Consider the following 72,089-nt stretch of genomic DNA (forward strand, 5'->3'; position numbering starts at 1 on the left):
CAGAAGTCTTCTAAAAACCACAGTCCTTGTTGATGGGACTATCATATAGCCATAAATAAGGAAATGTTCATGATTTTATAATGTGAATCTTAATTCTGCACAATTACACACACACACACACACACACTTTGGATCTATTCTTACAGCAATATCTTGAACACAAGCAATAAACAAGCTAAGAGATTATAGAGATTTCTCTATTGTTTTGTTCAAGGTTGAAAATCTCTGTTGGAATTTGCAGTCAGAAGGCAAAAACAATGTAATGAGTCCGGAGTCAAATTCAGGAGGTTTTACAGACAGAGCAGGTCAAATAAAGGGCTGGAAAAGTAAATCAAGGGAGTCAGCTAAGGTCATAAACCAGGATTTTGAAATCCTCTTAGCAAACCAAATAACAATTCTGGTTTGAACAGTAAAAACAGTTAGAAACGGCCCCAAATTTCAAAAATTAAAGTGAGGCATTTTCTTATTTACATTTGTGCTTAGATCAAACAACAGTGTTTCTGAGTCTCTTTCTTTCTAAGGAGAACTATCAGTATGATCCATAATACCTATTATAACTTGGAGTTGTTTCCCAAGGTATCAGATCTTGCTTATGTAAGATCCCCATTCAGTTAGTGACATGGAATATTTACAATACTACCAAGCATTTCTCTGATCTCTATGGAAGCATTTCATTGCAGTAACAGGCTCATATATTATCTAATATAAATAGCAAATTAAGTTAGCTAATTTGGTTGTAGGAAGAGAACCATGTTAGTCTATGATAGCAAAACAAACAAAATAAAAACCAAGAACTAGGTAGATATTTTTTTTTTCACTAACCGAAGTTATTAAAATATATAGCTAACTTTTTCAGATGATAGAGTAACTATAAATAGAGAGGCTATATAGCTGATGAAGCACCTTATGAAGTCGAGACCCAGTCTCGACTCCTGGCAATTGCCTGGACTAGTCCCACAGTTTTCTTGGCAAGATTTTCAGGAGTTGTTTGTTATTGTCTCCTTCCTAGGGCTGAGAGGGAGTGAATAGCCCCAAGTCACTCAGCTGGCTTCATGCCTAAAGTGGGCCTAGAAATCATAGTGGTTTGTCTTCTAGCTTTATGCCTTAGCCACTACTTTGGCCTGGCTTCATACCATGAAAACTTATGCCTTTTAATATCATTTGTTTGTCAGAAAAGGTGCTATCAGATGAAAAATACAACTTCAAAAAAGCCAACTATGGTTTCATAGATGCTGACCTATCATCCTTTGATTGGCACATTCTATTCTCTAGCTGTTTTACTACAGAAGACCATTATAATGCATTCTTGTTTGAACTTGAAAGAGTCATTAAACTATATGTGCCATTAGTAACCCCAAAACAAACAAAAAACAAATTACTCATAACAATATGGAAACTTATTGCATAAGTTGCATATGGCATAAAAAAAGCTAGCTATGTAGCAAACTTTAAAAACCAATACAACATCTTATGCTGACAGATAAAGGGAGAATGCACAAATTACCACTGCAAGCAAGAGGAAAACCTCCTATATACAAAATCCATCCATGCCTTCTACAATTTTATAAACACCAAGCTTAAAGACTCAAGAACCATCCCATCCCTAAAAGGACTAAATGGGAAAGACTGCAATGATGAAGCTGTTAAGGCCAATCTCTTCAACACATTCTTTAGTTCAATCTTTGTAAACAGCAATGGTTCATGCCCCATATTTCCTAGTCATACCACAACTAACTGTAATGACTTACTACATATTGACTTTACAGAAGATAACGTAGAAAGGGCACTACATAACCTAAAACCATCCCTATCTATTGGCCCCGATAGATTATGTGCATACTTCTTAAAAAAGCTCTCCTCTGCCATAGCGGAACCCCTAAGCATTATATATGAGATATCATTCAGAACCAGCTCCTTACCAAACCTATGGTCCTTAGCTACGGTCATCCCTATCTTCAAAAAAGGTGACCCCAACCTGGTTGAAAACTACAGACCAATCTCACTGTGTTGTGTCATGTGCAAAGTTATGAAATCAATCATTAACCAATTCATCACCCTCCACTTAGAGTCAAACAACCTACTATCCAAAAAACAATTTGGTTTCAGGAAATAATTGTCCTTCAATCTTCAACTCCTACATTGCAAAAACATATGGACTACTCTATTTTACCAGGGTAAAGCTATAGATGCAATTTACATAGACTTCTGCAAAGCCTTTGATTCAGTGGTACATGACAAACTACGGTTAAAACCAAACTCTTATGGCATTTCTGGATCCCTTCATAAGTGGATTACTGTGTTCCTGTCAACAGGCAACATATAGTAAAAATAGGGAGCGCTATATCAAACCCTGCTCCAGTTAACAGCAGTGTCCCCCAAGGCAGCGTTCTAGGATCCACACTCTCTATACTCTATATAAATGACCTTTGCAATCACCTTATAAGCAACTGCGTCCTCTTTTCAGATGACGTAAAACTATTCAACACCACCGACAATGCTACTGTCCTTCAAAGCGACTTTGATTATGTGTCTGAATAGTTAAACAATTGGCAATTCCAAATCTCGTCTACAAATGCTCTGTCCTACACATTGGCAAAAATAATCAGTATGCCAAACACAAACTAGGTGGATATGACCTCATTGACGATCCTTACTCTGTCAAGGACCTTGGAGTTCTCATATCAAATGACCTAAGTGCCAAGCTCATTGTAACAGCATTGCCAAAAAGGCATTAAGAGTTGTAAATCTAATCTTATGAAGCTTCTCCTCTGGAAATATCAAATTGCTAACTAGAGCATACAAAACTTTTGCTAGACCAATACAACTCTTCAGTCTGGAATCCACACTGTATATTGGACATTAATACAATTGAGCGAGTCCAGAAGTATTTCCCTGGAAGAGTACTACACTCCTCTGCTCAGAATAGAATACCCTATATCACCAGGCTTGAGATTTTGGGCTTGGACAATCTTGACTATGCCACCTACAGTTAGACTTAACCATAGCACACAAAATTATCTGCGACAATGTCCTACCAGTCAATGACTACTTCAGCTTCAACCACAACAATACAAGAGCACACAACAGATGCAAACTCAATGTAAACTGCTTCAAACTTGATTGCAGAAAGTACTACTTCAGCAATAGAGTGGTCAATGCCTGGGATGCCCTACTTGACTCCTTTAACCTCAAACTATCCACTATTGACCTCACCCCATTCCTAAGAGGACTTTAAGGAGTGTGCATAAGTGCACCATTGTACCTACCATCCCTGTCCTATTGTCCTCATTTATTCGTACCTATTTCCTGTATTCTTACTCATGATTATACTTATACCTATTATCTTGTAAGCAATTGACAAATAAATAAGTAATAAATAAATAAATAAATGTTCTATTATTACAAAGTGTAATATGAAAAAAAATCTCCCAAAATGAAAATATTCTTAACTCTAAAACAAGAATCTTGGCACTTTAATTAGAGGTACTAAGATCAGTGAAAATAAAACAATATATTGTGTGGATTGTGTGGATCATGTATTTATACATCTCTCCAGTTCAACTTGTTTTAGTTTTTGTGAAAATAATATCTTTATAAATATTAATGCTTAAGTATTGAACATTTTAAAAAAAATCTAATTTGTAGCACACATTATTTAAAAAAATAGTTAAAAGTGCATTTTAATAAAATTAGAAATAAGACGATACATTTATTTGTATATTGGAATAGAGACACAAGTGCACCTGGTACAATAAAACTTTTAAGTCTCACTGCCTCTCTTCAGTGATGGGGCCCATGTATGGGTAAAGGAATGAGAGAAAAGGAAGGCAAATGCCATTTTTTCTTCTTTCGTGAGGCCATATACAAGGCAGCAGTTTGCTGTACTATCTTGGTGACCTCAAGCAGAACTGTCAAAAGTGTCACAGGAAAGGACAGACAAAAAGGATACAACATCAAAACAGTGAATCAAAACAACTATGAAATGGTGGCACTTTGCTTTTCTGCCTTTGGAAAGAGTACCTAAGATTCTTGTGACAGATAAGGCTAGAGAGCTATTAGGTTAGGGCTGAGCTCTGTTAGTCCCTACCCAAGATAAAACTATGCTGCTGTGGCCTTACAGAGAAAGTAAGGTGATTTTTATACATGTTAAGAACTTTCAGCTGAGAGAGAATATAACCAAAACAAAGAAACTTAGAAAGCATCACCCTCTATATCTCACATTTTGAATCTATCTAAAGTTTCCTTCAATATATTGGCTGTTTCCTAGTATGATTTGATTGCTTATTATACCCTATGACTATTATTAAGTGTTGTACCTTGATTCTTGACTCTTGACAAATGTATCTTTTCTTTTATTTATGCTGAGAGCATTTTCACCAAGACAAATTCCTTGTGTGTCCAATCACAGTTGGCCAATAAAAGAATTCTAATTCTAATTCCTTCAAGATACACATTTTTTTCACATGAGGTGGTCTTGCAATGCTGCCAAAAAGTATTGGCGACTGATTCAGACATGGGTGGAACAAATGGTGGGAGAGTGTATTCCATTTAAGCTGGAATTTTTTCTCCTAGGAGTAATATAAGAAGGATATAAGAAGGATTTAATCTATCTAATAGTACATGTGTTGACAGTGGTTATAATATATGCACAATGCTGGAAGAACGAAAGTGTACCACCAGAAACAGAGGTAATAGGGAAAATTTTGGCATGTGCAGAATCAGATAGGTTAATTCTAGAATAAAAATACAAGGAGGAATCTGAGTACTATGAAATAAATTCTATCAGTTGCATAGAAGAAAGCAAGGTCAGAACATAAGTAGCTATGATGATTAGTAAACAATGTATCAAACAAGGAGATTGTAAATGGTAAAGTAAAATGTATATATGTATAGCAATTGTTATGCCAGAACGGCTGCACTGTATTATATTCTTATAATTAAAATAAAAAAGAAATAGAAATAAAAAAGAAATGATCTTGTAATTGGAAGGCCTGTGAATGAAGCCCACAGTTCGAAGACTCAGCACTTTGAGTTTATTGAAATCAGTTTTTGGTATTGAAACAGAGACTTGGCTGATCACTGCTGACTCACACTTCTTAATTGTTATTATTAACATTTCTACATGCCAGAATGGTAAATTAAGAATAAACTTAAGGTTGTCATTCTTTCCAGTTATGAGAAAAGCAAGCCAGGGATCACAGTGAGCAATTGACACATTTAATATTCTATAGTTACACCATTCAGACCATTAAGGTTCATTGAAATCTAGCGGCCTACTGGAAACTCTTTCAAAGGGTTATCTTTTTCACAGATGTGAGTTTATTTTTTGCTATTTCAGACTGTTGTTTGTTTCTTTAAATTTGCACATTTTGGATTTAGCTTGAAAACCTGCATCATGAAGGAAAGAAAAAGGAATGGCTGCCAAAACCCCATATCATCACAGCACACTGTAGACTTTTTTTCTCTTTTATTTTTTTCTACACACATATGGACTGTATAATGGTTCCCTTTTCAGTGATATCAACTTGACATATTTAAGCACTCCAGGATTAGCTTTTCAATGTGCCCGTGAAGCATTAAAGCTTTACTATGAGAAACAGCTTGCTCTAACCTGTGGTAGAGAAATAGAATAATTTCAAGCATGTCCTCTTCACTAATAGATTTTTTTTCTATTTGAAATTCCTTTACACATTCCTGCCCTTTTTCCTCCATAGCTAAGTCTTGTCTTATTACTAGTAAACATATTACTGGGTTACAAAATCATTTTTGAAGAGCTCTTTCAAAACAAATATTATACAGAGATTTGAGCCAATTAATTCTGCTCTAATACTAAAAAAAATAAATGAGCTAACTTAGAACTCAAGTTACTATCAAATTGAAAGATTAGAGGAATTGATGTAGTATCTCAAGAAAAAATAATAATTAATGCTTATAAATAAATGTCTGTCAATCTAGTTAATTACACAGTGGCAGAATTTAGTCTATATATCAATATCTATCTATCTATCTATCTATCTATCTATCTATCTTCTTCTTCTTCTTCTTCTTTTTCTTCAGCGTTTGTCTCGCGCTCGGGCGAGGTCCGCTAATGTCCTTGAGTACTGCTTCCACACCTCTCTGTCTGCCACGTGTGTCGGGTCTGCCTTCGCGATCTCTAGATCGGCCTTGATCGTGTCCATCCAGCGTTGTTTAGGTCTACCACGCGGTCTCGCTCCTCCGACAGTCACCTTCATTACAGATTTGATGATGGATTCTTCCTTGGCGCGCTCGCGTGGCCGAACCATCGTAGCCGGACTGCCTCATGACCGTGGGGATGGGCACGACGTTGAACCGTCTACGCACTTCTTCGTTCCTGCGCGATCGAGTAGGGTGAGGCCTACCGACCATCGGAGCATTCGCATCTCCATTATCTGGAGTCTGCTTTCGCTTCTTTGGTCCGTCGGCCAGCACTCTGCGCCGTATATGGCCACAGGCGCACCACAGAGTTATAGATTTTCGCCTTCAGGCGCATCCGGCATCTTCTTGTCACAGAGGACGCCCGTGACGGACTTCCATTTGCCCCATCGCTGCATTGATCCTGGCTGCCACCTCAGTTTGTAGTAGGCCTTCTTCCCCAAGAGTAGTTCCCAGGTACTTGAAGGTTGAGGCGCGCGGTAGCTCCTGCCCGTTCACGTGGATGGAGCCTGTCATTTCATTATCAGTGGTCAGGTATTCGGACTTCTTTAGGTTCAGCCGGAGCCCGAACTGCTCGAGGCGGTCGTGCCACTGTTGGACTCGGTGCTCGAGTTCAGCCTTTATCTATCTATAAAAAATCCAAAATAGTATGTATAAACTATTGTACAGGATCTTTCAGTTCAATACTAGAAAAATAATGCACAGGTCCATCTTTTTTTCCATGTAGGGCTCTAATCTTCATTAGATGATATTATCTCCAAACTAATGCAAATTAGCTTTAGAAAAGCATTATTAAGAATTATTACTGATACATGCTATAAAAATTGAGAAAGCCAAATAATACCCCAAAGCAGTCAATATTTGCTTTATGGACAATAGAAAGTGATAGAAAGGCCTTCGTTGTTTCTACCACGTCAAATTGAGAAAATGGGAAAAATGGGAATTCCAAAAGATCTCATTTTCTTTATGTGAATCCTACCCCCAAGAACCCTTACTCTGGACAAAACATGTCAGAACAAACTTTTTCCACAACAGGAAAGAAAAGATAAGGTTCTCTTCTTATGTCAGCCTCGGATCCATCTTGATTCAGATTTGGGGATGTCACAACTGTGGGAATTAGAGTAGTGAGAAGGGAGGATAGCCACGGCAGCATTCTTTTCCCAGAGCTCAAGGTCAAGTCTTGGGTGGACTTTGTCTCTGAGTGCTGAATTTGGAATAGAAAGTTTGGTTGGAACACTGACATCTTATTGATTGAACCTATGTGCTGAATATATATTGAGGGCTGAAAATCAGCATCTTAAAATTGGAGTAAAAAGTTTCAATAACCTGTGCTACTCTAATAGCTAAAAATTCAAACAATCTACAATATCTGGTAATTAAAGGAGTATACTAAAAATGGGACTAAAATTAAATATAAAATTAAAAGCAGTTGTCACAACCAACCTTTGAAATGTCTAGGTGGATAGTGAAGTAATGAATAGCTTTTCCTTTACAGGATCAATTATGAACAATAAAGAAAATGGTAGTGAAAAATATGCTGCAGATTAACATTTGGTATTGTACCAATAAAGGTCTTGGAATGCTTTATGGACAATAGAAAGTGATAGAAGATCCAAATTGTGAAGGCAATGATTTTTCTCTGTGACATTCTGTAGAATCAAAAATTGGACCTTGACAAAGCAGGAGATAAAGAATATTGACAGTTTTATATTCAAGACGACCCATAAAAAAACTGTTCAGTATCTAAGAAAACAAGCAATGTTTCATAAAATAAGTCAATACACTTTCCCACTTAAGGCACGAATGACCAGGCTTAATTTATCATACTTTGTATACATTGAATAAAGGAAACAAAATAGTGAGATGAATACAATTGATTAAAATAGCAAGGAATGTACTACTGGAAAACCTGAAGGGCAAAAAGAATTTTTAGAAAATGATGAGAAATTATCTAAGATATATAAGGGTATTTCTGGTCAATGCTGGAAATGGGAAATGGTGGACTTATGGAAAAGAATATACAGTGCATTCAAAAAGTATTCAGACCTCCTTCACTTTTGTCAATTTTGTTATGCTGCAACCTGATTCTACAGTTGCTGAAAATCATTTTTTATAATTAATCTACACTCATTACCCTATAATGTCAAAGTGAAAGAAGAATTTTGTAAATTTATTAAAAAGAAAAAAGACCTTGGCATAAGTATTCAAACCCTTCACTCCATACTTTGTTGAAGCACCTTTGGCAGCAATTGCAGCCTCAATCTTTTTGGTACAAAGCAATAAGCTTTGCACATTAGATTGGGGGATTTTTCTGTCATTTTTTCCTTGAAAATCATCTCACGCTCAATCAGGTTGGATGGTGACTGTCAATGCACAGCCACTTTAAAGTCCTCTGGAGATGTTCAAAAAGGTTCAAGTCAGAGCTCTGGCTGGGCCACTTTAGGAGTTGTCCCTAAGCCTTGGCTGTTGTCCCTAAGTTTTGGCTGTGTGTTTAGGATTATTGAAAAGTGAACTTTCAGCCCTGAGGTCCTGAGCACTGTGGAATAGGTTTTTAATGAGGATATCCCTGCATTTTACTCCATTCAGCTTTCCCTCAACCCTGACCACTCTCTCAGTCCCTGATGGTGAAAAATAGCCCATGATGCTGCCTCCACCATGCTTCACTCTTCGGATGATATTGGGCAGGTGATGAGTCTGAGAGTCATTTGGGTGCTTTTTTTTTGGAAAACTCCAAATGGACTTTCATGTGTTTTATACTGAGGAAAGGTTTCTATCTAGCCACTCTGCCACTGAAGATCATTGGAGGGATACAATAATGGTTGTCCTTTTGGAACTCTGTCCCATCTTCATACAGGAACTCTGGAGCTCAGTCAAAGTGACCATTGGTTCTTGGTCACATCTCTTCCTAAGGTTCTTCTCTCCTGATTGCTCCATTTGACCACATGACCAGTTCTTGGAAGAGTCTTGGTAGTTTCAAACTTCTTCCATTGAGAATTAGGGATGCCACTGTGCTCTTAGGGACCTTCAATGCTTCAGAAATTTTATTGAAGCCCTCACCCAATCTATACCTTGCAATAATGATATCTCTGAACTTTGCAGGCAGTGTCTCTGATTTCATAGTTTTTGCTCCACTACACTGTGCATTATTAGCTGTGAGGCCTTCTATAGAGAAGCATGTGCCTTTCCAAATCATGTCCAATCAATTTAATTTACCACGGGTTGACTCCAATCAAGGTGCAGAAACATATCAGCAATGATCAAGAGAAACTGGAGCTAAATTTCAAGTGTTGTTGCAAAGGGTCTCAACAATTATGCTGATGCAGTATTTCAGGTTTTTTCTTTTTAATAAATTCACAGACATTTCTAAAATTCTGTTTTCACTTTGTCATTATGTGGTACTGAGTGTATATTAATGAGAAAAAAATGAATTTCAACAACTGTAGAATCAGGTTGCAGCATAACAAAATTGACAAAAATGAAGGGAGTCTGAATACTTTTAGAATGCACTGTATACACATACAGGTATGGAAAAGGAGGAGGAGGAGGAGGAGGAGAAGGAGAAGGAGAAGGAGAAGGGGAAGAGGAATATTCTAAAGATTAATATCAGATGAAACCAGAGCTTTTTAGACCAGGATTTATGGACAATCTATTAAATAAGACTTACAGAAGATTAATTTTATATATTGTAAACACAGCAAGATTATGAACATCAAATGATGAAGATGGAGAAACACTGAAATATCTATAATAGATTGTAAAGATGGCAGGAGTAGCAGAAATTGCAAAATTGAAGATAGAAATATCTCATCAGGAATAATAAGTAAAAGACTAGAAATCCTTTATGGGCGTTTCGCTGAAAATGGAATAAAGTGAAATGATGGTCATAGATTTGCTGATTGAAACAAATGGTTGAATATGGGACAAAAAGGATCTCTGTAATTTTAAAGGGAGGATGGAGTGATAAAAATTTGTAGCTGCTGCGAAGAAGATTGGAAGTTACTTATTGATTTCCCTTTCCCCCCTAACTGATTTTTGCTTTTACCTTCTTAATTTTTATTTATATATTTTACTATATAAATATATTTAAATATTTATTTTTTATCCGTGTCAAAATTTTCATGTATAGGAAAGTCTGAAGGAATAGATCTGGAGAAATTCTACACCAGGCTTGTCCAACCCACGGCCCTGGGCCGCATGTGGCCCAGGTCGCCTCGTAATGTGGCCCAGTGCCCACCCCAACCTTTGTGCCAGAGCCAGCGAGGAGGAGGAGGAGAGGCAGGCATGAGGCAGGGCGAGGCGAGCGCCAGGCCAAGCAGCAATAGAAAAGGCGGGCGCCGTCAGATTGCCACATCCTGCTGTTGCCGCCACCGCCACCGCCGCCGCTTCTGCCCCCGCTGCCACTTCTGCCCTTGCTGTCGCTGCTGTTTCTGCCCCCGTGGCTGCCGCCACTTCTGCCCCCACCGCCACTTCTTCCCCGCTGCTGCTGCTGCTTCTGCCCCCACCGCTGCTTCTTCTCCCACCACCGCTGCTACTTCTGCCACCGCTGCCGCTGCCCCACCACCGCTTCTGCCCCCCACCACCGCTGCTTCTTCTCCCGCCACCGCTGCTGCTTCTGCCGCCGCTGCCCCCACCGCCACTTCTGCCCCTGCCGCCACTGCCGCCGCTTCTTCCCCCACCACCGCTGCTGCTTCTGCCCCGCTGCTGCCCCGCCGCCACTGCTGCTTCTGCCTTCCAGTCCTGCCTCATCCAGCCGGGCCATTTGCAGGAGGAGAGGTAGGTGCAAGGCGGGCGAGCTTTCTCCCCCACCCCTGCAAAATTTGGCCGGAAAATAAAACCGTGATAAAAAAAACCGTGATAAAAAAAACTGTGATAAAAAATAAATAATTTTTAATAAATAATTAATAATAAATAATAAAAACATCTCACTAACTTCATTTCCAAATAAATTTAATATGTTAACTATGTTTTCTATGTTTTTTTTGGATGATCAGGTATCATTACTGTTATTTTATTTTATGTGCGGCCCAAACCAAATTTTCATTTTCTAATGTGGCCCAGGGAAGGTGAAAGGTTGGACACCCCTGTTGTACACGGTCCCTGAAAGGTATTATCGACTTGCAAATTGATCAAAAACAATAACAAAAATATAAATTGGACTTCTAAGTATGATCTTAAATATTGTTTAGAACTTTTAAAAAATCATTTTCTTTTAAATATTAAATCAATCCCAAGGAGTCCCTGCTTGAATCACAGTTAACATAAAAAATAGCATTTTGAAGTTATCATGAATAGTTTGTGTTGACAGCAATATAGTACAAAGATGTTTGCTTAGCACCACATAGTATATGATCAGATAAGAGCATACACTGGACTATATTCAAGAGAAGTCATTTTATTTCAAGAAATCTGCCACACCAATAAGCACAATGCATTATACACATGCTAATATATTCACCATGTTTGACATTTACATTAATTGGAGATAATGAGGAAAATATTTTTTGTTTTTATTTGTTGTAAGCTAAATGGGCTGGAAAGTCAGATGAATTAAACAATAAATACACATTGTACACCTGTTCTTAGTGCTGTTGACAGCTTGAGCATTTTATTAGGCTCATGCATGGCAATCCAATAAGAACAAACAACTATTTTTGTACTCAAAGGATAAAAGTAAACAGCCAGAGCTGTGTATGAGGCAGTTGCTTTAACCAGAGTGATGACAAATGCTTAAATAGCCCCCCAACGCTTCCACTTAGTCATGGCCTCTAGTTTTATTAATTATTTACAGTTTGCTAGGTGCAAAGCTGGTGGAAAATGCCTTTCTTAGCTGTTTGATCGACAGTATAATTATACTGTGTTTTTGTTTTAAGCCCTGTTACACAGAATCATAATGCCATAAAAAAATAAATAGGAATTTTATGAGCTTTTAACTTTGACAAGGTCATGCTGAAGCACACCAGCGAGATGGCATGAAAAACCAAGGCCATTATCATCCACATTCTGTAAGTGCAGCTCAGCCTCCAATTGGTTTTTGATAAGGATCCAAGCTTGCAAGGTAATTCTCACTTTGAGTGTTTGAACTGGAATACATGCACACATTATCTAGACAAACAAAATCATGCATCTGTTCCAAATCTGTATTTTCAGGAAGTTCTGAATATCTACATCTACAGGTTGAAATGGTAAAACAAGGTAAAGAAATCATGTTAGCAAGGTTATTTGGAACATATTTAACAGCTTCATGGATATCCAAACATCCAGAATTATTATTTCTTCATAAATAAAACCCATCAGTAGAAATTGTCTTTTTAGTACATGGGGAAAAAAAAATAATCAATCCCAAAGTCTCAGGCAAACCCTCAGCATATCTTTTGAAGTCCTCTCCCACCAGATTTGTTTCTTTTTTAAGGACTGGAAGAAGAACTACTGAAAAGAAGTTGAATATGAATACAATTATTTCCTTATTCTGTAAGTTGGTTAATTTAGAGAAAAAAGTCAAATGACAACCCACAAGAATACTGTTTTGTCTTAATCTGATCATGCCAGAAGTAATATTCCCCTCCAAAGTATAGCCTATTTTTTCCCTCGGGTTGGAAATGCAGAGAGTTATATACAAGATGTGTCATGGCTTCTCAGGTCCGCACCACTGTTTACTGATAGTGGTGTTGCTGTTGTTTATTTATTGTTAACTCCATATAATTCTCAAGTCCCTCTACTTAATCCTACTGTCATCCCCTCTTGTGCTTTAACCAAGAACAGGATATTTGAATGTGAATTTCTCCCCAGTTTTCCCAAGGAAGAAATCATGATTGCCTCTTTAGTGGGGAACATTCTGATATACAATGATAAATGAATCCATCCATTGATATTCTATATCCCCATCCTTACGAGAAAATATTTAAGAGACCCTCAATTCCTACATGCTTCTTGCATACATCTTTAGGCTACAGAGAAACAGTATTTCTTTCTCTCCCTCCCTCCTTCCCTCCCTCCCTCTCATACCACACAGAGCTCTCTTTCTCTCTTTATATATCTGTATATATACATAAATATGCATATACCTATCCTATCTCCTAAAATTTCTATGGTTCCAACACAGATAGCTTCTCTCATGGTTCAAACTGTTATTTAGCTGAAAGAACACATTTCTTTTCAAATGCTACTATCAATTTTAGAGAGATAACTGTTATTGAAGCAATGGAGGAAAAAAAAAGATCAAGATACATCTTTCCCCTCCACAGTCATCTTTATCCTTTTTTTCTTTTGCCAACCTTGCAGCTATTCTATTCACACGCTTTTAACTGGATTCTTCCTGGTCTTTTTGGACTGCTGGATTTATTTAAATTGCCATTTTTATCCAGTTTTATTACTATGTTTTATTGTTTATTTTAGAAAACATGCTATTAAGGGAGAGTGCTACATTAAAGGAAGCCTAAAATATTTTAAATCAAATATATTAAATAAATTATGCTATTATATTTCCATTTACCTTGGCCTTTAGATGGCAGCTGTTGCTGTAGCACTCTGGCCATAATGCAATGCAAATACAAAATAAGGCTGCAAATAAAATGGATCAAGAAAAGAGATTGTCAGGCATAGCATTCCAGTCTGAAGTCACAACTTATTTGCTGCTAAATGCATATAGAAATATAAGTAAGCTGGGCGGGTTGTTTCAATAAACCTGTTGGGATAAAAGGGATCTCTGTAGAACCAGCAAATTAATATGAAGTAAGAAAAAAAATCATCCACTTAATTTTATATGAATTTACACACAGATACTCATATACAAATGAAACATATAAAATGTGATTTAAAAAAAGAAAACATATAGATTCATTTATCCGGAAAAATATTAATTTTTTAAAGTAATATTATTATTTTTAATTAGGCTACAAGAAGGAAGGAAGAAAAATACTTTTGTTCATTGCAAGAAATAAATTTTAATTTTAGCATTTGTTCCAAGAAACAAATTTGCTTAAAACTATGCAAGTATGTCTTAATATTCAGCCACTCAATTAAAATTTGTCATCACCTATTTAGTTGCTCCTACCTCATTCACCAATTAACACTCTAATTGATTAATCTACCAGTTGAACCAATTAAAGCTTTCAGTCTTAGTTAAAAAGGGATAAAGTTTTAGCAAATTAACTTTTACAGCATCTGCTGACTTTGTCCATTCATGAGGTTATTTCCAATGCAATTTTGCATACAAAAGAAATGCAGTGAGGGATTTTTTTCCCTTTCTTTCTGAAGACCAGCAACAGTTGAAAATATGAGTGATACAACCTTGCCTGTGCACATCATTTTATAAATGATACTATGTTTACTTCAAAGATTTTAAAGAGCAAGAGAAAAAGAAGAGGGGGGAAGGATATTGTTTCTATGTGCCTAGTGTTATATTTCAGCCAAATTTGCAGCTGTTAGAAAAAACAAAAGTAAGGTGTGTATTTGTAGTGGAACTGAAGGTCAGGGGGGCATTCTACTTGCTGGTTTCTGGCACTGCTGATAGAAATCAGGTTTAGGCATTCAGTAGCAGTCACATTCATGCAACAGAGGAGCTTGAAATGGGAAGGGAGATTGTTAAGTCACAAAAAACAGCATCTGGTTGCTTGCAAACCTCCTTTGAAATGACGTACCTTCCCCCCTTTGAAATAGTTTCTTCTTGGAGGGTTCCCTACAGTTCTGCTTTCTTTTGTAGTGGTAATGTGCTGAACTGGGGCCCAACAGACTTTGGGAAAAGGAAACCTCCATGATTCTTTTAACAAGGAATGTTATAAAGGGCAGTGGCTTTAGCTCTTCTGAAACTGAGTTGATGAACTGGCATCTATGCATGAAGGAGAAATAGGCCCAGTAGAATTTTATGCCTGAACATAAAGAATGTAGATCTTCTGCTTCAATATATTAGCATTATTCAGTCACTCCAATTCATTGCCAGTTTAGACACTGAAAGTTATATGTCTATTTATGGGGAACTCATTTGGATTAAGTTTTTTTTTTCTATCAATGGATGGTAGAAATACTCATGGACACATGATGGGGAAGATCATTCCATGAAAGCATCTAGAACAGGGTTGTCAAGGTCCAGGGGCCGGATCTAGCCCATGGGGTGCTTAGATCTGGTTCGTGGGGAAACAGCAAAGGATCAGCCCATGGTGCATCTGACAGAGAAAATGGAACTCAGGAGGGTCCCCCACAGCCAAACACAACCCTGATGCGGCCCTCAATGAAACTGAGTTTGACACCCTTGATCTGGAACCTCAGTTTTATTTGAATAATGATTGCAAAAACAAAAAGTACTATATAGAATTTATAGAATCTGGCATGTTCTGATTGCTACATTGTGTTAAAATATGAAAAGCTTGTTTAAATTAGAATAAAAATTTCTGAATGAAGAGATAATGCCTAGAGTTACAAATTTAATAGGTATTGATTGCATAGAAAAAACAGAACATTCGAAAAAGTTTGAAGTCATACCACACACACAAGACAGCTTTATATCCGAAGTCATTACTGATTAATTTGGCAGAATCCTTCCTTGAAATTGTGGCACACTACATGCAATTGAGTGAACAGTGCAGGATGGTAGAGAAGTTTATAATGTAAAGGCCAGGAAGACTGATCTGAAAAGACTACATATTGTTTGTGCCAATATTCTGCAAAAATTTCTTCTGTGTCTTTTACTAAACTTCATAGTTACTTGTAACTGGTAAAATAATCATCATCACCAGTAGTCCCCAACTGTATGAACTACAAAACCCACACTTCATCAACACAATGATGATGTCCAGTTCCATTAAATAATGATAAAGCTTCCTATAAATGAAGGACAACTACCATCCAGAAAACAGACCATGGCTGCTTTGTCAGCTGTCGCACCCCCGACTCCAAAACCAAACAAGCTGATACATGCCAAGAACACAGACCCCAAACTCGAAGCCAGACTAAAACCCAGAATGCTACATCACAGCCACCCACTCAGGATATCTCATCAGAAAAACCAGGAAATTACACCACAAGAACTCAAGAAGTTGCAATACAGCAAATGACCCAGGATATCACAGCACAAGACCAAGGATACCACAGCAATAAATCTCACAAGGTCATCACACAACCCATTACCCAAGCCGTTACTACACAGGAGGATAAGGGAAAAAAGATCACTACAAAACAAACAACCCAGGAGATTACAACACAAGATCCAGGATATCTCCACAACAAAACTCACAAGGCCATCACACAGCCCATTATACCAACATCAACTCCATCAACCAATCAAGAGGCAGCAACGCAGCCAACCAGCCCAGCACACCAGCACCCACCATCACTATTTATAGTGAGATGGCAGTTCCGATCACACACTGCTTGCACTGGCACGAAGCCAAAAGCACCAGCCTGAGGATGGTGAGTGGGACCTCACCGAAACATTGCCAAGATATTCTTAATCCTACATGGGAAAAGATCCGAACACACCTAGACAGACAGACAGACAGACAGACAGACAGACATATATATATATATATTCTTAAGTTTTCGCGGGTACTTACATGTATGGCACTCAGCTTTGTTCGGGTATTTTCCCACGTCATTGTAGTTGTGCTTTTAAAGTTGTAGTGATGTTTCAGCAGAATCTCATCTGCCATCATCAGGCTTCTGTATATTGTTCATCTATGAGTCAGGCTTTTATAGCAGATGAGATTCTGCTGAAACGTCGCTACAACTTTAAAAACACAACTGCAATGACGTGGGAAAATACCCAAACAAAGCTGAATGCCATACATGTAAGTACCAAAACTTAGAAAACAAATATATATATATATATATATAATGTGGATCTTTGTTGTTCGGTTTCTCCGAACAACAAAGACACACAGAACCTATATATATATATATATATATATATATATATATATATATATATATATATATATCTTTGGTTGTTCAGGTTTTCTCCGCGTAAGATTGGCAGTATCTAGGCAACGTTTCGATGAAGTCTCATTCATCATCTTCAGGCTTCTGTCTCCGGCTCTGTGCTTCTCAGAGTAATGTGAGATTGCAGCTGCTTCCTCCTTTTAACTGCCAGTGGGGTGGGACTTGATTGGGTGGGGGCTTGGCTGTGTTCTGATTGGGTGGGGGTGTGTTCTCATTGGTAGGGGTTTGGCTGTGTTCTGATTGGTTGGGGGTTAGCCGTGTTCTGATTGGTTGGAGGCGTGTTCTGTTCAGGTGGGGGCTTGGTTGTGCTCAGGTTAGTCTTAGTTGCTGGGGGATTTGAGCTGGTGAGTTGTGATCTTGCTGTTTGGCTTTGAGTTCGTGGTCCTTCTGCATCTTCATAGTGGGTGTCGGTTTGCTTCATGTATGGCTCGGAGGGGTTTGAAGTGGGTAGTGATGCAGCTGCCGTGCAGCTTCTGGTCCATGGTCGTGTCTCATCTTCTGAGTGGGTGTGAGTCTGTTTTCTACATGGAAGTGTGGTGGTGGCATCTTGTGTGGCTCTCATGGGTGTGGGTCTCACACAAGATGCCACCACAACACCCAATCAAGTCCCACCCCCACTGGCAGTTAAAAGGAGGAAGCAGCTGCAATCTCACATTACTCTGAGAAGCACAGAGCCGGAGACAGAAGCCTGAATATGATGAATGAGACTTCATCGAGACGTTGCCTAGATACTGCCAATCTTACGCGGGAGAAAACCCGAACAACCAAAGATCCACATACAAATACCCATGAGAACCTCAGAAAACATATATATATATATACACATATACATACATACACACATATACACACACACACACACACACACATACACATACACACACATATATATATATATAGTATATACATGTATATCCCAGTTAAGAACAAGATATTCTCACTAGTGAGAATTCTGAAAGATATTTTTTGTCATTTTTTTTTTAAAAAAATGAATGAGAATAGTGATTAAAAATAAAAAAGTAGAAAACATTTTTGGCATAGCATCATTTGTATATATGTGGGTGACAAAGGAAAAATTAAAAGTCTCTATGAAAATGTGGTACAAGGTAAAATTGTACACAGGAAACATGCTATGTAGCACTATGTATATATGTATTATGCATTGACCTCAGGGAACTCATGAATTAAAATGAAGTGTACCAAAGTATTAAAGGGAAGGGCAGGTGAGAAATGTGATAGGATTCCTGTTAATATATGTATGACATTGGCATTTTCTTTCAGTGTCACTAATTCAGTCTATTCCATTTTTTTACAGTGATTTCTTTTTAGGTTAAACAGTGATCTTCTTCTCATAGTTTTGGGTTTTTGCTAACAAGATTACCAATGTAGCATGCTTTTGTTTGGATCAAACCATTTAAAACCATGACTATATTGTAAAATGTAGTTCTAATAACATTACATGACCATTTACAAGCTTTAAGTTAACTCTCACTGTCATACCTACTAGAATGATTTTCCACACAATAAATAGACTACTTAGGCTGAGGTAGAAAGAAGAGATAATCAATAAAACAAAGTCACAGCCTAGTGAAATGAAAACAGTTTGGATAGATTTTAAAGCAGCAATTTTATTTATTTTCAGCAGTAATACACCAATCAGTAAGGACTAACCTGTAATTTAAATATTTTCTTAACTTAAAACACATGGTTTGAATATAGAATTAATCATACTTGAAATGGGCCCTTTAAATGACTAATAGCACAAAATGCATCTTGAAACTCACACTCAAACTAAACTAAAAGTGCTGAGACCAAAACAATATATCCATATTGTCATAAAATTTCTCCAGGGATATTGGAACAATTCCTTCTCAGCAAAACACATAATTACCTATGAAACCGTTCTGACAGTACAGAGTTTTGCAAGCAATTTTATTTAAAACCATACTTTTTATAAGCAACTTTCCACATGTATCTATTTTTGTGTGCATTGGACATGTGAATTGCATTGTAAAATTAGGTGAGAAGTTCACAAAAAAGTATGAAAAATGATTTTCTCCCCATTTCTTTAAAATGATAGATATGTTCAAAACAAGGAATAGCCTATAGTATTTCTCTCAAAGTGAAATCAAAAGCAGCAATTGGGATCTAAAAGGTCAAAGAACAAACAAAACTGAACCACTTTAAAAATGGAAAAGTACCGAGTGACAATTATTTTATGATTCTTCCAATAATATGTAAATTGTTTCTTTATCTAATTCATTCATTTTCTCTCTCCCTCTCTCTCTCTCTCTCTCTATCTCTCTCTCTTTTTTTTTTTTTCATTGAAATGTCTCCTGAATGGATGAATGAAAAAAATATCCATTGGTTTAATGGACTGATATGGGTCTTATTGAATTACTGTACAGGAAGACATTCAGAGTTCATAAAGCATAACATTTTCCGCTAAATACCACTGTATTATTTTCAGTTTTGTGCAGCCTTGAATATTCTTTCAAATAGTCTTTTACCCAAATATTAGATTTCAGGCAGATATATATTTCTTAACAAAAAATTTTCTTGGTTATGTCTCCATTTTGCAGGAAGTCATCTGAGGAGGTGTGTAATTGTATGTCATCATTACATCACTTTTGAGATTTAACTACTATCAAGTAAATCTACAGTACAGTATATCATATATAGTAGAGTATTTCCATTTTAATGCCATTCTTATTCCATCTTTGAAGTTAATCATCACTGAATTTCCTAATTTTTTATTCAATATCTAAGTGAGTTTGCATGCTATGTAATTTTAAGCTAACATAACGTTAGGGGTGGGATTCTACCAGTTCGCACCTATTCACTAGAACTGGTTGTTAACATTCTAAGCAGTTTGGAGAAGCGATTGTAAGAAGAAATTACTGGCCTAATCCTGTAAGGAAGGCAGGAAGGAAACATTCTGATGTTGCTTATAGAAACTGCCTCTCTGTTAACCCTTATTACATTCTTGGTAGGACTAGACTTCCTGTCTCAGGAACGTCTCTGGAGTTTTTTCTCCTCCTTTGCTGGTACTTTGCTTGTGTGGAGTACTTTGCTTTTAACATTCAAAGTTAAAATGGCACTGAAAAAAGTGACTTATGACCATTTTTCACACTTACGACTGTTGCAGCATCCCCACAGTCATGAGAGGCCAGGCGAGGAGATGTATGCCTCGATGTGAGTGATATTGAGTTGGCCACACCCAGCCAGTCACATGGCCACCAAGCCATGCCCACCACCCAAGCCACATCCACGGAACCGGTTGTTAAAAATTTGAATCCCACCCCTGCATAACACAGTTGAATTTTAAGCAAGTAGTTTGAGGTATAGCTCTTACCCAGGTTATCCTAGTTTAAGACTTCAAAATCCCTTAATTTAATCCTAATTATGCCCTACAGTCTGTAAAATAAATCAGACTGGCCCTTAGCTAAATTAACAGAGCACCAAGCTGAGATGTTTTCACTGATAATAGTATATGATATACCTAAATATAGTGTAAGATTCATATGCTGAATGACAAACAACCTTAACAGTAAGAAGTTTCGTTATACATTGTTTCTAATTTATTTTACGCCCTTTTCTTTTCTTAAGTAATTGGGTCATTTTTTTAAAAGAAACTCAGTACTTTAAGAATACATGTGGCTAGATTCAAAAACAATCAGATTGGTGAAAAGAAAAACATGTATATATCCTACTATCATGCTTTACTCAAGACAACTATATATCTCAAGACCCCACCTTTACTTGATCTAAAAAAATAAAATAAAATAGAGAAATAAAAGATGTTATTATAAAGTGTACTACTTTGAAGGACTACTATAGTAATTCTAACTTTCCATCCTAATGAACAAAAGTTTCAGATGAGAATGAGGATAATTTGTATATACACACACACACAATTATTACCAAAGCGAAATGACTGGTCTAAGTCAATTTAGCTTTGATTCTTCACCTTAATTAAGGTTCTGCCACCCTCCCTATTTCTATGTAGCAGTTTTAGGCTCTGCAGTTACCTTCCTTAAACCACTAGAGTGATGATGGGAGGAAACAAAATGCAACATTCAGAGATCACCCAGTCAATTTTCTAATCTTTTGATTAGATTGTTGGGGATAATGTCAAGCATTGTATCTTGGGAAATGGAGATACCTCTGGACTTAGAGAAAGAGAAAGCCTTAAAAAAAATCACACCCCACAACCAAATCCAATGTCTGCAGAAAGGGCATAATAGATGCTTATGATAATCAATGTATTTTTCCTTGTTCTTATCTTCTCAGACACAATTTCAACCAATTTAATAATGCAATAATCCAAAATCAAGGAAGCACGTAGTTCCAGACAATGTATCTATTCAAAATTTAAAAGTGCAGCATTGTTAAAATTTCTGATGACCCATCCTCATCTGAAACTTTTGTTCGTTAGGATGGAAAGATAGAATTTACTGTATTAGTCCTTGAAAGTAGTACACTTCATAATATCTTATTTTTCTATTTTATTTTAGGAACAAGAACATCATAATTTCCCCAAAGATAATAGGATGTGTGTGTGTGCGTGTGTGTGTGTGTGTGTGTGTGTGTGTGTGTGTGTGTATGCAAATGAGTCAAAATAAGAAAACAAGGATTAGCTTTAACAGGTGGGCCAGGAGCAGCTTACAAGCTTCCATCTAATATTGGGTTTGTTTAATACTGTTCTAAAACTGGCATAATCCATAGAATAACATAGAGAGCACTCCTAATTTTCTTAAACAGTGTTTGCATATCATATGTTTTTCCCTTTCTATCAGATCACCATCATTTTTCTCATCAAAATATTTACAGGTGAAACTGTTTTGCTTTTAAGATTCAGGTTTAAATTATTCTTGGTATCTATGGTTACAATGTCTTTTTTGATAGCTAGAAGCAGTAACCAAGTACCAGACTCTATACAGAAATATCCGTCTAAGAATATGCTAAAGTATAAGCTTTGGATATGGTATTTTTCATTGACACTAGGATAGCTGAATCAATGGGGAAACAGTTTCTGAAATGTATGAATGCTACGGGTCACTAAAATGTAGAATGTGACAGATTGTATTGTTTTAATGTGTAAAGTACTACTGGGGTTTGGTAGCCAATCCAATCCAATTGATAAGTCTCACTAGATTACATTACATTACAATTACATCTACTGCCCAACCAAGAGATCACATACAAATCATTCCTTCTTCTCTTGAATGATACAAACATGTAGCAGTATTTTCCAGGTACTCCAGATAAAATACATAAAGAAAATTCATTGGTATTTTAGAAATAGTAGTTGTTTCTATAGCAGTATGCTTTTGTTAAAGAGAACTGGATAATTTAGGGATGGTTTTTATTTTCTTAAAAATGAGGATGTCAATGGGAAAAGCATTTTTAACCAAATTATAATAATAAATCATGAATGGATTTTTTAACCCTAAATTCAGTATTGTTACATCACTTGTAACCAGTGTGTGTGTGTGTGTGTGTGTGTGTGTGTGTGTGAAATCTCCTTCAATTGATCCAAAGAACAAAAACTAAATAGAAAACCCCATTGAAGAAAGAAGGGAGATATTGGTTTTTTGATAATTCTTCCTTTCTTCTTGAGTCTTTCAGAGTCATCTAATAGGAATTCTCATAACAAGGTACATAATGGAAGGAAACAATATTACAAATATTTTAAATACTTTTTTATTCTATTCTATGCACAGGAACATGAGCCCTATGAAACTCTATGTCTATTTGTCTATGTCTATGTGCAATTATGGTTGAAGAGCAGATGTAAAGAAACTATATTCCAAAGCACCAGGAGGAAACAAAGAAACAAAAGATGGAAACTAATAAAGGAGAGAAGCAACCTAGAACCAAGGAGAAATTTCCTAACACTGAAAACAATGAACTCATGCAACTGTTTGCCTTCAGAAGTTGTGGGTGATCCATCACTGGAAGCTTTTAAGAAGAGACTTGGACAGCCACTCACCTGGAGTGAGTGAGTTTGTGGAGATTCTCAGTCATCTAGGTCAAACCTGAAGAAGCTTCTTGGATGAAAAGCAAAACCTCTTCAAAGAAAATCCAGAAAATCCAGTTGCCTCTTGAAAAAGCACCTTTAGGATTTGTCTAGAATGGTATAGGATCTCCTGCTTGTATATGGAGTTGGACTAGAAGATCTTCAAGGTCCCTTTCAACTCTGTTATTCTGCTAATTCTCTTAATTTTAGGGATTAAGCACTGACATTTCTAATGGACAGGTTTAACTATAACCCTGATTATGGAAAATAATAATGGGATCTTTAGGTTATATCCGGCCCATGCTTCACTGCTCAGAAATAAATCTTGACAAGACTCATTCCAAAATAAATATATGTAGGTTGCAACCCTATTCTATTTATAGGAGCAACTAAAGAGATTTTACTGAACAAACGTTAAATACAACACACAAATATAAATTTAAGCAGAATTCAATAAGACAACCCAGAACAAAACCTCAATTAAGAATACAAGGAACAATGCAGCACACAATTATTTATTAGGTTTTTTTAAAAAATAAATTGACTAACTGATGTTTTAAACAAGGGTTGAAATAGATATGATTAGATCTGAATGTCTTAATCCAGAATGTTTTTCAAAGATAGATAAAGGGTTACATTGTTCTTCAAACTGGAGACTATATTATCATTTTAGAAGAGCCATCTGTTATCCTTGATATAAACTAAGGGATGTTTCTTATTCATTCCTTAAAATCATAAAGGAAAGTTTCTTCCTAGTATGTGTATTATTCATCATCCTTCACATTACTGATACAGCAGAATGTTTGATTGGCACATGACATTATAAAATATAATCACCCCTTGAATATCATTAGAAATGTAAATTAATTGCATATATTAACTTTAAGATGTACAGAAACCTATACAATTATTAAAACGTTAAACTTTTAAAAATAGCTTTTTCCCCTTAAACCAAAGCAATGCAGTACTAAAATCCAATAGCTTTGAATAAAGTTATTGTTTAAGAGAGGGATTATCCATGACAGTTTGTATAATCAAAGTGTTAGGGGAGGAGATTACTATTTATTTTTAGCTAGACTATCCTGAAAACCTTTTGTATATTTTGACAAGCAAAAATAAAAAGTCCATCTCATTGACCTTCTCTAAATCTTTTCATGCTGCCCATGTATTCAACACAGAGCATTTGAGGCTGTCATTGACAATCTTAAATGTTAGCATATTGAAACTACTTTAGAATTCTGAAATTATAATTTCAGAATATCATTATTTGGCAATTGCAGGCATGATCACCTCATTGTTTTATTATTATATGATTCCTTGACAAATAAAGCTGTTATTTATAAGTGGAAGTAAAATATCAAATAAATAAAGAAGCAAACAAATATGAAATAAACAATTGCCCCTTCCTTTCAAAACCTTTCAGACTTCATGCAGTATAGAATCTGAAAATCCAGGTAGGCATGTCAAGGACATATATCAGTGTTATTCATAACTATACAAAGAACATCTTCTCTTTTTTTCCTCCCCAGAAGCAGTAAATAAAAATAACAACCAATCACATATTTGAAACATAAAGAAGAATTCTATATGTAGCATTGTATTATTTCTAAATGTTATTACGTACTCATGGAAACAGGCAAAAATAACGAGAAAAGAAGCTGCAAGATGCACAATATTGCCTACAGGAATATTAGCTCTACAACATACCCAAAGTTTTAAGCAAGAAATGCTGGCTAGAATTAAAAGAAACCGAGAAATAATAAAGTTCTTTTGCTTATATATATCTTTGTATACTATTTCAGTCTATCTAGCTCTAAACAGTGCACATCAGCAAATATAAATAGTAATAATAAAATAATATGGCAATATATTATTATAATTGAAAATATAATTAATAGAAAAACTCTACACTATGACATCGTGCTTCATCTCATTCAGGCCTCAAACCTATTCCATCTAGGATCTACATATATTTCCTAAAAGCTAGGTCTTAATGGTTTGTTAAGATATTAAGGTGAAAGACTGTTCTTGCCCACAGGGCAAGTTGTTTCATAGGGAGAACTTCCCACAAACAATTACCATTTCAAAAGCTCTCCTCTGCCCTAGATATTGTCTATCTGATTTTTTACAGAAATATTGAATTTTATTTTATGAAAGGATTATAGAAGTAAATTGAAAATTTTTTATCCATAGTAAAAGGGCATGTATTTTGGAATGAGTAATCCATCAAGTAGGGTTTTTTTTTCTACTTGAATTTTCTAATACCGATGTCTCATTATACTCTTTAAAAAGGAAAAGGACAGGAACAAGAAATACCCTAAGCATTTTTCCCATTGTGTACTTTTAGTTGGAATATATAGACTTGATGCATCATTGCATAGATTAGGAGTGTCATCTATTGCATCATCACTTTTTCTTTTGGGGATATTTAAAAATTCGTATTTGTAGCTTGGTTCTGCTTCAAACTTTCCTAAGGAAAGCTCCCTCAGCTTTTAAGTGGTACAGCTGTCAGACTTCAAAAGTTGATATTTTGAAAGCAGATTGATGTGTTGTACAGAATTAAGATAAACTCTTCCTGGATGAGCAGGTTTGACCCTGCCAATTTCTCATGTCATGTGACATTAAAGGATTTACCAGTAAGGAGGCTGCAATTTGCAAGCACCACTTCTTTAGGGAAGCATTTTAACCAGCTATAAGTCAAACAAATTACATGTCCTCCACTAGCAAGAGTAAAGACTCCAGAATTAGACTCAATCTGAGAGTATATTTTTACTTTCTCATTCTCCTCTCTCCCTCGTTACCAGTACAATTTATCTCCTGCCCTATTTGTTAGGTATTGATTTTTCTTCCATCTGCATTTTCATTCAGCTTCCAGCAGCTGCCTGTTGTGAACTAAACAAGAGTGACATCTCTGCCTCAGAGTTCACAGAGAACCAAATTACTGCACCTCATGCAGATCTAAATACTGCACTTGTATATTTCCCCAATGAAATTGTAAATTGGTTTCTCCCTACCAAAGCATCCAAGTTCTTGTTAGGTTCTGCAGTGGCAGAAAGGAATCATGAATTTCTTGGTTATGTAAAGTTCTGTAACTCTGCTGTAAACAATGGCAATCTTCTTTTTGGAAACACAAAGTGGCAAAGATATTCCTGTACAATATTATATTTTCAGACAATGTTCTCTTAATTTTTATGCAACTATTATTTAGATATATAATTTCTGAAGTAGGCCTTGAAAAAAAAGGCCTGTAAGGAATATTTTACATATGCACATATCCTTGAGTCACAACCACAAGTGAGTTTTCTAGTGCTGAAATGTTTAAGTGAATTTTGCTCCATTTTACCCATTTTGTCACAGTTGTTAAGTAAATCACTGCAGTTGTTAAATAGTGGCATGGCTTTATATGAATCTGGCTAACATCTGAATTTTGATCACATGACCATGGGAATGCTGTGATGGTCCTAAGTGTCAACCTGGAGCCATCTTTGACCATCTTCAGGGTTGCCACAGTGAGGCTGGCTGGAGCTGTAGAAAAGGGAAGTGGGTATAGAGATAGCTGACTGGAATATGTAGCCAAAATAACATTATTTCTTCTGTGAGCCAAGGACACTCTCACCAGCACCTGGAAGGGCATGAATGGGAGGCATCTGGGAGTGGGAGAAAAACTTGATTGGGGCAAGTGATGGTTGTGAATAAAGTGGGGAAGAACTTTGGATTTGAACTGGGTGGGGGAAAATCTGAGGACTTCAGATTCAGGTTTTCACCAGCTGTGCCAATAAGACATACCTAATAAATCTATACTTCAGGAACTCTGCCTTGGAGTTTTGATTTCCTATAGGCTGTTACTTGAAACCCTGACATTAAGTTTAAAAAATGGCCATAACTTGCTGTTGTAACTTTGAAGGGTTATTAAATGAACTGTTATAAATTGAGGACTATCTCTATTTTCAATAATCTCAATGCACAAAAAACAATAAGCTTTCCGAAGCTACACAAGATGCCAACCTCTAACTCACCCAAAGTATGGTCGTGACAGCAAGTATATGTGCCTTAAAAGTGCTATTTTCATCCCTTTATAAATAAACTTTACCAATGTTTGTGTTTGTGTTCCTACTGTCTAATTGTAGTGGTTATATTTTACACAGCCTCTGCAATAATGTGGCAATTAAAAATTCTTTTTGAAGTTTGAACTAATTTTGACATTGAAATTTGAACTTCACTGAGGTTACAAAAACCATGAAGGAACTAAAGGAAAATTCAAAAGGAATGAAAAAGATTGTAAACCATTCACTTCAATGTGTTTCTATAAATGATATTTTCCCTTTTACTATCAGTATATTGAATATTGCCAAAAAACTGTTAGATAGAATTATTTATATCAATATTATTTGTATATTGTAAATAGAAATCCAATTTTAAGAATATATGTTTGCACTAAATTTGAGAGTTTAAAGAAGTATAAAGAGGATGGGGAAAAAGAATATGTTAATGTGATATGTCACAAACATTTGCATAAAAGAACTATATTTAAAAATCACCTGTTGCATTATAACATAGGTTCCAAACCTTTTGTGGTTGAGAGCTATTTTTCCCCCATGTAGTTTAAGCTCTGAACAGATACGTACCACTGATATTGTTTGATTTCTACTGTCCCCATATCTTGTCTATATCAGTGCTTGCCAACTGGTGGCTGCGACCCACTGGTCCACGAGAAAATTTTGGTGGTCCACAGAGAAATGTCACCCCCAGAGCACCCCACAAAGCAATTAATCCAGGCTGCACAGGAACACAAGTCTGCGTCACTCACATGGGAACCCTCCCTGCTCACTTACTCCTACAAACTTGCCTGCTAAGTTGCTATTTTTCTTTTTCCTGACCATCACCTGTTCTGCTGTGCCAGGAAATTTAGATTAGCTAGAAAGCAGGAAATCATTGGATTTCTTACGTTGTAGCTAATCTTCAAACCTTCAGCTCTGCTTTTAAGCAGAGTTGAACCTTCCTTGGGTCTGAATCTTCTATTATTCAATGCAGACTCACTTAGCTAATGGCAGAAAGATAGATCTCTGAGTGAATCTGTAATTCTGTGAATAATCTGCCTGCCTGCTTTGCCTGATTTTGGGTAAAAGTTGCTCTTTTTTATAAAAAAAAAATTCCATATTTACATACATGGTATGTTGTGAGTGAATTTTGTGAGTTTTCTTGCAAGCAAATTTTATGTGACAGACTCAGGTAGCCGATGGTAGAAAGATAGATCTCTGAGTGAATCTATGATTCTGTGAGCAATTCAATCTGCTTTGCCTGATTTGGGGTAAAAGTTGCCTTTTTAATAACAATTTAAATATTTACATAAATATTTATAATATTTACATACAGGCCATGCCCAGCGAGTCAAATAACCACCAAGCCACACCTGCAAATTAGCCATGCCCATAGAACTAGTTGTTAAGAAATTGGAATCCCCCGGGTTCTGGTTTAAGCTTCTTTGGCAACAGACCGAAATCTGCGATCGTGAGTAGTTTTGATCTGTGCTCGCCACTGGAGTGCCCCGAACCAGCTGCTTTCAGAGCTAAGCCACCCTGTAGAGATGGTGAAGAGTGGGGAGACTGCCAGCAGGGTCAAGGAGAGTTGCATCTCTCCTCCCCAGCTGGCCATTATTCCCTTTCCCAAAGGCAGTTGCAGTGGTGGTCAGAAATGGCCACCTCAAAGAAGAACTTGACTGGAAAAGAATGTACAGGAGGAAGATAAGAAGAGAAAGTTTTGGCTGACTGGGTCAAACTGAAAAAGCAACAATATAAGGTACCCTAGAATTTGAATTATAAAGAACAACATTGTTCCCAAAGAAGACTTTGAAGCGGCGAATGAGAGAGGGAAGGGAAAGGATTTGGTTGTTTTCTTTTCTTCCCGACATTGACAACCAAGAAATTTAAGCAAGAAACTGGCAAAAATCCACTTTGACATTAATAAGTATTTAAGCTGAAAATAAAATGTCAAAGGGATAATAAAGATTTCTGGATTCTCAAAAATTTTAAAAGAAGGAAAAAAAACAAAAGGGTGGGATCTGGAAAAAAGGAGGAGACCACCTGGAAGTGAAAGGAAGTAACAGTGAAACTTTAACAAGATTCCTAAAAGATACATTTTAACTGAAACTTTGTAACAAGATAAGAGAATCCCAGGAAGAGAAAGTGGAAAAAAGAAGCAAAAAGAAACAGCTTTGCATTATCTGGATTACTTGGTGATTTTTGGATTTTTGGCTTTTGGATCTAAAGGACTGAAATTAATCAGGTGGCTGTTTAAAAGTTAAAAGTTTTTAAAATGGTATCACTCTTGGAAGAATTGAGAACGGAACTTAAAAAACAGAAAGAAGATGCACAAGAAGGAAGAGGTTCTTTTGGCTTCATGTTTCAATTTTTAGAAATGGAGATCCTGAACTAAGAAACAACAAGAAATGCCTGTAGAACAAGAAGAGTGGGATAAAGAAGAAGCCACCTTCAATGACCAAGTATTTCTATGTGGGGAAAAGAAAGAAAAGGGGGGGGGGAAGAGAATGGAAAATTTATGATCTGAAAAAACAACCCCCAAAAAGAATAGCTTGAAAAGTAATTACAACAATAGGAAGAAAGGGAAGAGAGGATTACAGAAGAGAGAATCAGAATTAGAGCAAGAAGGGGTCAAAAAGGGAAGGGAGAAGAGGGGGAAGAAGGAAAGGAAAAGAAATTATAAAGGGCAGAAACAAGACATAGAGAAACAGGGAAAATGCACAAGGATTAAGGGTATAAGCCTATTTAGAAGACACAGAGATAATGGATGAAAACTTAATTGAAAAGGGGATTCTACAAGGGTTCATAAGAAAGTATTGTTATATTAGAAATAGAAATGAACTTTGAAAATATGAAACAAGTGTGATTAAAATGATAGATAAACTACTCATTGAAATTTAATGGAACGTTTAATAAATAAATGAAATAAAGGGAATGAGAGAATTAAATTAGGAAAGCAGGGGAACATTTTAATTATTATAAATGGGTTATAAAAAATTAAGTGAAGAGGAATATGAAAGAAACATGAAAAAATTATGGAAATATTATAAGTGTTCCTAGAAGTATGATACCCTATTGAAAAGAAATGTTAAAGATGTCAAAAGTTATAACTAATAGATAGAGCTGATAGAGCTGAATTGGAATAGAATATGTATTTTATTTATTATTGTGATATATATATATATATATATATATATATATATATATATATATATATATATATATATATATATTTCTCTTTAAGAACTTAGTGCGTATTTTAAAGAATGTACCAAGCAGAATTCAACTGGAAGTTATGTGTTATACTGAATGTTATAATTGTAAAGGCATAAACTGAAGTTTAAATAAGAGTTGAATGGTTAAAAATTAAAAGATACAAAGGTGTTATACTCCAATTAGTAACTAGAGGGGAAATTTTTATTTAATGAGAAAAGAAAATATGAAATTGAAACAGGATGGACAAAAGTACAAATATAATGACTAGAAAGGTATTGAAACTTAGAAAAAGATATATATATATTTTCTGAGGTTCTCGCGGGTATTTGTATGTGGATCTTTGGTTATTCAGGTTTTCTCCCGCGTAAGATTGGCAGTATCTAGGCAACGTTTCGATGAAGTCTCATTCATCATCTTCAGGCTTCTGTCTTCGGCTCTGTGCTTCTCAGAGTGATGTGAGATTGCAGCTGCTTCTTCCTTTTAACTGCTAGTGGGGGTGTGACCTGATTGGGTGGGGGCTTGGCCATGTTCTGATTGGGTGGGGGTGTGTTCTCATTGGTAGGGGGTTCGGCTGTGTTCTGATTGGTTGGGGGGTTGGCCATGTTCTGATTGGCTGGAGGCGTGTTCTGTTCAGGTGGGGGCTTGGTTGTGCTCAGGTTAGTCTTAGTTGCTGGGGGATTTGAGGTCGTTTCTTCTTTTTTGATTGAGTTCTTATGTTCTTCAATGCGTGCACTTATTCTTCTTCCCTGGTCCAACACCTCAAAGCCACAGGACATGAGATTGACTTTAAAAATACCAGAACTATCGCCAAAACCGAACACTTCAACAGCAGAATAATCAGAGAAGCCATAGAGATAGAAAAACACCCACACAGCATGAATAAATGAGATGACACTTCCCGCCTTCCAGCCATTTGGAAACCCGCCCTCATGAACAGACGAGTACCTAACATGAAGAATGACACCAGACCCACACCCATGAGAGCCACACAAGATGCCACCACCACACTTCCATGTAGAAAACAGACTCACACCCACTCAGAAGATGAGACACGACCACGGACCAGAAGCCGCACTGCAGCTGCATCACTACCCACTTCAAACCCCTCCGAACCATACATGAAGCAAACCGACACCCACTATGAAGATGCAGCACGACCACGAACTCAAAGCCAAACAGCAAGATCACAGCTCACCAACTCAAATCCCCAGCAACTAAGACTAACCTGAGCACAACCAAGCCCCACCTGAACAGAACACGCCTCAGCCAATCAGAACATGGCCAACCCCCAACCAATCAGAACACAGCCAAACCCCTACCAATGAGAACACACCCCACCCAATCAGAACACAGCCAAGCCCGCACCCAATCAAGTCACACCCCCACTAGCAGTTAAAAGGAAGAAGCAGCTGCAATCTCACATCACTCTGAGAAGCACAGAGCCGAAGAAAGAAGCCTGAAGATAATGAATGAGACTTCATTGAAACGTTGCCTAGATACTGCCAATCTTACGCGGGAAAACCCGAATAACCAAAGAACAATATATATATATATATATATATATATATATATATATATATATATATATATATATATATATATATATAATTGCATTTAGAAAGGAATGAGATAATTAAAAGTAAGATTGAGAAAACTAAGGGAAGCGAAAAATTATTTAGGAAATGTTAAAGTAGTAATAAGATATGGAATAGAACACAAAGATGAATACGAAATTGTGTCTTTATGGAGAAGTGATAACCCGGGACCATGCTATTCTCAAAAAAAGAATTTTTACTTGTATTATGTTTTGTGAAAATCCAAATAAACTTTTTATAAAAAAAATAAAGAAATTTGAATTCCACCCCTGCCTCTGTGTGTGTGAGATAGGGAGGGGGGGTAGAGAGAGAGGTTAGATAAGATCTCTCTCTCTTTCTCTCTGTCTCTCTGTCTCTCAATGTTTCTGTCTCTGTCTTTTTGTATCTCTCTGTCTCTGTCTCTCTGTGTGTGTGTGTGTCTCTCTCTCCCACCAAGATTGGCAAGCCACCGTCAGTCAAAATTCATATTAGTGGTCCCCAGGATTTAAAATTATGAGTTTGGTGGTCCCTGAGGTCCAAACGTTTGATGACCCCTGATCTATATTACACCTACTGTGATTCATGATATTTCTCCTCTTTGCTCCAACAGAAAGGATGTCTTGAGATCTTGATGTGTTTTTGTCTTTTCTACCAGCTAGGATCTGGAATGTCTGTTCAAGAGTGGAGTCTGGCATACCATCACTCTTTTGGTATATATATTACAGATTATAAGTCAAGTCTGTTCTTTGTGTGTTGTGAGGAAGTTTGTTGTAGTAAAGCTTAAGTCTTAGGATATTCTTTGGTTTAGTTTCTGCCCATATTGATAGCCATGCAAACAGCTTGGGACCAAAAATATAACATGGACAATAGATGGTTGGCCCTTTTTAATTGGGGTGGGACAGTTGTTGAGGGACTATATAAAATGAATATTATAAGATATTACTCCCAAGCATTGGAACATAACACTTTGATATGTGTAATCTTCCATTCTATAAAATCTGTAAAAATGCATAAAATGTATGTTGTACTCCAGGCTTTTAATTCTTAGAAACTATACAGAAGATGCCTGTTTGAATGATAATTTCAAGAGTTATCAAATTTATTTTGCTACTGAATCCTGGAGGAGGAGGCAAAGATTAATCTGTGGGTGTCATGTGATTTGTAGATTTTGCTCACCCTTATAGTAAAGTATAAAAAATAATAAATAAGAAAGCATCTGGTTGCATACCTTGTCTAATGAATTGTAAAGTGTTGCATATAAGCCTTGCAAATTTTTACACCCAGTTCTTGATTTGGGGATACTTTCTCTAACCACACTCTTCTATCAGGTCTGAAACAATCTTTTTGTTAATGGAATGACAGATTGGTGCAATTGTCCTTGTTTCTCGTTATGTTTCTTATAAAAATCTGTTATATCAGGCCTTCGGTCTGTTCTAAAATGACTCTTTTCATGCAATAATGCATTTGTGTATCAACTAGGTAATTGGACTAAATGACTATAGCTTACCTTCAAATTCGGAGATTCAAATAAATAACAGTATTTCTACTCAAAATGCATCTTTGACAAATAGAGGCATCTCTCATTATTTTTGTAACTTCCCAGTTCAGATATTTGAAGTGACATTTATATCTTTAATCCAGAATGCGAATATCTGTGTCAGCACCTATAAAGATCTAAGGAAAGTATATTTCCTTAACTAATTTTACAAACAGTCATGCTTTTTATTATTTTAGAATCAGTCATGAAAATACCAATATAAGATTCTAAACAGTTCTTTTCATGCATTCCTTTCAAAAAAATATCTAGCTGTATCCATATGCATATCTAATGGATAAATATTGGTTTTAAGATGAGTGGAATACATTTGACCTGCTAAACTTGAAAAATAATCTAGAAGACAGAAAAAAAAAATCAAGATTATCTTGAAAAGTTGAAGAAAAAATCAGTAAACTTCTACATTTGGGAATAATGAAACAAATGAAAAAAGAAGAATGAGGATTATCTAACCTGGCAACAGGGGGTATAAAAAGGAATTTGTTTAATTATAAGTCACCTATAAATCAATTATATAACAGGGTTGCTAAAAAGAAAAATACAGTTTTAAAATACATCAGTAGTAAATTCTAGGATAATCTTGGGCCACTCACTCTTTCTCTGCCATAGGAAGAAGGTAGTAAGAAGCCATTTCTAAAATCTAAGTTAGAAACTGTAGAGACTTGTCCAAGCAGTCACCAGTTTAAGTCAGTGTTGACTTGAGTGTGTGTGTGTGTGTGTGTGCATGTGCATGTGCGCGCGCGCACACACACACACACAGTAGAGAAGGTCAATTTGAACTTAGAGGTTAAGACATAACTATTACATTGATGCAAAAAAAATTATAACAAGGGAAATGAAATTTTCTGAAAAGAAACTGATGAAATTGCCGATGTTTAGCAAAGAGGATTGAGGAGAAATAAAGACTGCAATAGATCTCTGAGTGAATCTGTGATTCTGTGAGCAACTCAATCTGCCTGCCTGCTTTGCCTACTTTTGGGTACAAGTTGCTTTTTTTAAAACTAAAAAATCAAATATCTACATATATGGTGTGTTGTGAATTAATTTTATGAGTTTGCTTGCAAGCAAATTTTATGTGACAGACTCAAGTAGCTGATGCAGAAAGATAGATCTCTGAGTGAATCTGTGATTCTGTGAGCAACTCAATTTGCCTGCTGCTTTGCCTGATTTTGTTCTTTTTAAAAATAAAATATTCAATATATACATAAATATTTATAATATTTCCATACAAGCCATGCCCAGCCAGTCACATGACCACCAAGTCACATACACAGAAATGGTTGTTAAGAAATTTGAATCCCACCCCTGCCTCTGTGTGTTTGTGTGTGTGTGAGGGGGGGAGGCAAGGAGGGAGAGAGGGGTTAGATCAGATCTCTCTCTCTCTCTCTCTCTCTCTCTCTCTCTCTCTCTCTCTCTCTCTCTCCCACCAAGGTCAGCAAGCCACCGTCAGTCAAAATTCATAATAGTGGTCCCTGGGATTTAAAATTATGAGTTTGGTGGTCCCTGAGGTCCAAAAAGGTTAGCAACCCTTGGGCTATAAGATCCTATTAATTTCTTAAAATAAAATATCTTTATTTAAAAAAAAGATTTTGTTAGATCACATTATTCTAATATTCCATTTAAAACAAATGCTTGTGGTTTTTGGAAATGGTCCTCCATTGCATTGTATTGTAATAATCTTCCCTATCTATCTTATGGATATCAAATTGTCTTCTTTATGTGATTTCAATATTTTATATGATAATTTTCATCCTAATGATTCCAGAAATGACACGACTCCTATTCCTCTTCTTCTAAGAGGAAGCAAGTGACACTGGACACAATTATACATAGGGATCAAATGAACTTTAAGAAAAATATTCTATTTGGAGGTAATTATACATTCATTTGCAACCGCATGCTGCCAAGATTGGCAACATTGCTTATTAATTAAAGGTATCCTCTTATCATTAGACAGGTACCTTTATTTTTTCATTGTAGAAAAAAATGAAAATTAATTGATTGTTTCTTGGGAGTGATGTTTTCTATTTCAAATGAGGGTGACTACTGTTGCCATTTCCTCCTCCTCCTCCTCCTCCTCCTCCTCCTCCTCCTCCTCCTCCTCCTCCTCCTCCTCCTCCTCCTCCTCCTCCTCCTCCTCCTCTCCAAATTTCTCTCCTAGAAACTTTGAAGATAGTTTGTGGTTTTTCTCAGTATGTGTTGGAATATAGCAGCAGACATATGGAACTTGGTTTCTTTTTTCCCTCTGTGACTTTGCTCCAAGCTTTCAAAAGGGCATGTTGTTTTGCTCCCACCTCCAAACCTCTTGATACATCAAGGAAAATAACATCAAGTAATGTTGCTTCAAATACATGTCTAATCTTTATACAATTCTTCAGCACCTATTAAAAAGGTTGCATTATTTCTAATGAAACAGAGTTGATCAACTCTCTACTGGTAATATCCTTCAGGCAGAAAACGGTGGAAAAAACAAGGTTAAAAAAAAAAACCTTCACCCTCTTTTCCTGTACTGAAAATAATAAATAAATGGCATTGACTTTAGGTATAAACAATTTATTGTACATTTCCCGATTTAGCAACTGGTGAAATGAATTCAGTCACTGAAAAGATGCAGAATAAAAGTTTACATACATCGTGATGGCTAAAGCTGCTTTTGCAGATAATCTGAGAATTTCTGGATTCATTCCAATATTTGTTGCTCAGAGATGACAGCAAGAATCTTTCTATGGCACTTGACAAGCTAAATAATGCAAGCCGGATTCATTTTGGCTTCTACTCTTTTTCTTCCAAAACCCAGGCTCATTCTGCCTGTAATTTAATCTGTTTTTGATTCTTAATGGTCCATCTGCACTGAGTACACTTCTTTCTCACAAAAATACATCCATGCATATCTATGTACTATTTATACAAAATTCTACGTAACTTAGTCAATAGAAACAAAGCATAATAAATATAACCATTCTAAATTGACATATATTTTCATAGGATCAAATATGAGAATACTTCCTAATAGTACATAAATAGACAGACATAAAATGCAGTTTGACCTGAAATATTGCACATTAGTATTATTATTGGATACAAAGAAAGGTTCCATATCCATCTAGCATTAGTACAAATACAATTCTCTCTCTCTCTCTCTCTCTCTCTCCCTCCCTCCCTCCCTCCCTCCTTCTCTCTTTCTCATAGTTGTACCCAATGAATACATCCACATAGAGAGAAGTAAGCAGTCGGGTACTACAGGATTCCATCTTAGGCCCAGTACTCTTCAATATGTTCATAAATGACTTAGATGTAGGAATAGAAGGGGAAGTCATCAAATTTGTAGATGACACTAAAGAGAAGAGAAGAGAAGAGAAGAGAAGAGAAGAGAAGAGAAGAGAAGAGAAGAGAAGAGAAGAGAAGAGAATGCTTTATTGCCCAAGTGTGATTGGACACACAAGGAATTTGTCTTGGTGTAAATACTCTCAGTATACATAAAAAAAAAGATAGATTTATCAGGGGTCACGAATCATAAGGTATGACACTTAACAATGTCATAGGGTACAATAAGCAATCAATCATACTAGGAAACAGTCAATATAAATCATAAGTATACAAGCGACAAAGTTACAGTCATACAGTCACAAGTGGGAGGGGATGCGTGATAAGGAGTGATGACAAGATTTAACCGTAATAGTAGTACAGACTTTGTAATAGTTGAACAGGGTTGAGGGAATTATTTGTTTAGCAGAGTGATGGCTTTCGGGAAAAAACTGTTCTTTTGTCTAGTTGTTCTGGTGTGCAATGTACTATAGCATTGTTTTGAGGGAAGGAGTTGAAACAGTTTACGTCCAGGATGCGAGGGGTCTGTAAATATTTTCACAGCCCTCTTTTTGTCTCATGTAGTATACAGGTCCTCAATTGAAGGCAAGTTGATAGTATTGTTTTTTCTGCAGTCCTAATTACTTTTTGAAGTCTGTGTCTGTCCTGTTGGGTTGCAGAACCAAACCAGACAGTTATAGAAGTGCAGATGACAGACTCAATCATTCCTCTGTAGAACTGGATCAGCAGCTCCTTGGGCAGTTTGAGCTTCCTGAGTTGGCACAGAAAAAAAATTCGTTGCTGTGCTTTTTGATGACGTTTTTGATGTTAGGTGTCCATTTTAGGTCATGTGATATAGTAGAACCTAGAAATTTGAAGGTCTCTACTATTGGTACGGTGTTGTCTAGTATTGTAAGAGGTGGTAGCATGGGAGGGTTTTTTCTAAAGTCTATCACCATTTCTACAGTTTGAGTGTGTTCAGTTCCAGATTGTTCTGGTTATACCACGAGGCAAGTTGTAATAACCTCCTGTCTGTATGCGGATTCGTCATTGTCTCAAATGAGACGAATCACTGTTGTGTCATCAGCAAACTTCAGTATTTTAACAGATGGATCATTTGAGATGCAGTCATTAGTTTATAGGGAGAAGAGAACTGGAGAAAGCACACAGCCTTGGGGGGCCCTTGTGCTGATTGTACAGGTATCAGATATGATTCTGCCTAGCTTCACCTGCTGCTTCCTGTCTGTTAGGAAGCTTATGATCCACTTACAAGTGTGTTCAGGTACCGCTAGTTGGTTTAATTTACTTAGAAGAGTGTCTGGAATGATGGTATTGAATGCTGAACTGAAGTCTACAAAGGAAACTTGCTATTTGGATATTCAAGGTATTGTAGGATGTAATCCAGAGCCATGTTAACAGCATCATCTGTTGGTCTATTTGCTCGGTATGCAAACTGCATGGGATCTAACAGCAGATCCATCATGTTTTTCAGGTGGGACAGCACAAGCCTTTCAAAGATTTTCATACCTACAGATGTTAGAGCAACTGGTCTGTAGTCATTCAGTTCCTTGATGGAGGGCTTCTTTGGCACTAGGATGATAGTAGAGTATTTGAAGCAGGAAGGAACATAGCACATCTCTAGTGATCTATTGAATCTAAACTGGCAGGGATAACCAACACCCCTGAAGACAAGCTCAGGATCCCCCAAAAATATTGACAAACTTGAACAGTGGACCCTATCCAACAAAGTTTTAATGTGGAGAAAAACAAAGTTTTACATTTAGGCAGGAAAAATCAAAGGTATAAGTGCAGATTAGGTAAGACAGTAAAAACAGTAACTGTGAGAGGGACCTTCGAGTCCTAATGGCTGATCACTTGAATATGAGCCAGCAATGTACAGCAACTGCCCCCAAAGCTAATATAATCCTTGGTTGTATAAACAGATGCATAGAATAAAGATCACGTGAAGTATTAGTACCGCTTTAGTAAGACCACACCTGGAATACTGCAACCATTTGGTTACCATAATACAAAAAAGATGTTGAGACTTTGGAAAAAATTCTGAGAAGATCAACTAAGATGATCAAAGGCATGGAGACTAAAACATATGAAGAAAAGCTGCAGGATTTGGTTTGACTAGTCTAAGGAAAAGAAGATTTAGGGGTAACATAATAGAAGTATTCCAGTATTTGAAAGGCTGCCACAAAGAAGAGGGGGTCAAATTATTTCACAAAGCACCAGAGGAGCAGGACAAGAAAAAATAGTTGGAAACTAATCAAAGGGAGAAGCAATCTGGAATTAAGGAGAAACTGCCTAACAATGAGACAACCAGTGGAAAAGCTTGCCTTCAGAAATTGCACTCTATCACTGGAGGTTTTTAAGAAGAGACTAGACAGTCACTTATCTGAAATAGCATAGGGTCTCCTGCTTGAGCAGATCCCATTCTATTCTATTCTATTCTATTCTATTCTATTCTATTCTATTCTATTCTATTCTATTCTTTTTTTCTTTCCTGCAACATTCCCCTGTTCCTAGAAGGAGCTACTAAAAACTTCAAGCATCACCTTGCCCCATTCTAGAATACATTCCTTCCTTGTCAATAAGCTATATCATTCCTTTTTCTCCTTCAAATTTAGAAATCTGCTTAAAGTGCCTAATTAATTGAGCAATTTCAAAAGTCCATTTTACTTCGATCATTTAAGCTGCTGCAGGAAGAAATGAAACACAACTTAAAAAGCTATCATAGCTATGTTGGTTTCTGAAGGAAATGAAAAAACAATAGATCTATCTATGTACCTTAGATTTCCCAAATATTTTGATCATTATCTGAATTTCTCTGATACTATATGCATTTAAGCATTCAAAAAAACCAGAAATTGTCCGGCTAAAGAATCCCTACAAATGTGTAGAAGATTCCTATGCTATTTTCAGTAGAACAGTTATTATTTGGAACACATTGTACAAGTATATGCTAGCCCCTGAAGAGTATTTGATGTTACTGTGAATATAGTGTGGAAAATGAAACTATAGGAAAGAACAATTGAGATAAGGAAATACTTTTTGTTGCAACTTATTTGAAATGGAATATGTGGATGACCTTGGGGAATGAGGGCAACAGATGCTTCCTAGAAACCAATTAGACAAGAGAAAGAGGGGCCTCCAACAGCCAGAGAAAGATACTTAGGAAGCACCCATCCTAATCAATCAGGTAGTTAAAAGTGGGTACAAGAAATGTGTACTTTTAGACTTGCACAAATGTATTAATGTAGCATTGCAATAAAGTAGAATTATCTACCTAGTTTTGTTTCCTGTCTGATTTACTTGGACAGGCTGACACAATTTCAACAGCATGGGGAGACTGTATGCTATTCCTCAGGAGTTCCATTTTAGTGACCAAATTGCCCTTCATCTTAGTGATCTATTTTACCAAGCACTTTGCATGCTCTCAAAAAGCAATAGCAAGAAAACATATTTATGGCGATTTGATTGCTGGACAATCAAAATGAAAGAAAAGTTGAGTGTACAAACTTGAGTCTCTCTCTCTCTCTCTCTCTCTCTCTCTCTCTCTGTGTGTGTGTGTGTGTGTGTGTGTGTGTGTGTGTGTGATTGCAGGAAAGAAGAAAAGCACCTTAGCTTCTTTCCAAGACTTGCCAAGATTGTTCCATTTCATTCACTATTTTATTTATTACTGGGGTTTTTTCTGGATACCATACACTGGTCCTGGCCAGTACAATTGTTCCATTAAACTGTTAGCAAGTCTAAATTCTGCTTTCAGCCTTGCTCTTTGATCCTGATGCAGGCTCTGTGCGATTGATGTCAGAGGCAGTGGAGCTTACAAGTCAGGATGAGGGGACTGGAGCAACAAAACAGCCTAGATGAAAAGTAACCCTGCTCTCCTATATGAGCAAATGCATATTTAATTCCTGGGAGACAGAAAATGTATGTTCTCATGGAAAATAGCCCACCACTGAAGATAAATGCCCTCCCTAGTTCACTATCCTATAATGTTTGGAGTTTCAAAAGGATAGTGAAGTATGTTTGGACAAAAAGACAGCAAAAGAAATATGAAATAAAAGACATGTGCTTTTCAAACATGATAGCTCTGTAGGGTATTAAACTCCTCTTTGTGGATATTAAGTGAGGTATATAACTAAAGCACGGCTGTGAATTGAAATAGAGGCTATATCCCAATAACTAGTGAAAAAGGAAAACAATGCTTTCTCTTATGGACATCCCTGTGTTTCTAAGAAATACTAAGGTAAGAAAGTAATGAAGCAACTACAGTTACAATGGTAAAAGACCTGCATGCACAACCGAGTTATGGCAAAATAAAACAAGTACAATTGAATTATATATTTTCCACACTGAAATAAATGTATCCTTTCTTCTTATTTTTTTCTTACAGTACACATCGAAAGGGTCCACTATGAAGAAGAACTGCAATGGAACTCAGAGGTTAAACTCAGGTAGTACAATTACATATACCATACTAAATTTAAGTGTGGATTCAAGGCTACTAGAGTAATGTGTTTGACTTATGGAAATATTACACAAGGCACAATAGTTTGGGTATTCTGTCCTTGATTCTTCACTTTCATAGCTCTGAGTATTAATGTTTGCATGAACTTTGAACTGTATTTATTGTTGTTTTTTTAATTGTTTGTTTTTATGTAATTGTTGCCCCTTGGCAACTGGGTGAACAAGTCCCACAGGATTTTGGCAAGATTTTAGGAGTTCTTGCCTTTGCCTTACTCCTAGGGCTGCAGAAGAGTGACTGGATGGTCACCCAATTGGCTTTATGCCCAAGGCAAGACTTGAACCCACAGTCTCTGATTATCACCATTATATACTAATTGCTGAACCAGCTAGCTTTCTCTGCAATGTTGACCTTGTTAAAATGTGCTAAGTCTTTCTGGTCTTCTTTTGAATTTATTCTTTGTTTAAAAGCTTGTTCTTATTCCACTGATATGACTTCTGAGGAACCAGAAGGGAAATAATCCCTGTTCAATCTCTCAACTTTCATACTACTATTTTTGCTTTAAGCTTATTTCCAAAATGGTGGTAGGCCTCACTGTACTCATTCAGTCTTTGGAATTTCTTTCAACAATGAATTAATATTCTCTTTTCTCTTTTAAATTTTGGATGAAACCACTCCAAAAACACACTTTTTTTATGTAAAATCTCTCCCCTGTTTTCTTTTTTTTTTTCCTTCTTCAAAGATCCCATTCTATTCTATTCTATTTCTATTCTATTCTATTCTATTTCTCTATTCTATTCTATTCTATTCTATTCTATTCTATTCTATTCTTCTTTTTCTTTCCTGCAACATTCCCCTGTTCCTAGAAGGAGCTACTAAAAACTTCAAGCATCACCTTGCCCCATTCTAGAATACATTCCTTCCTTGTCAATAAGCTATATCATTCCTTTTCTCCTTCAAATTTAGAAATCTGCTTAAAGTGCCTGATTAATTGAGCAATTTCAAAAGTCCATTTTACTTAGATCATTTAAGCTGCAGCAGGAAGAAATGAAACACAACTTAAAAAGCTATCATAGCTATGTTGGTTTCTGAAGGAAATGAAAAAACAATAGATCTATCTATGTACCTTAGATTTCCCAAATATTTTGATCATTATCTGAATTTCTCTGATACTATATGCATTTAAGCATTCAAAAAAAACCAGAAATTGTCCATTTACAAAAATCCCTACAAACATGTAGAAGATTCCTATGCTATTTTCAGTAGAACAGTTATTATTTGGAACACATTGTACAAGTATATGCTGGCCCCTGAAGAGTATTTGATGTTACCTGTGAATATAGTGTGGGGAAAATGAAACTATAGGAAAGAACAATTGAGATAAGGAAATAATTTTTTGTTGCAACTTATTTGAAATGGAATATGTGGATGACCTTGGGGAATGAGGGCAACAGATGCTTCCGAGAAACCAATTAGACACAGAGAAAGAGGGCCTCCAACAGCCAGAGAAAGATGCTTAGGAAGCTACCCATCCTAATCAATCAGGTAGTTAAAAGTGGGTACAAGAAATGTGTACTTTTAGACTTGCACAAAAATGTATTAATGTAGCATTGCAATAAAGTAGAATTATCTACCTAGTTTTGTTTCCATCTGATTTACTTGGACAGGCTGACACAATTTCAACAGCATGGGGAGACTGTATGCTATTCACTCAGGAGTTCCATTTTAGTGACCAAATTGCCCTTCCTCTTAGTGATCTATTTTACCAAGCACTTTGCATGCTCTCAAAAAGCAATAGCAAGAAAACATATTTATAAGCGATTTGATTCATGGACAATCAAAATGAAAGAAAAGTTGAGTGTACAAACTTGAGTCTCTCTCTCTCTCTCTCTCTCTCTCTCTCTGTGTGTGTGTGTGTGTGTGTGTGTGTGTGTGTGTGTGTGATTGCAGGAAAGAAGACAAGCACCTTAGCTTCTTTCCAAGACTTGCCAAGATTGTTCCATTTCATTCACTATTTTATTTATTACTGGGGTTTTTTCTGGATACCATACACTGGTCCTGGCCATTAAACTGTTAGCAAGTCTAAATTCTGCTTTCAGCCTTGCTCTTTGATCCTGATGCAGGCTCTGTGCGATTGATGTCAGAGGCAGTGGAGCTTACAAGTCAGGATGAGGGGACTGGAGCAACAAAACAGCCTAGATGAAAAGTAACCCTGCTCTCCTATATGAGCAAATGCATATTTAATTCCTGGGAGACAGAAAATGTATGTTCTCATGGAAAATAGCCCACCACTGAAGATAAATTCCCTCCCTAGTTCACTATCCTATAATGTTTGGAGTTTCAAAAGGATAGTGAAGTATGTTTGGACAAAAAGACAGCAAAAGAAATATGAAATAAAAGACATGCGCTTTTCAAACATGATAGCTCTGTAGGGTATTAAACTCCTCTTTGTGGATATTAAGTGAGGTATATAACTAAAGCACGGCTGTGAATTCAAATAGAGGCTATATCCCAATAACTAGTGAAAAAGGAAAACAATGCTTTCTCTTATGGACATCCCTGTGTTTCTAAGAAATACTAAGGTAAGAAAGTAATGAAGCAACTACAGTTACAATGGTAAAAGACCTGCATGCACAACCAAATTATGGCAAAATAAAACAAGTACAATTGAATTATATATTTTCCACACTGAAATAAATGTATCCTTTCTTCTTATTTTTTTCTTACAGTACACATCGAAAGGGTCCACTATGAAGAAGGACTGCAATGGAACTCAGAGGTTAAACTCAGGTAGTACAATTACATATACCATACTAAATTTAAGTGTGGATTCAAGGCTACTAGAGTAATGTGTTTGACTTATGGAAATATTACACAAGGCACAATAGTTTGAGGTATTCTGTCCTTGATTCTTCACTTTCATAGCTCTGAGTATTAATGTTTGCATGAACTTTGAACTGTATTTATTGTTGTTGTTTTTAATTGTTTGTTTTTATGTAATTGTTGCCCTTGGCAACTGGGTGAACAAGTCCCACAGGATTTTGGCAAGATTTTAGGAGTTCTTGCCTTTGCCTTACTCCTAGGGCTGCAGAAGAGTGACTGGATGGTCACCCAATTGGCTTTATGCCCAAGGCAAGACTTGAACCCACAGTCTCTGATTATCACCATTATATACTAATTGCTGAACCAGCTAGCTTTCTCTGCAATGTTGGCCTTGTTAAAATGTGCTAAGTCTTTCTGGTCTTCTTTTGAATTTATTCTTTGTTTAAAAGCTTGTTCTTATTCCACTGATATGACTTCTGAGGAACCAGAAGGGAAATAATCCCTGTTCAATCTCTCAACTTTCATACTACTATTTTTGCTTTAAGCTTATTTCCAAAATGGTGGTAGGCCTCACTGTACTCATTCAGTCTTTGGAATTTCTTTCAACAATGAATTAAGACTTCCGGGTTGTAAGGCTTCGTCGACGGCAGGAATCCGCTTCTCTGCGGGTCCCTGCTGTGCTCGCCGTCAAGGTACCCCGATCCAACTGGATTTGGGGGTTGTCGCACCCTGAAGGGGCAGCGGAAGACAGAGGAGATCCGAGCAGGGGTCTGGGGACATCGCACCCCCTCCCCAGCCGGCTAGACTCCCTTTTTCCCGAGACGGATGAGCGGCTGTCTCGGCAGCCATGAAGGATTCTTCAACCGGACAAGTTTGTGCAGGAGGAAGACTTAGAAGGATAAGTTTTCTTGGCTAAACCAGGACATGATGTTACTTTTAAAACACCCTGGAAACCTGACTTTGGATTGATACATTTGTTTCAAAAGAATTTGTAACATCGTGAAAGTGCTGAAGAAAGCTCACTACCCCTCCCTACGGAGAAAGCAAAGGAGCACAGAAAAACCTGCTCTCTAAAGGTAAAAATAAGCTCTTTGTTATAAGTGGGAAGGGAGGACTAAAAAAAACAAAAACTTTTTTTTCTAAACTTTGCTGGAGAGACGCCTTGAAGATTTTCAAGACCATTAATTAATGGAAATACGGCTTTTAAAATATATCTGGGATTTTGCCTCTGGAGAAAAAAACTGTAAAGAGAAGAAGAGGAAAAAAGTTTTGCTTGTTTGGATTGTTTGATAACTCTGACATTTGGAAATTACTTCAAGATTGAAAGCATCTGGGTTGTTGTTGTTTTTTTTAAAAAAAAGAACTTATAATGGTACCACCGGTTGATGAACTAAGAAAATGGAATATGAAAAATTAAAAGAAAGACAACAAAGTGGCAAGGATTCTTTGGGAGCTGCCTTCCACTTTTTAGAAATGGCGGTCTCTACGTACCAGCAAACACTGGAGGAAGGAGAAGGAGAAGAAGAAGAAGAAAAGGAAGAAGCCATCTTTAATGGACTAAAAAAGTTTGATTAAGAAAGAAAATGGGAAGGAAGGAAGGGAAAAGGAGAATTTAAGATTTAATAAAACAACCAAGAAAAAGAAAAATAGGATGAAAAGAAGGTACAATGTTAGAAAGCAACTGAAAATAGAATTACAACAGAGAGGGAAACTTAAAAAGGGGAGAGGAGAGGAGGGGGCAAAAGACCAGATTGGAGAAGAAAGGGAGGAAAAAGAAAAAAAAGCCACGGGTTAGGACAAGATTTTTTTAAAAAAAAGTTTTTTCTTTAGAGATGAAGGATGATAGATAGCTTATAATTAAAGAAGATTCTGCAAGAGTGCATAAGATAGTATTGTAGTATTTGTATTTGGAACAGTTTATTGAATATTTAATGAAATATTAATGTTTAATAATGAGAACTAGAATTAGAATAGAAATTATATATTTAATTATACTATAAGTTTGTTATTCTTTCATTTTAAGATTTAATATGTAGAAGGTACTAAGCAGAATCAGAATGGAAATTATGTATTATTTTAAGTTTTATTTTAGGAGAAGGCGTCATACTTCAAAAGCGATTATAGGGGAAATTTTTTTGGTTAAAGGGAAGAGATACATAGATGTTTACTAAAGAACGGACAAAAGACATAAAGTATAATGACTTTGAAATAAGATGAAATAAATAAAATATAATTAAGAGAGTGAAAAGATGGGAGAAGTTATATAGAAAATACAAAATGGTTAATAAGATATGAAGGGTATATAAGATGGGCATGAATTTGATTTAGGTCTGTCAAAAAGATGTAACCTGGGGCCAAGTCACTTTTCAAAGAAGTTTTATGTTTTATGTTTAGTGTGTGGATTATGTTTGATTCTAAATTAATAAAATCTTGGAGAAATGAAATTAAAGGGAGAGAAATTGGGAAAAGATATGTATAAATGATAACTAAGGAGGTTTTTTTTTTTTTCTCCAATGTTTTGCTTCAAGTGTGATAATGTGGAACCATGTTTTAAAGAATAATGCTTTGTTTGTCTTGTTGAAGTTTATGGGTAGTTCTTGGAAAGGAGGTTATATATGTTTTGTTTGTCTTGAAAAATCAATAAAACTTGTTTAAAAAAAAAAAACAATGAATTAATATTCTCTTTTCTCTTTTAAATTTTGGATGAAACCACTCCCACTTTTTTTATGTAAAATCTCTCCCCTGTTTTTTTTTTCCTTCTTCAAAGTCTTGAACGAGAGGAGTTGGTTTCGTGATGATACGGCGTGCAATCTTGAAAGTCTGAGATCACTGCCGATATCTTTGCCCATGGATGGTCCAAACAGATCTAAACCACCCCGAAGAGACAATGAATGTAAAGAGGGCATCCAGTCGATCCCAGGGATACCGCAAAGTCTCTGGTAGATCCAGGAGAAACTCTTTTTGCCGGTGGCAAAGAGGCAGCTATTAAAGCTGCTGAAGTTGGGACAGCTCTGAAACAGAAGAGAATGGAAAGAGAAAGTGTGCCGGTTTGGTGATAATTTTTTCTTTACTTTAAGATTTGAAAGGACACCCTAAGGAAAAGAAAGAGTTTATAAAATTTCAGACAGAAGTGATTAAGCGGCAATTTTAACCAGAAATCAAATTAATATTTTCTCTTTTTTTTTTGCTGGACTCTTCATGTATGATTTTTTTACTTTGAAACTGGACTGGTCTTTTTTTCTACCTTACTTTTTCTTTCTTGTCTTTTCTCCTTTTTGTCTTTATAATATTTTAGGCTAGAGATTCCCTTTCAGCCCTTTTTTCTAAATCTTTTTTTTTCCTTTTTAATTAATTTTTATTATACTTTGTTTGGAAAAGGAGGGGGAAAGTGAAAGCAGAGGAAACTTTGTAACACTGCCAACTAGAGGCTTAGAAATATTGTTTCTCTTTTTTTTTCCTCTCGAACAGACAAAGCTGAGAAAGAATTGAGACTTCTTTTCAAGGACTTTGAGCCTGTTTGATAAGATAGAGGGAAGAGCATGGGAGAGTATTATTGCAGGTGCTCATCTGGGTTTCTATCAGTAGCTGAAATCTGGTGTTGAAGTTTATAGAAAAAAAAAGGTGATAAGAATCTGGAGAAGAGAGTTATAAATTTTAACAAAAGCCTTGGATAACCAAACAAGGTGCAGTGTGCTCTTTTTACTTTTTTTTAAGCTGGGCTATCTTATTTTAACGAACCCCCTCCTTACTAGCTTACTTTTTGCAATAGCTATTTGGATCTTTGGCCTTTTGGAACTTGCTTTTGTCTCTCTCTCTCTCTTTTTTTGCTTTTGAAGTCAAATTTCTACTTTTGTATCTTATTTTAAAGGACAAGTCTTAGTATTATTTTTTTCTTTTTCTTTTTAAGGGAGTAGTCTTTTTTCTTTTTAATCTTTCCCTCTCCTGCATTTTTTATTTATCTTCTATATTGGTTTTTCTTTTGTGGCTCCTTTTTTTAATATAATTTTTTATACCTGAGACTTTTTAATTGGATTAAGGTGTTGAAGAACCTGAAGAACCTTATCTTTTCTCTTCTTTAGTTCTTACTCTTCTTTTTTCTGCCACCTACAAGATTTAACAATTTTCCCTTTTTCTGTTTATGGTTTTTTTCTTCCTTTTTGGGTTTTTTTCTGCTATTTAACTGATTGATTGGATTAAGGTGTACAAGAACCTGAAAAAACTTTTATTTTATCTTGCTTCTTTTTTTCACTATTTTTATTTGGAATTACAATTGGTTATTACATGAGTGGATTAAAGTCTAGAAGAACCTGAAGATTTTGAATAATCTGAAATGAGCAGGAAATTAACAGCGGCTGGCTCTTCAATTCCTACTTCTTCCTCTTCACCATCTGGAGGACAACGCTCAATACAGATGATGTTACAACAAGATAAAGAACAGGAAAAGGTGACACTGCAGATGATAATGCAAGGAATTCAAAACATACACGCAAGAACAGAGGAATATTGAAAAGAGAACAGAAAAAACTGATGAAAAGGTGGAGAATATTCAACAAATGATGAAGTATGATGAGAGATTCCAAAAAATTGAACAAGAAGATAAACAAAGAGATAAGAAGACTGGAGATATTGATGGCAGATTAACTGTGGTTGAACAAGATAAAAGTGGGATGCTGAGACGGGAGATGGACAGATCAGAATTTTTTCTCAGATTCCAAAACAGAGGAAGAAAAGGGATGAAACCTAGCTGAGATAATGATAGAAATCTTGGCTGAAGCTCTGGAAATAACTAAAGAGAAGATGATGGATGGAATAGATCAGGTCTTTTGAGTCTTCACAAGATATACAATGAGAAATAGTCTACCAAGAGAAGTTCACATCAGATTTACAAAGAAAGCTATTAAAATGCAAATATTGCAGGTGGCAAGAGAAAAAAACATTGAAATATAAAGATAAGGAGATTGTGGTCCTGAAACAAATACCCAGAAGAGTGAGAAAGATGAGAAGAGAATGCCAATTCCTGACTAAAATTCTACTTAAAAAAGAGGTGAATTATAGATGGTTGATTCCAGAAGGTTTAATGTTCACATGGCAGGAACAGAGACACAGAATTGATTCAATTGAGAAAGCAGAATTATTTTATACAGAATACTTTGGAGGGAAAGAGGAAGAGACAGAAAAAGAAATGTCATTAATTGAATTCCAAGAGGACTGCCAAACAATGATTGAAAAAGAAGGTGCAGTAGGTGGAAAGGTGGAAGCTAGAGAACAACAAGAACCAAGATCTACAAGAGCTGCAAAACTCTAATTGAAGTGGACTATGTTAATATCGTTATGATGGGAGACTTTAATAGAATTGTACACAATAAATTGGACTATACAACACAGAAAACAATAAAGCAAAGCAGAAAGACTCTCCCTAAATCCTTTTTTTAAAAATGATAGATGAAATAAATTTAAAAGATGCATGGAGAGAAAGAAATGCTAAGACCAAACAATACACCTTCTATTCAAACAGACATTTATCATGGTCCAGAATAGATATGATATGGATGTCAACAGAATTGTTCACTAATCTCCAAGAAATAAACATTGAAACAAGTTCTTGGGCAGATCATAACCCAATCACAATCAAATAGAAAGGACAAAGAAGAAGATCTAGATGGACGTTAAATAACACTATACCAAAAGAAAAAGACTTTACACAGAAAATGGAGAAAGAACTGGCTTTTTTCTTTAAAGAAAATAAAAAAAGAAGACACATCAATGCAGAATGTATGGGATACAATGAAGGCATATGCCAAAGGCTTGATAATAGACTATACAGGGAAAAGAAATATCACAAAAAGACTAGCCTCTAAGGCATTAGAGGATGAGTATAAAGGACTTGAAAAAGAGTTACAGAAAATGCCACAGAAAAAGGACATTAAGTTAAAAATGGATATAATTAAACATAACATGGGATTAATGGAAAAAGAAGAATTAGCACAGAAAATCAGAGGTGTGAAACAGAACTATTTTGAAGATGCAAATAAACCAGGTAGATGGTTAGCATATAAACTGAGAAAGGAGAGAGAATCAAGGAAAATATTGCAATTAATAGATGATCAAGGCCTAGCTTGTTGTGAAGTAAAGAGAAGAAGAAAATCATACGAGATTATTATGGGAAACTATACACACAAGAGAATATTGATGATGAAAGAGTTAAACAGGACTTACAGAATGCTAATCTACCCCAGATACCTAAAGAGATTGAAATAATGTTAGAAAGCAATATAACGATGAAGTGGTTAACTGAAGCACTTAAGAAGCAAAATAATGAAAGGGACCAGGCCCAGATGGACTTCCTGTGGAATTTTACAAAACACTACAAGAATCGTTGAATCTTCCATTGCTAGAAGTTATGAATGAAGTTATGTTAAAGAAGAGGATACCCAAATCATGGTCAGAAGCTTATATTACACTTGTCCCAAAAGAGGATGCCGACCCATTACAAATCAAGAACTAGAGACCTATTTCCATACTAAACTCAGATTATAAAATTTTTGCTTCAATATTGGCAGAAAGACTCAAAAAATACCTAAATAACTTTATCCAACCTGATCAAAATGGATTTCTGCTAAATAGACAAATTAAAGACAATATGAGTGGAATCTTGGACACTTTGGAATACTACGAGGCACACCCTGAAAAACAAATGGCTTTGATATTTTTAGATGCACAGAAGGCATTTGACAATGTGAATTGGCGATTTATGTTATTACAGCTGGAACAGATGGGCTTTGGTAAAAAAAAAATTTCATGCAATAGAAGCTATATATCATAAACAAATGGCAAAGGAAAATTAGAGGGAAAATTGATGGATTCTATTGATATAAGAAAAGGAACAAGACAAAGGTGTCCACTGTCACCTTTGTTGTTAGTGTTAATCTTGGAAATGCTAAATAGAAAAATTAGAGAAGAAAAGGATATAAAAGGGATGAAAATTAAAAAGGAAGAATTTAAATTGCAAGCATTTGCAGATAATCTGGTTTTCTTCTTAGAAGACCCACTAGAAACAGCATTAAAATTGATAGAAAGGATAGAGGTATATGGGAAGGTGGCTGGTTTGAAAATAAATAAAGATTTTGACAAAGACTATGTTATCAAGACAAAAGGAAGAATTGGCGCATGTTTTGAAAATCCAGGTCACAAATAAGATCAAGTACTTGGGGATACATTTGACAGCAAGCTGTAGCATACTTAAAGAGAATAACTATATTAAACTCAAGCAGCAGATAGCGATAGATTTGGCAAAATGGGAAAACTTACAATTGTCATTAATAAGGAGAATATCAACAATCAAGATGAATATATTACCCAGAATTTTATATTTGTTCCAAACAATTCCAATTAGGCTTGGAAAATATTATTTTGAGGATTTAAATAAAATTATGTTGAAATATATATGGCAAGGTAAGAAAGCAAGAATAAAACTAAAACTTGAAAGATGCTAGAATAAGAGGAAGATTTGGTTTGCCTAATTGGGAGTTGTACTACCAAGCTACAAATATGATGTGGGTTAAGGAATAGATAACATTAAGAAATACTAGATTGTTGACTTTAGAAGGACATGATCTGTTGTTGGGGTGGCATGCCTTCCTACGGTATAAAGGAACTAAAACACAGGGGTATTTTAGAAGACATTATATACCGGAGGCTCTGTGGTTAAATTGGGAGAAGACTAAAAGGCAATGTTTTTTGAAAATTCCAGTCTGGCAATCGACTATTGAAGCATTTTCTTATCCTATAATATACAAAACGGAACAAACAGATATGGTGGAATATTGAATGAAAAGGGTGAACTTAAATCTATGCAAAACTAGAGGAACAAGGTATAAAGATGAATTGGTTTTCATATGCGCAAATACATTCTAGGTATGATAAAGATTCTAAAACAGAAGGTTTCTATGATAAATTGTCTGATTTAGATAAGATTTTGACAGGTACTGATGAAAAGGTTATTAAAAAATTGTATGGATATTTATTAGAAATTAAACTAGAAGAAGAACAAGTTAAAGAAACTATGATTGCTTGGGGGAAAATTTTTAGATATGGGATTGATCTAGAGAAATAGCAAAAATTGTGGTTTCCAAATTATAAAATGACAATGTCAACAGCATATAAAGAAAATTTGTATAACATGTTTTACAGGTGGCATCTCCCCCCAACAAGAATAGCAGGAATGTTCAAAAACAAATGGGAAAAATGTTGGAAATGTTATCATATACCAGGCTCATGTTACCATATGTGGTGGACGTACGCGGATGCTAAAAAATATTGGACTAAAATCTACACATGGTTGGAAAAAATGACAAAAAATCATATAGACTTGAAACCAGAGATATTTTTATTGGGAATTTTACCTGAAATATACAGTAAGGAATTGAAATATTTGATTGTAAATGTATTAACAGCGGTTAGGATTGTATATGCTGAAAACTGGAAAAATGAGAAAATACCAACACAGGAGGAAGTTATTAAGAAAATATTGTAATGTGCTGAAATGAGTAGATTGACATTTGAAATCAGAGAACAAGAAGATAAACAATTTTATAAGATTTGGGATCTATTTTATCAATGGTTAGACAATAAAACATGGAAATGAAATACGTAGATTTTTAGAATATAATGAATACACAAAGATGTATTATTTTTATCATAACTACAAAATAATTATAGGATAGATTTGGGATGATAATATGAATTGTCATAAAACAAATTAAGTAAAATATGGATTATCTTGTAAAACATGAATGAATAATAATAGTCAAATGATTGATTAACAATGATATTAATATATTTAGGAATATTTGATTGACAATATCAGAACATATACAATGTAATTGTAAGTGATGAAGTGGAGGCACAAAACAATTTGTAAACCAACCGACACACTGTTTGTATATATATGGAAGATGGCTTGATGTTTTTATGTTGTGTTTGTCTATGTTTGTCTTAAAAAACAATAAAACTATTTTTTTAAAAAAAGTTGTATTCTATGTAATTTATTAAATAAACTTTTTTTATTTGTTCTACATGCCATAATTTCATAAAGAAAAAAAAAATTCCTTTATCTCCAACATACACTCAAACTGTCAAACTGTATCCTTTCCCAGGGTATCTGAATATCCCTGGGATATTCAGAGTTTCTGAACAATCTCCTCAAGGCTATTATTATACTTCTAGAAATAAATTTCCCCATTCATTGTGACCCAGAATGGCTTCATCTCCTGGCATAATATAATAGCTTGTATGGAGATTTATCTCTTGAGCAGATGTACTAAGACCATTTTATGCCTGATACAAACAATTTTAAACCATCCTATTTTTATGGCCTTTGGATTATTTTCTTTGTGATATCAAGAAAAGCACTTTAATTATCTATCACAGATTATCTTAAGGGTTCTGTTTTTACAGTTTCTTCATCTGCCTGACATCAGAGACACATGGAAACTATTGGAGAATTTCGGTGATTACTAAACCAATTTTTTGAAGCAATAAAGCTGAATTGGATAGTTTGTAGTTTAGCCAAGAAAGAGCTGCAAATTATCTTTCAGTTGAATTGGAGGCAGAATAAACTATGCTTCAATGTTTTACAAGAAAATCTAGGCTAATAATCTTCATTTTTATCATTATTTGGAAAAGGCAGATATGATCAATGAAGTATAATATGAGAAATCTGTAATTTTACTATATCATTATTTTCACACAGCCAGGTGTCTAAACAAGTCAAGATCAAGGGAAGTACTAATACACTCTATTAAGCCTTAGTAAGACCACACCTAGAGTACTGCATCCAGTTTTGTTCACCACATTATAAAAAAGATGTTGAGACTCTAGAAAGACTACAGAGAAGAGCAACCAGGATGATTAGGGGACTGGACACTAAAACATACAATGAACGATTGCAGGAACTGGGCTTGGCTAGTCTAGTAAAGAGAAGGATCAGGGGAGACATGATAGCAGTCTTCCAATATTTGAGGAGCTGCCACAGAGAGGAAGGGGTGAACCTATTTTCTAAAGCACCTGTAGTCCAGTAAGGAATAATGGATGGAAACTGAACAAGGAGAGATTTAACCTGGCAATAAGGAAAAACTTTCTGACAGTGAGAACACTCAACCAATGGAACAGCTTGCCCTCGGAAGTTGTGGGAGTGCCATCAGTTGAGACTTTCAAGAAGAGATTGGACTGCCATTTGTCGGAAATGATGTAGGGTCTCCCGTTTGGGTGGGGGGGTTGGACTAGATGACCTAAAAGGTCCCTTCTAACTCTGATCATCTGTTAAATCACTGTTAAACTGAATTTGGCATTTTTGTCCACGTATCAAGTCATTCCCAAGGACCTTGATTAGGCAGATGTTATTTAATAATAGTACAGGCATCATCACAAGATGACAAGTGATTTTTTCAATCACTGGTGGTGATATTATCAAAGTAGATGCTGTTCAAGTAATGCTCCAGATGTTTTGGAATGGCACCCAAGGTACCTATTACAATTGGTACCATTCTTGCTCTCCCACAGTTGCTCTATTTCTCTTTGCATTTCTCTGTTTTTGTGATTTTCTCCAATTCTTTCTCTTCTATTTTGCAGTTTCCAGTATTGCAATGTGCATTATTCAGACTTTGTCTTTCTACCAGAAGTTATTAAGTCTGGGATAGACTGCTAAACAAATCATCCCCTCAACACTGTCCAACTATTTACAAAGTCTCCATTACTATTACTATTAATCTTCTCACACCCTTATCACCCATCCCCTCCCACTTGTGACTGTATGACTGTAACTTTGTCGCTTGTATCCTTATGATTTATAATGATGAGTTCCTAGTATGATTTGATTGCTTATTGCACCCTATGACTATTAAGTTGTACTTATGATTCTTGACTCTTCACAAATGTATCTTTTCTTTTATGTACACTGAAAGCATTTGCACCAAGACAAATTCCTTGTGTGTTCAATCACACTTGGCCAATAAAGAATTCTATTATCTATTGCTTATCTGTTTGATGCTAAAGTCTCAGAGTTCTTTAATTTCTTCATTTTCTTTTTGTCTATCTTGTTTGTCTCCTCAGTTCTTGGTTGCAGGCAAGTGGTATTTCTTGCAGATATTCCAATGCATCATTGTTGATATTTTGTTATGCTGTTGTTTATAGTCTGTGTGATCTTCTTGCAGCAGCTACTTAGATGGTTCACTATTTGTTCAGCTTCTTTGCAGAGGGGACATTTGATATCTTTTGTTGTACTCTCAATTCTGTCTTTATATATATTTGTTCTTATGCCTTGGTCTTGTGAAGCCAGTATTAGCCCTTGTCTCTTTCTTCAAATTTTCTACTTTCAGCCATTGCTGCCAAGCTTTGTGAATATCTATTTTGCCTGCAATTTTTTTCAATATACTGATCATATAATATTTTGCCTTATTATGGTTATGATTTGGAATTAGTTTAGACCAGGTGAGTATATACATCAATAATAATTCAATAACCATGTATGTACACAAATATGTTACTTATACAAACCAAAATCTTCTAAATACTACTTTGTTTTTTTTTTTAACAACACTGTATAAACAATGGAAAGATTGGGAAATTTTATAATACTGCATTAGGTAACCCTTATATAATAAACATGACCAAACTGCTGCCAGCAACAGATGTGTTCTCAGTTTCAGAATGCTCTTACATGTTTTTGGGATGGATATATATCATTCTTCATCTAAAATATATCAGCAAGAGTCCAAATTCATATCATTCCTAAAGTCCATTTTCGGTTAGATTCAAGTGTTTTTGTTGAGGGAGTTGGGAAATGTCTCATTTTTTCTAAAAACAAATATGTTATTTCTCCAGCAATGCCTGTAGTCATGGCACAAGGGAATGGGAAACTATAATCTATAAAATAGAAATAAAGTGTCCTTTAGGGTACAGTTAGCAAATTCGCTGTCTCTTTTTAAATAATGTGCAAATCATTTTCAATACCATGGAAATTATCAACAGAGGATCAAAACCTGGAGCTTCTACTAGAGCACAAATCAAAAGCTGTTGGAATCCAACAGCTGGAGCTCGTCTCATTATTTCAGTAGGCTTTGATGTGCTTTTCAGGTAGCTTTCTTAGAAAATTACTTCCAGATTTGTCTATCTACAAATTTGACATTGCGTACACATTATAGTTTCCAGCAGAGATAAATACTGTAACAGAGTTCTCATTTTCAAAATTATTTTTCCCTTTAAAAATATCTTCCATTAGAGACATAATCTTGTCAGTAGCTGAACTGAAGATCAGTTGAACCTAGTGAAAGACTGTAGTTTTTTTATTGACTTATTTGCTGTTTATTTCTATTAGCTTATCAATCATGTTTTTATTATATGATCAACTGCCTAATTAATTTTGTACAGTGTGTTTAGGCAGAATATAGTATATTTCAGTTGGTTTGCTGTCATCTTACACCTGCAGCTCCAGAGATTTTAAAATCTTTCTAGCATAAATTTGCACTATACCTATAATCATGTCAGCTGCACTATATTTCAGTCATTTAATTTGTTGAAATATCATAGTTTTTAATTTCAGATGCACTAGAACGTTTACATCTGTAACTATGGTTTCTTTGGACTTTAATCAGATCAAAGTCAGCAAAAGATATTGAAAGACTTAGCTACAATATTTTGCTCAGACCGTTTTAGAGTATGAATCAAACACTGTTTTGATTTTCCCTGCTTATCTGTTAATATGAACAGATGTGATAGTGCTATTGTATAATAGCTGCTGATTGCCAACAGTCCTTTATTTTCCATTCATTCGACAGCACTAATTAGAGATAATATAGTATTCTATATAGCTATAATTAAAAAGTGTTTCATGTATGATACTGTAAAAATAAATTCCTGTAGTCTATGAATAGGATCTATAGAATCCATCAGGCACTACATAATATACAGTGATTAGATGACTGACAATACATACTAATATATGTCTACTCAGAAGTAAGCTCTACTGAGTTCAATGAGAATTACTCTCAGGTCAGTGAATATAGTAAGATTAGAGCTCAGTCCTTTAACATACAAATATCCAGATGCGGGTACTTATTTAAGCATCACTTAATTTTCAGTGAAATTGAAAGAATCACTTGATGTTTTATAAGATACTGAATTTCATTTCAAACTTCAAGGGGAAAAAAAGAGCCTCTGATACATTATTGAGGCTACTGTTTTCTGATGTCTGCTTCCCCACCCTCCTCCCACTGTTTATGTAAAAATATTAATGGTCATGCCAATACCTGCCGGTCTACAATCTATTTCATGGAGATTAACTACCATTCACACTGGAGGAGAAATAAGTTGCTATGCCAACCTATAACATACTGTATTGTTGCAGCTTGCAAATTCAAAGGATAAAACTAAAAGAATAGAACACTTTTACTACTTTCCATATGGTCAGTGGCTTCTGAAGTAAACTTTGTCTATGGGCATAAAAAAGCCTATAAAATGTTTTATAGATGGCACCTTCCTCCTTCGAGATTAGTGAAGATGCACCCCAATATGAGCCGAATTGCTGGAAATGCAAAAAAAGAGGGAACTTTCTTCCATATGTGGTGGTCCTGTACAGAAGCTCAAAAATATTGGCAGAAAATTAGAAATTGGCTGGAAGAAATGACAAGAGAACAGATCGAATTCAAACCAGAGTCCTTTCTGTTAGGGATCTTTGATAAACAAATATCAAAAAAAGTGAAATATATAATAATACACATTTTGACAGCAGCCAGATTGGCTTTTGCACAATGTTGGAAGCAGCCTCATGTTCCATCAGAGGAGATGATCATTCAAAAAATTTCAAGTTGTGCAGAAATGGACAAATAAACTTTGGCATTAAAAAATAAAGACACTTCAATAAACTGCAACAGCTGGAACTGCTGGTACAAATGGATAGACCAAAGATAGACTTCACACTAAAAGGCAAAAGAGGATAGGATAAATCCATAGTAGTGATACACAGATATATGTAAGGATTAGGTGTGTGTATATGGCATAAAATAAGGATAAAAAGAGGTCTTACAAACTGTTGAAGATGAGAATGTTTTTAATTGTTTTCTATTTTTTTCTTTCTATTTTCTTCTCCCTTTCTTCTTTTTCTCTCTTTCATTTATGTATGTGTTGTTGGTTTGTTTTAATTGTAAAATCAGGAAAAATTATTTTTTTTAAAAAAAAAGAAGGCCATCAAAACATACCCCATACACATTTGTTTAAGAAATCTACATCCATTTCCTGTTTCAGGTCTCTGTTTATGACCCAAATCAACTCTTACTCTTGTCCTGTAGCAATTTCTGACTGGTTTTCAGAAGGAGTTCCTACAGCATTATAGTAGTCCAATTAAGATGAAACTAATGGGCTTTAAATTAGCCATGCCTCGCTGAAACTGGAACTGGTACAAGAGTTTGAAACAGAGTAAAACACTTACATGCATAGACCTAATATTGCAGTATTAAGTAATAAGGATAAGTCCAGGATAACTTCCAAGTAATCAATTAGATTTTTTTTAAAGTGTGTGCTGCTATTCAGAAAAGTTTTAGATCATCTTTTATCTTTGCTAATTGTCAGGCAATCTACCATTGATTCCAAATGGAATTCAGAATCTTTGTAGCCTCCTAGCTTTAATAATTAAATCAGTAAATTCTTCATCTCAGTGTTCTCATAAATATATCTAAGGAATTGGGAACAAAGCTGAACTCTGTGGATTTTAGTAAACGCCAATGAGTTCCACAACCATGCCTGGTATTACCTCCTGAAATCCACCCACTAAATTGTCCTTTTCAATCTCATTCTAGTTTTGTGGTTCAGATGTTCCCCTAAGTATGGAAGGATCTCTTGAGATTTAGCAATATCCTAGAGCCAGCTTCTGATAAGGGCCATTTTTGAGTGGGGCCAGCACTATTTTTATCTTAAAGCCAGATCAAAAGTCTGGGCTGCTCAGTGCAGGCTGATCATTATTTGAAATATAAATTACTGTGCTGAAGTTCCAAATATGATATGGATCCAATTAAACAAGCACTGTGGTATTTTGAAACACGCAAACTCTTCCTATTATTTCACAGAAAGGCCCAGTAGAAAGATGGGAACAATTAAATCATTCTACATTTTCAGCACATATGACAAAAGCACAAGGTTTTCCAGAATATTCAGCTTCTTTGATTGCATGTTAGTTCAGAAGCCCAGGCTATTGTGCATTCTTCCCACTTTACAGACAGCTGTTAAACAACAGCTAAGTATCCAGTCTAACTAGCATGCATCAATATTCTATTCAAAGCAGCCTGGCTAGTCTATTGTGCTATCCATCTGTTCAAATAGTATTCAGAATGTTCTCCATTGTTGCATTTTTTTAAAAAACAATTCCATGCAATTGGCTTGATTGTGTAGGATATCATTCTTTTTCTCTGAACATACATGAAATCCGAGATGTGGCTTGTTTGAGGAAGGATGTTCATTTGAAACTATGAATCTTTTTTATTTCAAGAAACTGAAATAATGGTTAAAACTGCATTTCCTGACAATAACATAAGGTATTTAATTACAAAATGATAGATAGTGATAGGTCATGGATGATAGATAGATGATAGAGAGAAGGGGGGCATAGATAGGTAGGTAGGTAGATAGATAGATAGATAGATAGATAGATAGATAGATAGATAGATAGATAGATAGATGTATCCATATGATTTATATTGACTGTTTCCTAGTATGATTTGATTGCTTATTGTACCCTATGACTATCATTAAGTGTTGTGCCTTATGATTCTTGACTCTTGAGGAATATATCTTTTCTTTTATGTACACTAAAAGCATTTGCACCAAGACAAATTCCTTGTGTGTCCAATCACACTTGGCCAATAAAGAATTCTATTCTATTCTGGAAAGATGGATAGATGGATGTAGTGCTTGACTGACAACCACAAACGGAGTCCAAAATTTCTATTATTAAGCAAGATAGTCGTTAAGTGAGTTTTGCCCCATTTTATGTTATTTCTTGTCACAGTGGTTAAGTGAATCACTACAGTTGTTAAGTTAAATCTGGCTTCCCCACTGTCTTTGCTTGTCGGAAGGACACAAAATGCGATCACATGAGTCCAGGAAACAGCAACTGTCATAAATACGAGCCAGTTGCCAAGCATCCAAATTTTGATCATGTGACCATAGGGATTCTGCAATGGTTGTAAATGTGAAAAATTGCCATAAATCATCTTTTCAGTGTTGCTTTAATTTCAAATGATCACTAAATTAATGATTGTAAATTGAGGACTACCTGTAGATAACACTAAATAGCATGTTTGCATTTTTTAAAAACTGTTGTAGATTAAATAGACATAGATAGAATAAAGATGAATTATTTCCAAGTCATTTTTGTATTCTTAATGGATAGTTATAAATGAGGAGTCCTTGGCATTCACTGAGCTTGGTTGTTTCTTGAAGATGTTTCATTACCCAAGCTAGGCAACATCATAATGCTATATAGTCATATATGTTAAGAATAGCTTTCACAATAGTTTAAAGAAAAGAAATAGAATGTGTTTGCTGGAAATGTATGTGCTTGTTGCTATTTCTGGAGTTCTGTCATTACTTTTTGCTATTATTTCATAAATAGTCCAGAAAGCAGCTGTCCTCTTAGATAACTGATATATTTTCAAGATGACACCTTAGCAAAAAAGTGAAATTAGTCCTTGGATAAAACATTTCCCCCTCACTGTTTGAAATGCACAATGACTCCTATCTGTTAATTACATCCTTCTTGATACAAATCTTTGGTCACCAAGTATCTGCAAATTGAAGATTGCCAAATTGCCAATTGCTGTCTGATTGTAATAAGAAATCCACATGCAGTTTCATATATTATTTTAAATCAACAATGAGTGTTCTTTTCTCATGAGAAAAATATGCAGTAAGTAGTTACTTCTTAGGTATTAATCTATAATTTTGCTATTCTTCAGTAGTACTTATTACAGAAGAAAAAAATCCCCTTAACAAAAAAATAAATAAATCAAAAAATCAAGCACAACCTTACAGCAACATGGCAAAAGGTACATATTTTTAAAAGGATAGATTGTTCTTTAGTAGTGATCCTTTTTCACTCACATGAAATCCAGACAAATTACGTAATTCTGAATGAAAAGATTAATCCAGGGATATAGATTAGCTGTGAGGTAGATGTGAATAAGCCTTAGGATTTCAATATCCCTTAAATCTTGGCTATGGGGATAGGGTTTAACAACATTGACATGACCCCCCAAAACATCCATTTTCTTTTATTTGTAAACCTAGAAGAATGGAACAAATTTCTTCTTTTATACAATATCTTTTCCTAGATAGAAACTATGTTTTTATCTAGACTGTTACTTTGTTATATAATTGCATCTCATATTTGTATGATACTTTTTTCCTAAAGAGGCATCAACTGATGAAAGAAACTGGTCTCCACAAATCTGAAGATGAGAATCTACAAGCATGTAAAATGTTCATAGGAAATCTATTGCTTAATGGAGTTTCCCCTTAGTGTTGTGGAAAGGGAACTTCATGAGGACAGTGGTGATACCCAAGCAGGAAAAGCCCAAAGGGAACATCAGGCCAGCCATAAAACAAACTTGCATAGGAAAAGAGATTTGATAAAAGGTATTGAAAGAAGCCCCCTAGACAAAAGCCAAGTAATTAAGAAAGCTAGGGAAACAAGAAAAAGAAATCCCTTACAAACAAAAGGTCATGCCAAATCAGCAAAACAAATAAATTCCATAGCAGACGGGAGATTGCCACCAAACAAATATAAGAAAACATTAGGATGAAACTGATAATCCAATCAAACCACCCCGCAGAGTTTACCCTCTGGCGGAAATGAAGACAACCCCTGACAGGATTTAAAACATTAAGAAATACAAACACAAGCACTCACACACAAAAGGAGAAAAGGTATAAAAATCAGGAGTTTATTACACAAAGCTGGCTAGCCCCAGGAACGCAGACTTCTTGCTATCTCTTGCCTTCCTGGAAAATAAACCTGCTTCCAAGTAGTTGTCTCTGTCTGTGTCCTTATACTGGAGCACTCCCAGCAGGAAAACCGAACCCTTAGAAGAAAGGCATTTTCCAGCCTTTCAACAGTGTGATTAATCTTATATATCGATATATAGGATATAAGAATATTTAACCAATTTGTTCCCTGTAGGTTCCTGTGTTAACTTAGCTAAAGGGGTTGTCTTCATCTGTCATTCCTCAGGGTATACTTTATAAATGATAAGTTTATTTTTTCATTCCAGTCCTGAAATTAAAAAAAAAATCTTTTGTTCTATGACCAATATGACAAAGATTTTCCAGCCATGGAATACGTTTCAGAAAGTTGTTTTCATGTTTTAAACTGTAGTCTGAACAGACTGGATCACTCTACAACAACCCCTATCACAACCAGTATTTTATCTATGAAAAAGAAGTGTTGAAAATTGTTTTGCAGTTATCAAATAAATAGTTTTCAAATTTAATTTTCCCCAAAGAGAAGAAAAGATGGTCAAAACAAATTTTAAAGCAGTGCTAAAACACTCTAAAGATACAATAGCGATGGGAGGAGGGGGAGGAAAATCAAAGTTTCTCTCATAAGATAAAATAGCTTTTTAAGGAAATTGGAGGAGTGATTCCTGAATGATATTACAAGAAAGGAGGACAGTTAGAGAGAAAGAGAATGTCACCTAGAAGAACATTGCTTATCCATTTTGTCCTTAGAGGAAATAAGGTTCTTGGGGAGATTCTGTGGAACTATTATTTTTTCCCTTGCTCAGGAGAAAGCTTTTAAACAGTGAAGAGCAGTAATATAAAATACAAGTGCTTTAGAAAAGTAGAAAGGACAAAAATATAAGGACTTAGCCAGGAAGGCAAATAGAAACTTCCTCTGATTATGCGATCAAGCCTGGTATACAGAGATATTGAATTGCCATTATCATTGCAAAGAATGGAAGGTTGTTTTTGTGATAATTTTGTGACCATATTATTTTGTTTCTCTGTACTTTCCTGATTTCAAGTTTTTTTTTCCATGATGGCATGCCTTTTTCCTGATCTTTGATTTACTGATAGATAATTAAGTTGCCTATCAATCTATTGACATATGACGTTTTACGATTAGTCAGCTCTATCATTTTCATTCTTTCTATGATTGACAGTTGTAATTCCTTAAAGCCAGTTAATTATGAGATACAATTGTTAAGCAGTGTTATCTATTTACACATTATATTATAAACAGACACTTATTGGAGGAAATCCATTGATAAACAAAAGGAAGGCAAACTCACACAGTGTGTATGTCTCTTTCACCTTCCTTTCTGGGGTTCTTTGTCCTTTCAAAGTTTCTAGAAGTCATGAAGACGATTTAAGGAAGATTTAGAAAGTATTTAATTAAAATGCATCTGGAGATTTTGGTTGAGTACCATAAGGTCATATCAGTTTTGGCTGATATGCCGCACCAATTGCAAATATGCAATGCACATTTCTCAATGCACTAATGTTTCCTGGAGTAGTTTTAGTATGATAAAATAGACTGTTTAGGAGAAAAAAGGAACAGAAAAATAATTAAGCAAGCATAAGAATAAATTGAAACTAGACAGACAATCTTGAAGTAGTTAAGAATAAAAATTTTGTGGAACCTCACCTGAGAACAGAGAATTTGTTTTGCAGGATCCAATCTGGTTGGACATGACCAGAGGTTTAGTCTTCTGAGCTTTCGGACTCCTGCTGGAGCCCATCCTCAGGGAACTTGTCTCTAGCAGATTGTATTAATCTTGCAACATTGTCCTGGGACACCTATATTTTCTTTTATTTGTGAGAGAATTGTATCCCCGTGCTTTGTCTTGCATTAGAACTATACAGTGTATATAAAAGCAACTGCTTTGAGCCAGATCATATTTATCCAGCCCACTTAGGATTTCCTTAAGTAATAGTTTATTTCTCCTAAAGATTGCTGGGTGACTAAATTCTTTCCAAAGATTACCTATTGGATTCTTTGAACTGGAGTTATCACAAGTGGAACTTAGGACCTTTAGCATCTAACACATAAGCTCCACTACTGAGCTGTGTCTCCTTTCCTAATATATTGGATTAGTTAGGTGGTAAAACTATATTTTTCCTTATTCTGTATATGTACAGCAGCATCAGCTGTTGCTATTTTTCACTGAAATGTTGGCATCCATTTCATAAAAGGCTGCAGTACTCCAGATGGACCAAGGCATCTTTCTTGCCAGCAACTTTGTAGCTGAACTTAAACATCACAATGATTTAATTGTCGATTAACTGAATATTAAGTGGCAAATGTGGCTTTTTATCCAAAATTAATTATAACACATGGTATGGCTTTTATATGTCTACCATTTGAAATAAGGGAATGGATGATATCCCTCCCTCCTGTTTCTGTGTTCCAACAAGCACTGGAAAGTAAAATGGACAGTGAGCACTAATGAGCCTTCAGTAGGAATGACCTATTCCAAATGGAAGTCTTGCCGTGTGACATTTTGCTTAAGTGGGCGAACTGATGTGATATCAGTCACAGGAGTTTAAAGGTCTGATAAGATAACAAACATTATTAATTCAGCATCACTTTAAATGGAAAAAGTGTGGCCACGGGGGCCTTTTGACAATTTTTAAAAAGCAATCAGAATATTTAATTGTGAATTAATTGCTGAAAACCTTTTATGCTATTCAGAAACTTCAGTGAAGCTGAAATAAAAAAGATTCTACCAGTTGACTAAAGTATCATTACAGCTATTATCAAGGCAAAGAACCACAGACCCTTCTGCTGAAGACAGAGAACATAATTGCAATCAGTTCATTTCCTGTTGCTAGTAAATTATCCAAATGGGAGAATGAGTGAGCTTTAATTTACGCACCACACCAAATAAAATAAAATAAAATTACTATTCTGCCATTCTAAAATCACTTCATTTTCAGAAGGAGCTAGGACAGGTCTGTAATTAAGTGGAAAATAGAAGCTGTTTAATGACCACTGTGAACTAGCATGTTAAATAGCCATGTAAAATGAAGACTTGATGTCTCAACTGTAGCCAAATCTGTACTTTGGACTTAATAAACTGAATCAACTGTTGATTTCCTTGTCAATTGATTCAATTATGCACTTATACCAACATCAGTAATATAGGCTAAATTCAGACTTTGCCAGAAATAGTTCATGCAACTAAGCATGATAAACTGAAGTTTTACTCACATACTAAGAATAGCAGTTCTTCAAAATAGGCTTGTTACATTGCATGAATCATTGTATGTGGCATAGACAGCTTTATTACTAGGTAATAATACAAAACATCTGCAAGAAAAAACCAAACTTAGAGAGGATCAGATCTCCACAGCTGTGTTATTAGCCTGGGTAGGTCAGCATTCATATCTACACCACAGAACAACTGAATAAAGTCAAGCTTGTGTATCATGACAAAACAGGTGATTGCATTTAAAATGTATTCAAAATATTGTTGTCTCTCATAAATTTTTATCTGGCAATTTATTAAATATCACATCAAATTAAACATCACTTCATATTAAATATCAAATAAATCAGACTTAAATATTCAAATTAGGAATTATTTCAAATGTTAAATTTTATCTATCTCGGAGGTTAACAACAAAAGGCAGTTGGTATGCCAGCTTTATACTATTACAAAAGGGGAAGCAATATGAAGACATGCACTAAAGCCATTTTCAATCTGTAAATTTAATATTTTTAATCTGTAAATTTAAATTTCTGAGTCTATGGTCAATTCCTCACTGTAAGCTAGGAAGGCTGTCACTTAAGCTGCTTCCAATTGTTTCTTAAGCAAATTTCCAAAATTACAAGTTAGATTGCAACGTATTGGCCATAGAGCTGAACATTTGTTCAGTTCAGTTATGACCATTACAAGATCTTATTGGTCATTCACCTACATCTTGCCCTTATTCATAGAAGGGATGCCCCACTAGCTTTTTCTGTGTAGATTAGTCTACCAGTACTTTCCTTTTCCTTTCAGGGACTGTTCCTCCACACAGGTTCCTGTATCTTTACTTTTCTATATGTTTGCACACACGGATACCTTGATATTCGCTTCAATATTATATCCTTTGACACTATGCAAACTTTGAATTATATTGTAAACCTTTTAGCGATAATGGGAGAAATTGCTATGTGTGGAGAAAGAAATAGAAAGATAGAAAAATGATAGATAGAATACTTCTTGTTTATGGAAAAAGATGAAAGTCTTTACAATTCACTATTTTCCAAGTCTACATAATGAATTCAGGATGCTCTGAGCTACCTTAACTGTTTGAAGTCTATGCTTTTGTTCATAACAATGTAATTATGAATATATCTATAATTTTGTAAATCTTTAAATTAACAAAAAAAGACCATTCTCTTCACCTTCATAAAAATAAAATGCTATGAAATAATTCGTTGTGTCCTCTACTTTTCCACAGAGATACCCACAGACCGTGTATTTGTCTCCATCTGTTTGACAGTTGTTGTTGTTTAAATCCTTCCAAGAGACTGTTCCAGTTGGAAGATAGTAAGCGAAGATCAGTTCTATAAAATCAAAAAATAGTAGGTGAATATTCCAGGCTAAAGAGCCTCCATAATAAATGAGGATGTGGGTAGAAAAAGTGAAGGAAAATCACATGTAAATAAGAATCTCTATGAAGAAGAAAAAAGATATTGCTTGGCAATGAGTGTTTACCTGATTTCAGGTACAAATTAAATTTGAATATCTTAGTGATATAGTGAATCCTTTGGGTAGGCAAGGAAAAAAGGCTTGGACATTAGAGTTCCAGAAATGAGGCAGTGATTCTTGATGTAACAACTCTGATAACACTGAAATTTCAAAGGAATTTCAACATTTGGGAAATATTCAAGCAGAGAGTAAAGTATTTGTTGTTTTTAGTCATGAAGTTGTGTCTGACTTATTGTGACCTCAAGGACAATGTTCCTCCAGGTCTTCCTGTCCTCTAACATCCCCCAGAGTCCATTTAAGCTGACTGCTTCAGTGATTCCATCCAGCCACCTCATTCTCTGCCATCCTGTTCTTCTTTTGCCCTCAATTGTTCCCAGCATTAGTATTTTCTCCAGTGAGTCCTTCCTTGTCATTAGGTGGCCAAAGTATTTGAGTTTCATCTTCAGATCTGGCCTTCTAAAGACCAGTAAGGGTTGATCTCCTCTACGTCTGACTGGTTTGATCACCTTGTAGTCCAAGGGACTTGCAGGAGTCTTCTCCAGCACCATATTTCAAAGGCCTGAATTCTTTGGTGCTCAGCCTTTCTTATGGTCCAACTTTCACAACCATACATTGTAATTGGGGAAACCATAGCTTGACTATACACACTTTTGTTGGCAGGGTGATGTCTCTGCTTTTTAGTATGCTGCCTAGAATTGCCATAGCTTTCCTCCCCAGGAGCAAGCATATTTTAATTTCTTGGCTGTAGTCCCCATCTGCAGTGATCTTGGAGCCTAGGAAAATAAAATCTGTCACTACCTCCATTTCTTCCTCATCTATTTGCCAGGAATTGAGAAGGCTGGATGCCATGATCTTAGTTTTCAAGCCAACTTTAAAGTAAAGAGTAAAATATATTGAGTTACAGAAGAGAAGCCTTTTGCATCCCCAGTGGCATAAGTCATTCCCCTGATAGACTAAAAATGATACTTCCTTCAGACTTCATTCAAAAATCCAGTAATTATTAAGAGTCCAGAGTCATTTTGTGTGAAATGTCTGGCCATATAAGTTTACTAAATAAATTCTAAAGATGAGTGTAGTATCTTTTCTCATTAGATATTTTTCAACAAAAGACACAATCACTGAAAAATTTGTAGCACCTGTAAAGGAACTTAATAAAGTAGGTCCATTAACAACAAATATGAGGATTCTTTCTAGGTTATCTTCTTTGTTTCAAAGAAAAGGGGTGGGTAGAGTGGAAATAACATGTTTAAAACATTTCCTTTTCAAACAACTTTGTGATTTGTCCTTATAAGGAGAAATGTTATTTTACTAGTTCCTTCATCTTAAAAAAATATCCTTAGACCAACCACTGGAATGATGGAACTATATAGAAAAAAATGCCACAACATGAACAATCATTAAATAAATCTGTATATTATTAATAAATTATTAATAATAATTGTTGATTGGTTAAATTTCTAGCTTTCTATCACCTTTTCCACCAAAAATAGATAGGTACTCACAGCTGTTTCTAAATGCTGGATTTTAATGATGTGATTGGAACAGTACTATCAGACATGAAAAACCAGGAATACAAGTGAAGTTCCAAATAAAATTGTTTATTACTAGTCATGCCTATGCACAGGAATCTACTCAACTAACATTTAGAACTATTTTGGTGTTAGATAAAGGTCAATGGAATTCAAGACAAGTTAGATGTAGTCCATTTGTGGCTATGTAGAGACTCTAGGCTGATTCCTCTTTTGAATCCACCCCCCAGGTTCTGCCACTCCTCTTACAAGTTCTGCTTATATTCTTTTAACTAATTGTTGATTAAGGCACAGAAGCAGCATTATCAAGCAGTCATTAATGTAGGTGGGCTTGTAACAAATATCAAGAAGCAGCCTAGGTGCAAATCCAGGAATTATGAAACTGAAAAATGTTCCCCTGATAAAATTATTGTTTATCTCTGTTCATAAAGGTAAAGGTTTCACCTGTCCAGTCATATTTGACTCTAAGGGGCAGTGCTCATGTTTGCTTCTTAGCTGACACTCTATGTGGTCATGTGACCAGCATGACTATACACCAAGATGCACCCAATGCTGTTACTTTCCCATTGAAGCAGTACCTATTTATCTACTTACATTTGTGTGTCTTTGAATTACTAGGAGGGCAGGAGCTGAGGCAACTAACAGTAACTCACCTCTTTGTGCAGTATTTAGGTCTTGAAACTGGGCTGAGCCATCATGCCACTCCTCTCTGCTCATACCAATGTCATATTCTTTTGTGTATCTTGAGAAATAAAATATTGTAATTATTAAACATCTGACTATTGGCAAAAATTGCCAGGTATGATTTGTATTTTTTCCAGTCATACTTCTATATTAGAATGTACCATTCCCACTCCATAGGCAATATTACCACACTGTTCACATTAACAGAAAGTGGGACAGAATCAATTCAGATCTTGTTTGTCCTGCCTTGTTAAAATATTCAAGTCAGTTTGGGAAGCTGTAATGTAGAAATAATAACTGTAGAAGGGAATGTGAGATTCTCTCAGATCTGAAAAAAGGCTCTATAGATTGAAATAATCTTGACCATCTTTGTAGATCATTTTACAGCAGGAAAAAAGGGAAGCATTTGATTCTACTACCAATTGTGATTTCAATGCCAATTTGTTCTACTTTGCTTTAATTGGGTTGGATTATCCTTCTTAGATAGTTATAGATTATCACAACTTTCCATTTTATTTCCTAGGGATTTTGTAAGCCTGAAGCTGAGTGATGTCCATTTGACAGTTTAACATTTGAATATATGATGAATATGTTGGTGACAATTTAATCACTATTCCTTTTACATATTTTGTTCACTTACTAAATGTGTCTGATCCAACTAGGAACAGTTCTACAGTTCATTCACTCATATACTAACTGTTGCCTTTGTTGAGCTAATTTCAGATTAGGGGATTTACCATGGTCATGTAGTTGACTGTCAGTTATGGCTAAACTTGCTGAGACATGAACAGCACCTCACTTCACTTTGCTTTTGTTTTTAATAAAACATCCTCAGTCTAAGGCACCAGTTGTGTAGGACTGTCTGTGATATGTTAATTAATCTGTAATTTTGAGTTCAAAGTTCTTCTAGATAATATTTGACTGCCTGTACACTGGCTATTGATAATAAAGGTTGGGCCTAATTTCCCAAATCAATAAAAGCCCACAATATAGATCTTGATTCTGGCAATTGCTTATTCTTCCATTTTTCCTTACCTTCCTACCTGGTATAAAGACTTCCATGTTACTTTTAATTGACATCAGGTTCTTCTTGATTCTTATCCAATTTTTATGATTCCCTCCCCCCTCCTCTGGCCACTCTGATTTCCTGCCCTGAATACTTGCCTCTAAATCCTTGAACTGTAATTTCCCTTCTCTGCACCTCTCCTTTGCTTATTTCAAAATGTTCTTTGAAGCAACCCACTGAAGAAGAAAGCGTAATGTCACATACTAATATTGCCTTTCTTTGTCTCATAGGACAAATCCACTTTTGTAATCGTGATTGCAAATAATAGTGTAAGGCATGGGAATGGAGCAATGCAATTCTTTTCATTTTCTGCTCAAAATGGCAGGAGAAGCAAATAATCAAGAAGGAACAATTCCCACCACTTAATAGCTCTTACAGCTTCCCACATTTGCCTGCCAATAAGTAATCTTAAATCAGACATTTGGTTTGGTTACAAGGCTTGTATCAAGATAGAAAGAGAGAAAAAAAGCATACACTGAGAGTAAAGAATCTCATCAAATGAAGACTTGTGTGACATGATTCTCCTAAAACTGTATTGAATGCAAAATGCCAAGAAGATATAACGGTGCTTTAGAGTGGATATAGCATTCATACAAAGATTTGCTGGAACTATAAATGTTGAATGTCTATCTATGTATCAGTCGACAACCCAAAATTAATCAAAAAGACAAAATCAGATTGTTGACATATAGCACACTCAGTTCTAAAACAACACAAAGTAGAAGATTGAACAACTTTATAGTGGTGAAGAATATAAGAGTATCTGATATTGCAATTTCCTGAGGATTTTTGAGGCCTGACTGGAAAGTGGAAAGAGAATGAAGATAAAAATTTCAATATTTAATTTTGTGACACTACTTGTTTTCACTACTATAGAAGCCTATATATGACCATGTGTCACAGCTGCCTTCATTGCTACTTGATGGAATCCAATAATATCAAAGCATTAAGGATAGTTTTTTTTCTTCCATTTTTGCTATTGTTAAATAGTTATGTGTTACTCTTCTCTTTTCAGAGTTACAGAGTAATTTAGCAATATTTTTTCAAGAAATAGGATGTCTGAAAAGAAAATCTCCTGGAAAAGAAAAGAAAGAGAGGCAGGTGGGGGGAGAGAGAGAGAGAGATCTCAGGTGAAATTATTATGTGCAACCCCAAATTTCTGACTCTGCTTAGAAAATGACATATATACATTTGTTCTTTTCTGTTTTGCCAACTAACAGGCAGTAGCGCACAAATCTATGACAAAATCTCATTTCAGGGAGGAAAAGGTACTTAATCTTTTGACTGATACAAATAGGTATGCCAAACATTCTCTAAGCAGACTTCTGCAGTTTTAAAATCAATAACCATCCTTGCAAACTGCATAAACAGTTACTATTCTCAAACAAGCATATCTTAGCAGACAATGGATGAGTCCTTGATATTCACAATTTGAATACTCCAGATAGGACTATATGGTTGTATTGATTCTCTGTTTCTGCTGGCCATCAATTTCAATTTGTGAACTTTGCCTTCTGAAATCTGATGTTTTTATATGTACAATGCACACATTCATCCTGATACAGGATATAGAGGTTGTTTTCCTCTGCAAAAGAATGTATGCTCACCACCCCTAAGGAAAATATCTATACATTATGGTGGGTTTCTTATTGCTGCAATTGGATTTTTCTGTATTAATCCAGTGGCAGGCAATAATAGACTTTAGCTTCAGGTGATGAACTAGGGCAGTTCATCTTATTCTTTTAAAAGTGATTCACAAGACCTAAAGCTTTGAGGTTATGCTTTATATTTAACAAGGTCTTTATATCTATATACTGGATCAAAGAAGTGGGCCCAGAAAAACAATGTATTAAATATCAAATATCTAATTAGAAAGGCAAGGGAGAGAAAAGTGAGACAGAGGGAGGGGATATATCTATATCTATCTATCTATCTATCTATCTATCTATCTA

The sequence above is a fragment of the Pseudonaja textilis genome, chromosome 2 (assembly GCF_049901715.1).
Source record: "Pseudonaja textilis isolate UNSWEBS1 chromosome 2, rPseTex1.2, whole genome shotgun sequence".
Classification (NCBI taxonomy): domain Eukaryota; kingdom Metazoa; phylum Chordata; class Lepidosauria; order Squamata; family Elapidae; genus Pseudonaja; species Pseudonaja textilis.